This window comes from Spinacia oleracea, chromosome 2, assembly GCF_020520425.1.
Source record: "Spinacia oleracea cultivar Varoflay chromosome 2, BTI_SOV_V1, whole genome shotgun sequence".
In the NCBI taxonomy this organism is placed as follows: Eukaryota; Viridiplantae; Streptophyta; class Magnoliopsida; order Caryophyllales; family Amaranthaceae; genus Spinacia; species Spinacia oleracea.
This window is the reverse complement of record NC_079488.1, coordinates 50,747,503-50,819,591: the sequence shown is the minus strand read 5'-3', so window position 1 is coordinate 50,819,591 and position 72,089 is coordinate 50,747,503. Positions and strand designations below refer to the sequence as shown.

Sequence of the window (72,089 nt, the reverse complement as noted above, 5' to 3'; positions counted from 1 at the left end):
GATTGGCTTGATGCTATAATGCTTGGCATACGTTTTTATGCATTCATGGTGACATGGATCATGAATAGTCTGAACCAGACTCGCTTAGTGCAAGGTACGTTCGAGTAGTGATTTGCTACTTCTCTTGTAAATGTCGTATTGTGCGACCTTGCCATGGTCAAGGTAGTCACATGTTGAAGTGTGCCTTGACCAAAAGCTAGGTGCCTTTCTTTACCCATAATCATATTTAGAAATCCCTTTGACTCACTTGCAACATCGAGATAAATGCATACTTAGCTTAAACCAACGACACTTTATTATGTTCGAAGAAGTCTTTTAAAATAATTTGAAATCCGAGTCCTACTGTGTACAATCCGAGGTGTCCTAAGTAGGTTGACTTATAGAAGGGTTCGTACAGGATTACATGAGTGAATCAAAATACTGTTACAATTTTTGGAATGCTGTCTAAGGATTTGCTGGAAGCCAGGGTGCAGGCGTCAAGATATACTTGTGCCCGTTTGGCATATGCTTTAGGCTTTTAGGGCCATCTTTTCCAGAATTGCGGGAATATAAACCGTTTTCAAATTGACTTAAATTTACTTGGTGTATGTCTGCACAAAAGGTCAAGGTATACTTAGTTCTTTCCCTAGCTCTTTCATTTCAATTTTTAGCCCCCAGTTGTTGTTATGTCTTCCCATTAATGATGCTTTCAGATTTCGATTTTAGATGCCCGTGTCATATGTCTGAGTAGGGTGAGCCTTGGTTAAGTGCCAAGTCCTATTGACAATGTCTGTTTTTTTTTCAAAGGGGATTCGCAAACATTTGAATTACCATGAACGGGTGCCCTGAGTTCGAAGGAACGATGGGGAGATGACGTAGAACAATCCTCTTTATTGCAAGCTTACTGCCTTTACTACTTGTTGGCGATTATGACTGTGTCTAGTGGTGAAAGAAGGTCTTTAAGTGAGTTACTTTGCTTTAGGGAGGGTCAAGTCGAGTACTTTAGAGGTCATGGACGCTCGCGCTAGCCCCCATTCTTTTGAGTATTGGCTAAGTGCCTAGGAGTGTGAGTGCTCCTTCTGGCAAGGGTACGTGCCCTTATTATTTTTCGATGTGTGCTCATTTTGGCATCTTGATGACTTGGATTCTTCTTCGTGCTTTAAATTTTCCTTCGACTTGGATTGCAAGTAATTAAATTTCAATAAGGGACTCTATTTTTTATTCTTGTTATTCTATAGGTTTTAACTTTTTTTTTTTTTGCAAATTGGTTGGACCGAATCATGGATTACCTACGTATCCGCCTTAAATAGATTTAATTTGGAATCAGGTCTTGCGTAGTTCTTAGCCAGAAAATGGTTTCTTAGAAAGCCGATTTTAAACAAGTACGTTCGAGTGGACTCGTAATGTTTGAAAAAAGGGTGAAATAAGTGTACGAAAATTTTGGAGCGCGCGTATTTTGCGTATTTTATACGATCTTCTACCCCCCCAAGTGTTTGTTATTCTTCCGCATGTATATAGGAAAATATACGAACACTTTTAGGAATTGGGAGTTGGAAGCAAGAACGGTGCCCAGGGCTGGGCGCTATTATTTTCGGCGCCCAGGTCTGGGCGTTGAAGCGTGTTCTGGGCTGTCTTTTTGCGCTGCTCCTTTTCGTTTCGTGCCAAATATTTGCGAATCTTTTTTGTGCGCTAAATGCTTCTTTTCCTTTTTTAAATGCTTCTTTTCTCTTTTTTTTTTTTGTGCGCTTTGCAAAGTTTTTTTTTTTTTTTTTACGTTAAGTGTAGAATGTACTTTTCATTTGTCTTCTTTTTTTTATTCGTGACTCGAGACAGCTTGAAAGATGGGTTGAATGAGTTGTATAGGTATTAGTCAAGCACGAGGATTACATCAACCAAGGCCAATGAATAGCATGGGGACGGCTCAAGGGTATATCAACAGGATGTATTCAAACAAGTTATATGGTCATTATGCTAATGGTGATATAAGAGCAGATTTTGGAAATAATGGGTATGACGCACGTGTCAATGGCCGTACGTGGTTTGCAGTTGATAACAAGTTCAAGAACAAGGGTCGAGGTAATGGTTTCTTGGGTTATGGAAATGAGAACATGGATGGGTTAAATAAGCTGAACAGGGGCCCCAGAGCGAAGGCGTCTAAGAACATAAGGACTGGAAAGGGTAGACATCGTAGAACTTTATGTAGTTTTTGTGGCATGATTTGGGGGCTAACTCAACTCTTTCCCTTCGTTTACTTGGGTAAATTTCGTGCTTTGGGAGGTACGGGCTAAGTACTTCATGGCTCTCTCTTTTCGCTCTCCCTTTTCTTTTTCTCTTTTTTTCTTTTTGCTTGGGATTTCTCCCCAACATAAATCCTTCAAAAAAATTTTATTTGGGCTAAAAGGTAGATGGTTGTGGTCTTTGAGTCACGAGGCGAGACTGAGTGAGCCTCGTTTGGTAGGCCTATAGTGGACCTTTAACTTTAGTAGGCCTAGGGTGGACCTTTAAATTGTCTTACTATGCAAGCGTATTTAGTCGTTTCTTAAAATGTGCAAATAGCGTAGATTCAAAATGTTGTTTTACTTTATTGAAATTTAACGAAAGAATTACATCGAAAATAATTTTTGCTTCTTTTCAGATTCCAGTTTCTGGATTTAATTGGAAGTTGTGATTTGGACTCGAACTTTCATTAATCTTTCTGATTATAACCCGTGTATGAATACAAGGAGGTGGCCTAGACTCAAAATAATGACGTGGGGTAAGTCTATAATACTTGACCAAGCAACTTTCAGACTTAGGCTAATTGGGCCATAACTTTCGTTGGTTGACACTTTAGATTTTAACCCTTGGGTGCTCATTTGTCATGCGCTATTTTGCTTAATGTTGGCAAGGTAGTTAGTTGGGGAGATCGAATTTTCATTTTTGCAAGACTAGATTCATTAGTGCGGCTTCCCTCTTAGTGTGTATTGCTTTATCCCAATGGTAGCCTCATGGTATGCCGATTTGGATATTTTCATGGTTCGTCATGTTGCATTCATGGAAAATCTTTTAGTCCGTACCTAGGAGTATTTAAAGGAGCGAGTGGCTCGAGAGGACTATGATAGTCGTGACCCAATGTGATCATAAGCCTTGAGGCCATTAATTTTTTCTTGCCAATGGTATTGACATCTTAGGCTCACTTTGAGGGTTGTGCGACTATGGGGGAATGATTTTCAGAATATGACTGTTTCCATTTTGCAAATACTATAATATATTCTTTTTATTAGTGAGAGAGAGTATTGAGGCCGTAGATTCTTAGCAAGGGATGACAATTACATATGGGTGCTTATTGATTTAAATGTTAGGAAGGGAGACTCAATATGGTTTAACCTTTTAACTTGCAGAACGACACCAAGCATTAGGACCGATTCTATGGATAAGACAACTAAGACTTAGGATTTAGATTGTACTTTGGCATAGCCTAGTCTAGACTCGGATTTATTTTTTATTCGAACATTATTTTTCTTTGAACATTATTTTTTGAATACTTTGCCCATGTGACATTCAAGGTCATTTAATTAGCATGCTCGGTTTTGGTGCCGAACATTGTCGTCATAGGAGGCCTAATGACGACACAAAGAGTTGTTTATTTTATAAGTCGTTCTTAGAATTGAGTGCCTTTTCGTACGCCCTTGCAGCAATTTTCACGAATTTTCTTTTACTGCTACGTATTTTTTTTTATGCGCGGGCACCGAGGCTGTTGTGCCTGACCAAAAGGCCAGGCAGCAACTTCAACGCCCAGCGGTAGGCGTGAGAATATTTGGCTCCCAGCCAGGGGCGCTGAAAACGCGTCCCTGACTGGTACTCGTATTCTGTTCGCGTATATTTTTTTGTATATGCGACTTAATTTTGCGTGCTTGCCTAATAACGTCCTTTACGCGTTGTGCAGCGTTGTGGGATTCGTTACGGGCCCTCCTGAGCGTCTCTTATTTTTGTGGCGATCGTTCGGGGTTGCGGAACACGTATTTTGGTATAACTCTTTGGCCAATTGATTCATGAATGTTTGGGCAATTTTTAAGGTCGTTGGTTTTCTACCATTATTTGTCACACACAATCACATAATTCGCTACACATAACTAACATTACATCATGAGGCAAAATAATAATATGTCATGTATTTTATGATAGGCTTCTATGGGTAGTATTTGCGCCGGCTTGGTACCGCTTCTATCGCAGATCCAACACATGCCCCGGTCGAGGTAGTGCCTTCAACAGACGAATTTCGCCCAAGAGGCCAATCACGGTGTAAGCCAAGGGGGCATGCACCAATGAGAGGGACCTAGTGGGCGAGCGATTGGGTTTGGGACGGGTGTACTACTAGCGAAAGTGCCGAGTGGACAACATTCGAAGCGTATACACCCCCCGGTTGGCGATGGGTGTCCTTAGTCCCAACTCCCGAGATGAAACATCCCAAGGGAGCCAAGATTCGTCATGCGGTTCTGTCCGTTCACATTAATATGCTGATTTTCAGGTCGTCCCAACTTGATGGGGAAATAAACGCGAGGTAGGATCGTTTCACCCTTCGGCTATTTTGATTACCTACGAGCACGAGTATTTCCTTCACTATCCCCAGTGGAGTCGCAACTGTGAGGGGGTCGAAAAAGCACGAGGCTAATACGTGACCTCGTCCCTCGTGGGCGTGACGTTTCTTTTTGTCAAATCAAGTGTTATTGGATTTCCTGTGAGTTTACACCCAATTGACTAGTAATATAGGAGTCGTCATTCAGTTTTTAACGACAATGAGAAAACCTGACAAAACCCGGTTATCGTGACATAAAGGGAGTGCAATTATGTTTGACCACGACAGCCATAGGTATGGGGATCGCTCAACGTACACCCGCAGGGCAGAGATTGAGGGTTCGGGGGACTGTAACTACCGAGAGGAGTACTCGCTCTTCGATAACTCCAGAGGCAGGATATCCTTACTAGCTCAGCATAAATAATTGAAGGGACATGCATTAATTATTAAACTAATCTGAATTGATTTTAACAATATGCACCACATAATACTAGATCGATCGTGGTTATCTTGTTTATATTGATTCAAGGGACCTAGCATGATAGTTCAATTGTCCAGGATATTATCTTTATTAGGTGTGATAGAACAATAAGATTTAATAGTTTAACAGTTTTATAAAAGGGCGAGGAAAGCGATTAAATCATGCAAAGGGACACATTACGACGCACCCTTGAGAGGTGCGTCATGGTTCTCAGAAAACTAACCACTTTGGCTTTGCTATTTCTCCTTTTATTTAACGAATCTCAAGTTTCCGAGCTTAATTCTTCAGCTACAAGGGACAGGATACGTTCTGTTCGATTTTTGGATCGATTGCGACAGAACGCGGGATCAATTTCGCAGCGTGAGGCTTAGGCTTAGGGGTTGGAGTCAATACTCAGAATATGAATTGTGTGTGTTCTTTTCACGTCGAATTTGGGGCTGTATTTATAGAAAAGAGTTCATGGAAAGATAGAATTTTAGAGCACTAATCCAAGAAGAATTAGGAGAGAACACGTACCCAGGTAATTTCAGCGCCCAGGGCTGGGCGCCGAAGATTTCGGCGCCCAGAGCCAGGCGTTGAAAATAGGGTCTGGGCCGTATTTCCTTGTCAGATTTGGACTCGTGGAGTACGGAGTCTTTGAGACTTATCCGAGTATTTTAGTGCGTATTAACTTTATGACGGAATGCGTCTGGGCCCGTTACGAACTCTAGGTTCGTTAGGATTTTAATTAATACGTAACTCTTATTTTCGAATTATACTAGGAATAAGATTCCTCTTGCAAATTCTATCTCTTTTAGGATTTATGTTGGAGTGCAACACCTAATTCTGACAGGTTTCTATCTTTTATGACTTGCCACTCTTAGCAACTACCCGTTACGGCAGTTACTATTTTTAGCAGGTTTCTATAAATAGCAGTTTTGGTTGAAATGAAAAGGGTGATTGAGATTCGTTATTTTATAGGAGATGCGTTGCCAAGTGGAGATTTATGTTCTCATCATCGAACCTTCCCTTTCGGGAATGGGGACAAAAGTAGGTGTCTACACCCTTCCTGTGTAGAAACTCCCTCCAAGAGCGGCAAACAGCCTCGCCCCTAGCCTCCACATATAGCCGGGCCAACTTTTCATCCAACTCCAGCATGGACTCCGGCGGATCCTTGGGGACAAGTCTATCCCCTGAATTGTGTTGAAGGGACACTCGCTCCCCCCAGATACCACATATGGCGGTACAGCCCGGGAAGCAAAACCCGCCGCCCAGACAGGAAATGGGCACGAGCAGCCGAGACAGGTACAATTGCATTGGCAAAAGGACGCCATACCACCTACAAAGAAGACAACTCGGGCAACAGTACAAATACGAATACAAGAGAGCAAAACAGTACAAGAATATTACCTTATCAGCAGGCAAAACTCTCCAAACTCTGCGAGAAGCCGCCAGGGACGCACCAACGCGCACCGCTCCTATTTAAGAGGCAGCATACGGGTAAGCCGCATCTCTAGTACGCTCCGACGCCAAAGTCGGAAAGTGCTCATAGATCCAAATATTTCAAGGAATAAACAAAACATCAGTCAAGTTCAAGAAACAAGCATACAAATACAAAGTACAAGGAGTCTTGAATACCTCCAGCACGCTCCACAGAGCAGCCATGCTCGGGTCGCTCCCCAGTGCAGTCCGGGAGGCCCGCACCATTTCGTACAAGAGGTGGCTATATGCCAAACCACCCCAGTTATAGCTCGAAACAGCTCTCAAGTCCCTTAGAGCGGACAAGAAGCTGATATGCACCCGACTATTCCTACTCGGGGCAATCACTCGGCTAACCAAGACAAGGAGAAAGAGTCTAACCCTCTGCTCCGCGGACACACCCTCACCACAGATAGCATCCACAAGCACCGTCACAGAAGCGTGGGAGTCGTCCTCTGACAAATCAACAACAGGGCCGAGCAAGTCCCTGATAGCGGCCGAGCGCCACGTCAGCTCATAATCAAAGGTCACATTCCTCTCAGAAAAAGGAAGACCTGTAATCATAGCAAACTCAAGAGGGATAACAGTGATCTCCCCCCATGCCATGTGGAAAGTGTGAAGGAAATAATGCCCTTGGTCCAAGTATGCATTCAATGTTAAGTCTAATAAATGAGGTTCAGTATTAATTAACAAGTTAATAATTCAGTGAGATCAAGTGAGCTGAATGCCTAGCTAGAGGCCGCTTCAGTTCAAGTGGAATTAATGATATTAATCCACAGCTTACTCTTGACTGAACCCGTAGGGTCACACAAATAGTACGTAAACGGATCAAGTATTTAATGGCATTAAATACTCCATCTATGGATATTCGGAATCGACGGATCTTGGTTTCAGTGGGAGCTGAGATCGTCACAAGCAAGTGAATACTCCGGAAACGATGATATTGCCGGAAACGGAAATATGGATCGTATCGGAAATATAAATATTATCCAAGTCGTAGATGTGGCCGGAAACGAAAACATGGTACGTATCGGAAAATATTATCGGAAATGAAAATATTTCCGGAATCAGAAATATTACCGGAAACGGAAATATTGTCAGAATCGGAAATATTATCGGAATCGGAAAATAATTCCGGAAACGGAAATATTAAATATTTGTTCGAAACAGAAATTAATTCCGGAATCGGAAATATTAAATATTGTTCGTATCGGAAATGAATTCCGGAACCGGGAATTTAATCGGAAGCGTATCGTACGAATTAGCATCGGACGAGGCCTGCCGGACGAAGGCCCAGCACGAAGCCGGGCCATCGCCCAGCAAGTCAAACGCGCGCCACACGCCCAGCCAAGGCAGCGCCCAGGCCCACCGCAAGGCAGGCCCAGCGCGCGCCAAGGCCACGGCTGTGTGGGCCTCGTGGCGTGGGCTGCTGCTCGCACGCACGCGCATGGGCGGCCCTCGTGGCTGCAGGGCGTGTGTGTGTTTGTGTTCATGCACGATTCCTAAAGTTATTAGGATTTGGTATATGATTAAATTCCTATTCCTAAAAGGATAAATTAATTAATTAGAGTTCTTATAGGATTCTAAGTTTAATTAATTCGTATCCTACTAGGATTCCAATTCCCTTTCCATACCTTTATAAATAAGAGCCTAGGGTCATAATTTATAGATACAATTGAAGTATTCAAAGGGTAAGTTTTTGAAAGAAAAATCAGCCATACACTTGCAAACACAATAGCCAAAAATTCCTAGTAACCTTAAGGGCGATTCTAGTTGGTCAAACTTGAGGCGGATCCGGACGTACTGTGGACTATCTACGGAGGGACGACATTTGGAGTCCTAAAGACTTGTTCTTGTTCGGTTCGGGCGCAGCTAAGGAGGGCACGCTACAAAGTGTATGCTCCTAAATTATGCTAAATGATTATGTGTAAATAATATGTTTCCTGGCATTAAGGTTTATCCGCATGATTTATGTTTTGTCATATGTATCATAACCTAACAAAGTGTTGGTGGTATCCCACCACAGCTCTAACAAAGCCCACAAACGGTTCTGAATCCCCGTTCTCCTCGGGGAACCTCCCATGGTGCGCAAGAAATCGGCCAGGCCCATCTGCGACCAAATCTCCATAGCCTCCCCATCGGCATGGAGAGCCTTAAAGGCCCTTTGAACCTCCACCAAGGACCAGTAAGTACGGAACGGCTTTCCGTCGGCCTACAGGTGAACGAGTTAGCTCAAGACCTATACAAGTATAAAGTACAAATTCGAAACATAGTACAAGACTCACCATGCCAGTGCGAGGCCGCTGAGACAAATGCCAATCTGGCCGAAACACCAGGTCGGAAGGGGTCCGACCAGCACTAGGGAAAGCAGGCGCATCTCGGGGAACCATACCCCCACCTGGCGCATTTATTGCAGCTGCTTCATCATCCGAAGCATCTTCCTCAGCAGCTCGAACCACAGATGATTCAGCGAGCTTTCTCCGAGTGTGACGAGGCATACTAAATCAAGTAGCATACAAAGAGTCAAAATTCTAAACTGGGGGCTATCCTATACTAGCCTTAAAAAAATCAAAAAATTTCAAAACAAAATCCCCAGTGGACCTCTAATTCAAGGTACAAGTTCTACACCAACGCCTAGGCTACCCACACCGAAGCAGGTATACAATTCCTACACCAACGCCTAGGATATCCACGCCGAAGCAGGTATTCAAGTTCTACATCAATGCCTAGGCTATCCATGCCAAAGCAGATACAAGTTCAAAAATTCAAAAGTACAAGTTCCAACAGTTCAAGTTCAAGTGGCTATCAAACAGTTTTCTACAAGATTCAAGAAGCTTAAGCATACAAGCATCATTTCAAAGTACGAGAAAATAAAAACTACATGCAATCCTAGAGTTATTTCATAAGCAAAAACATGAAAAACTTACATGGACAAGGCAAGAACAAGACCAAGGGAAGAGCTTAATCAACCTTTGAGAGAAAGAGGAAAAGAATTTCAAGTGAATGTGACTCAAAATGGCACGGCAAGGGGCACTTATGTAGTGCAGCCCCGCGTCAGGCACCGCCCCAGCGCCCTGCGCTGACCTGCTGCATGCGCAAGTCTGCAGCGCGCGCAGTCTCCCGTGCTGATTGCACGTCCTTTGCTACTACGATCTTCCGCACCAAGCATCAAATATCGCATCGAACCATCCATCGAAAATACGGGTATACACCTGTAGCTCCAAGTGCAAACAGATGAATATTTCAAGAATACAAAGTCCAAAAAATACAACGACTCAGGCGCCCAACTCCCAACGGACCCAAGCTTCGGGAAAGTCAGTCGAAGTTCAAAAATTTTAAGGGCCAGGCGCTGGCGTGTGCTGGCGTTTTGCACCATTTCCCTCCTATAAATACCCCTCATTTCCATCGGAAAAAAGGGGGAGCACAACACATACAATGTCGTAATTTCAACATTACTCCTCACAATACAAACCTCAAAACTCTTCAAAAACACATAAAAAATCCAAAATTCAAGAGCAATTGGGAGCTCGTGCCTAAGCCTAACTAGGTAAATCCGAACCCCATTTCAATCAATTATGCTATTTTGATTTCAAATGATTAGCAAGTTGGTGTTTTTTTTTCTTGCCATAAAAAACACCACTTGCAACAATCATACATGCTTTTTTCAAAAATACAAACTTTTTCAAAATACAAAATACAAACTTTCAAGATTCAAGGATGTTCAAAGTTGTTTACATTCATCCCTTTGAACTAGAATCACCTTCAAGTGTGGAGTAATCAAAGATGACACCTTTTAGCATTTAAAGGTTTAGTCTTTTGAGATTCAAGACTCCATTTTTCAATATACAAGTTCAAATTTTCAAAATTCAAAGATCCCACCATGTTTAGGGTTGTTCATAACTACCTCTCTAAACTAGGGTCATTTCAAGTTCATATTTCAATTATTTCAAGTTCAAGTTTCAATCTTTTCAAGTTCAAACCTTTCAATATTCAAGCTTTCAATTTCAAGTTCAATATGCAAAATCTAGGACATTTGGGTTGAGCAACCTCTCCCAAGTTGAGATTTTTGGCTTTGAATTCGTGTAGGGCGCACTTATTTTTAAGGAGCCGCTTGGCGTTCGAATCTCATGTGCCCAAGTACAAATTTCAATATCGCACTTTCAATTATGCACCTTTCAATTTCGCAATTTCAATATCGCACTTTCAATATCGCACTTTCAATACCGCAATTTCAATACCGCAATTTCAATTTCGCACTTTCAATTCCGCACCTTTACTTGCCTAGTCCATTTCTAGGCAATGTGGACCTACTCCCTAGTCCTTTTCTAGGGGGTCTTGTATTTACTAATTCCGCACATTATTAGCATTGTGATGTTGCTTTATGTGCTTTATCGCTTTCATCACCAACATGCTAAATACAACAAAATACAAAGGTTACATCACGCTTAACGAAGATATTTTTGGACAAACCGGCCTTAGGTTCCTTAAATCAATCTTTAAAGCAAAGTGACCACCGTACAATTAGAAATTCTATTTTGCTCTAAATTTCAAACCCACATAGTCTAATCTTAGGGTTTATTTTCGAAACAATGTTGTGCCAACGTACTTGAATATTTCTAAAGCTCGCCGAATAAGCATTTTCGTTCCCGAGCCCGGATCTCACCCATCCGTTTCAAGAATTCAAGGCCTTATCCAAAAATAGAGTCATTTTGCGGTCTTCCCAAACGGGACCTAAAATAAAGTTTGGTGGCGACTCCTTCGAGGTGCAAAAAAATTCAACGGTTCTCTAAACGAACCGCCGCGTGCCAACCCCCTTGTAGGAAACGAGAAACACAAAAAAAAACCCTACAATGTGTGTGTTTTGTTTCGAAACTCTGGCAAGGTTTGTTGAATGGGAAGAGAACAAACTCAAAGCAGAGGTGGCCGGGAGGATTGCTGCATGTCTGAATAGCAACACGAATATATAGATCGGAAAACTGTTGAAAACAATACCAACGTGTTATGTGCTTAGTATGTATTAGTAAGTATTCCCCAAAACTTGTAGTTGTAACGCTACTGCTTGCTGTGTTTTTAGCAAACAACTTCTTTGTAATGTAGTGTAATTTGTGAAATAATCAGATATAACTTAAACACTAAACCATGTTTTATTTACGTTATACTTATATAAAACTAAGGTATTTAGTTCTATACATGGTACTACTTCCATCAACAAATAGGTATGTACGTACCTTGTGTAAACAAACTGAGAGACCACTTTAACAATCTTAAAAGTCGCCTATAGAGAATTCTCCACCTAAAACAACCAATATAAATTCACTATCAAACCTCCATGATTTACAATAATAATAAAGTACTTTAAACCCTTCTTAAACATGTTTAGAACCTTTCACAATATTAAAACTTGATTGCTAAACCTCCTAGCATAATACTTACTACACTAGTGGTTAAATTTATCATAAACTCCATAAAAACACTTCCTTTTAAATTTCCAGCAATATAATATAGTTTAAAACTTCCTCAAAACATATTCAATATGCATAAAATCATAAAAACAATAAATTTCATAAATTACAATAACCTATTATGATTTTATAACTACCAAAACCCTAAAAAATCATGCTTTGATAATTAAAATCCTTATTTTAACAAAATTAATGAATCTGAAAATTGATTAATTTATTATACAAAATATATAATCTGAATTTTATATTTAAATTATCAAAACTATAACTTTAAATCATGAAAATATTATTTAAATTATTAAAATATAAATAATACATTAAATAATTTAAAGGGTGAAGAAATAACCAAAGAGAGAGAGAGAGAGAGAGAGAGAGAGAGAGAGAGTCGGCGTGGAGGAGCAGCGATGGAGACAAGGTGCGGGAGATGTGGACGATGGCGCGGCATCGATGGTGGAGAAGCGGCAGCCGACAGCGGTGGTGGCTGGCATGAGAGAAGAGAAGAAAAGAGGAAGAAAAAGAAAAAGAAAAAAATGGGAATGAGAATGAGAAGAGGAGAAAAGAGAATGTCGTGAGTTTGGGAGTGAGGGAGGAGAGAGAAAATAATTGTGGATTAATTTGGGGTTTATGTATTTTATGGGCTTAGGAAAAGTGATTGGGCTAAGATTAGGAGGAGTGCTACATCGTTGGTGGACAGCGACAAAAAGAGCCCATACCCAGGGTAAAATGGTATTTTCGCTACATGAGTTGAAAAGTCAAACAAATTACTAAATATCGGTAATATGACAGTAATTGATACAACAATGACAGTATTTTAATACAACAATGACAGTATTTATGTAAACGATGATAATACTTATATAACACTTGTATACATATTTTTATCTATTCATTTAATATGCAACACTTCTGTCCATTCATTTAAGTGACCCCTTTACTTTTTCTATTTCATTACACTTGTATACATAATTTTCTTTTTTTGGGTGATTGTGACAGTATTTTAATACAACAATGACAGTATATATATAACAATGACAATACTTATATTACCGATGACAGTATATAAGAAGTTAGCAAGACTTGTACACATTTATTTAAGTGTGGACCATCTTTCCAAATTTTTTTTTTTTTTTTTTTTTAAGGTGGGTATGGGTCTTTTTTATCGCTGGTGGACAGCGATGTAGCATGCCTCCTAAGATTAGAAATCATTTTCCAACTTTAAGAGTGTTTGAGTTCCTCAAACTCATTTAGAAGTATTTTCTGAATCCAAAAAGTATTTACACGTTTCAAATCATTTTCAAAGCATGATTTTAATAAACTAATATTTGACTTGCATAAATCATTAAAATAATTCATTTGACTTTCAAATAGTCAACCTTTGAGGAAATAAATCATTAAAACACTAGAATATATTTAAATATAAATAACTATACATTAAAATATATTAATAAAATTCATAAATTTACGGGGGATTACAATATGATGATCCATCATTTACACTTATATTGTTCGGAAGTAGATTTTCAATGAACAAGATTTCTAGAGGTGACTTGCAAGCCAAGTAATCTTTCAAGATGGGATTGAATGAGAGAGTTTATTTCACTTGCATTGTTTAAACTCTATTTATTTTATTATTAGTCTAGGCTACTATTACTATTTCGTTTTCGGTTAATGGATTGTTTTAAATTGGATTTTGGTTTAGGCCTATAATGGTTCCAGCTTGTAGTAGAGGTCATTAACTAGTTCTTATTTACATTTCAAAAGTAAGTTATTTTCGTTGCATAATTCTGGTACTAGCCTTAACCGTTATCACGGTGGCGGTAATGCTTTAGTAATTCCTTTATTTAAGTTGAAAAATGATTTTATAACGGAAAGGAATTATTAGGGTGTTACATTTAGTTACTTGTATATTGTGGACTTTGGTTCTAATTGTAATCCCCCGTAAATTTATAAATGGTATTAATATATTTTAACGTATAGTTAATTATATTTAAATAAAAAAGCTTGCTTGAGAGGTTTCGAAGTGGGTTCCCATCTTTGACGCCATGGCTCAATCTCGAAAGCAAGCTCAGCCCAAGTCCGGGAAGAAAACCACCGCTCCGGTGCCGATAAAGAAACCTAATACTCGTGCTCAATCCAAGGAGCAATCTCCTGTTTCCATGGCGGATGGCGCCATTTCTGATTGCTCAGAAGAGCACCCTGACATTGAACAAATTCTGGAGGACCAAATTCTATCACCAAAAATTGCGTTGGCCGATTTGCAACAACAGACAGCAGTTCGTACTATGTTTAATGCGTGGATTAATGGGCTAATTTCTGGTAAGGATGCTCGTTCACATTTTCAATCGAATTTTGGCGAGAAGGGGGTGGGTTTGGATTTGAATGACCATGATGAACATCTGATCCCCAATCCCCATAGTAATGCTAATGTGGTGCCAATTGCTGTTCCATTGAATGTTCCCCCCCTAATTTGGTCCAAATTGATATTGAGGACATTGAAGAGGAGGTTTCCTTCTGGAAATCCGCTATTGTTTGCTATGTTTTAGGGGCAAATCCTCCACAGAATGTGATGGATGGCTTCTTTCATCGCATATGGGGAAAAATGGGGATTGATAAGGTCTCTATGGTGGGGAAGGGTATGTTCTTGGTACGGTTTACCACTATGGAGAACTGTGCTAAGATCCTCAAAGGTGGACCATAATTTTTTGACTCTAAACCCCTCATAATGAAACAATGGAACCCTGATATGAACTTGGCCAAAGACCCTGTCAAGACCATTCCCATTTGGGTTAAACTTCCTGGTTTAGATGTTAAATATTGGGGAGAAAAGAGTATCAACAAAATTGCAGGCATGGTGGGCTCTGTGATTAAAGTAGATCAGGCTACACTCAACAGGGACAAATTGATGTTTGCTAGAGTCTTAGTTGAGGTCAACATTGGACAGGCTTGCCCAAAGTCTATTCAATTTCAGAATGAGAAAGGGTTGATTGTGGAATAACAGGTGGAGTATGACTAGATTCATGTGGTCTGTGAGACTTGCAAAGGGATTGGTCATGCCTCAGCTTCATGCCATAGGTTGAACTAGAAGAAGACAAAGAAGGTCTGGGTGAAGAAAGCTCAACCAACCCAGCCACAACAGCAATAAGTGGTTGATACTGATTCTGTAATTGTTGCTCCTCTGTCTGATGGGTTTAAGTAGGCTAGTGGATTTAGCAGAAAGAGAAGCCAACAACTAAAACCTGTGGTGACTAGGAACAGCTTTCAAGCTTTACAAAAGGACCTAGGGGAAGATGGGTTAGCAGTAGCTTTATGTGCCACATTAGACCAGGGGTTGGACTCCCCTGTGTCTAATGGATAAGTTGCTTTGTTGGAATGTGAGGGGGCTGAATAAGAGGACTAAGAAAATAGAGGTGAGAAAGTTGATTCATTCTCACCAAATCAAGCTTTTCAGCCTCCTTGAGACCATGGTTAAGGCACCTAAAATGGGTGACTTATACTTGAATGTATGCCCTGGGTGGTGTTTCACTTCTAATCTAAGCCATCATAAAGGTGGTATAATCATTGTTGCTTGGGATCCTTGCTTTTTTAGGGTTGATATTGTCCTCATGGGGGATCAGTTCATCCACTGTCACATTACCCCTAGTGGTAATGCCACTAGGTTCTTTTGTACATTTATCTATGGTATGAATGATAAAAAGGAGAGATCTAGATTGTGGGACCAACTGAGGTTCCTTGTAGGCAATTCTTCTTCCCCCTGGATTGTTATGGGTGATTTTAATGCTCTTATGTCAATTGAGGACAGGATTGGTGCTCCTGTTAGACACTCAGATATTCTCCCAATGAGATCTTGCATGAATGACTGTCAACTTGTTGACATCAAAACTGTGGGAAGATGGTACACTTGGACCAACAAACAAGAAGGGTCTGCAAGGGTGCTATCAAGAATTGACAGAGTTTTAGCCAACTCTCAGTGGGATGATCTATTCTCCCTTGCTGAGGCTGGGTTTCTGGCTGAAGGTGAATTTGATCATTGCCCCTGAAGGAAATAATGCCCTTGGTCCAAGTATGCATTCTATGTTAAGTCTAATAAATGCGGTTCAGTATTAATTAACAAGTTAATAATTCAGTGAGATCAAGTGAGCTGAATGCCTAGCTAGAGGCCGCTTCAGTTCAAGTGGAATTAATGATATTAATCCACAGCTTACTCTTGACTGAACCCGTAGGGTCACACAAAAAGTACGTAAACGGATCAAGTATTTAATGGCATTAAATACTCCATCTATGAATATTCGGAACCGACGGATCTTGGTTTCAGTGGGAGCTAAGATCGTCACAGGCAAGAAATGAATACTCCGGAAACGATGATATTGCCGGAAACGGAAATATGGATCGTATCGGAAATATGAATATTATCCAAGTCGTAGATGTTGCCGGAAACGGAAACATGGTACGTATCGGAAAATATTATTGGAAATGGAAATATTACCAGAATCGGAAATATTGCCGGAAACGGAAATATTGTCAGAATCGGAAAATATTATTGGAAATGGAAATATTACCAGAATCGGAAATATTGCCGGAAACGGAAATATTGTCAGAATCGGAAATATTACCGGAATCGGAAAATAATTCCGGAAACGGAAATATTAAATATTTGTTCGAAACGGAAATTAATTCCGGAATCGGAAATATTAAATATTGTTCGTATCGGAAATAGATTCCGGAAATGGAAATTTAATCGGAAGCGTATCGTACGAATTAGCATCGGACGAGGCCTGCCGGACGAAGGCCCAGCACGAAGCCAGGCCATCGCCCAGCAAGCACGCACGCCACAGCCCAGCGCGCACAAGGCCGCGCATGCGTGGGCCGCGCTGCGTGGGCTGCTGCTCGCATGCGTGGGCAGCCCTTGTGGCTGCCGTGTGTGTGTGAGTTTGAGCTCATGCGAGATTCCTGAATCTGCAAGAGTCAGTGTATGATTAAATGTCTATTCCTATTGGATAAATTGATTAAGTAGAATTCATGTAGAATTCTAATTCCAATTAATTCGCATCCTACTAGGATTACGATTCCTTTTCCATAACTCTATAAATAAAGGCCTAGGGGTCATAATTTAAATACAAGTTTCAAAGTATTCAAAAGTGAGTTTTTGAGAGAAAATTCAAACACCCATCTTGCCCCAAAAGTGCCGAATTTTCTGAGTACCTTAAGGGCGATTCTAGTTGGTCAATCTTAAGGCGGATCCGGACGTGCTGTGGACTTTCTACGGAGGGACGACACTTGGAGTCCTAAAAGACTTGTTCTTGTTCGGTTCGGGCGCAGCTAGGGAAGGCACGCAACAAAGAGTATGCATCTAAACTATGCTAAATGATTATGTGTAAATAATATGTTTCCTGGGTTAATGGTTGTTTCCGCATGATCTATGTAAATGTCATATGTATCATAACCTAACAGTGGTATCACGAGCCCCTTATTATTTTCATAATCTAAATTGCATGAACATGGTTAAATATTACAAATTTGCAAGAATTAAAAGGGGTGATTAATTTTCGTAATTGTTAATTAGTTGCAAATTGCGTTTATTTAATTATACGTACGCAGTTTTTCGGCAGTTTCTTCATTACTCATCCGAATTGAGTGATTTTTGTGTCAATTCCGCATGTAAAAGGCATTCTAAAATTTTGACAAAAATAGTATTTTTCTGCCGAACCCAGAATTCTCAAATTCGAAGCCTAACTATGACTTTTCGAAGGTTTTAGTTTTTCGGATGCAAAATTTCGTAAATTTAAGATGTTAAATTAAATATTTGCGATTCCTGTTGATAAATCTTGAATTTTTGATTGACCTACTGCATATGTTTAACAAGTTTGAATGCCTAGTCTTGTTAATTATGCAATCTAATTTGTAATTATGATTAATTTGTTGAAAATTAGAATAATTTAGAATTAATTTGATTTTCATAATTAATTGTAATTTAATTAGAAACCTATGATTAAAAACCACCATAAAAATTGTAAATTTACGATAAATTTTAAATTTTTATGACCTAGACTTGAATCCATATCAATCGGAAATCAATTGGATAATAAATTTTCGATTTTTCGCCCTAAAATTATGAAATTAATATTATTTATTAATTTGTCATTAATTTTGAATATAAATTTTAAATTTTTTATGCGATTCGTTCAAATAACTTGCACGCACGAAGCAATGGACGCTTCGTGTTACCCTTAAGGGGTGTTGTATAATGCGGGCATGCGACGACGAGCAAGGGAGCTCGTCGCCCGTGCGGCACGAATGCAATGAGCAAGGGCGTAGTGCACGAGCACAAGGCAGCAGCCCTGCCTTGTGTCGTGTGCCACGAGCAATGAACGGATGGGCATGGGCGAAAGGCGAGCCAAGGCAGTCGCGTGTGGGCAGCAAGCGAGCTGCGCCACAGCGCGCGCTGCCTCGCACAACAGCGCGCAACCTCGTGCGCAGCGAGCGCAAGCTCGCGTGCCACGAGCGCTGCGCACAGCATCACTCGCGCGCACAGCGCGCGACGTCGCCCGCCCAGCGAGCGATGTCGCGCACCAGCGAGCGATGGCTCGCGCGCGCGCAGCGAGCGATCTCGCGCGCCAGCGAGCGATGGCTCGCGCGCACCAGCGAGCGATGCAGCGCCCCAGCGAGCGATGGCTCGCGCGCACCAGCGAGCGATCTCGCGCACCAGCGAGCGCGGTAACGCGCGCGCGCTGCGAGCGATAGCTCGCGTGCGGTGGGCGCTGTGCGGAGGCTTGCGGATAGGACAGCAGCAGCTATGCGACGAGCGCATGGGCTGCGCGCACATGGCCAGCAATGGCTGTGTGCGTACAGCCCATGGGCGTGCAACGCATAGGATGTTTGCGTTTCGATTAGATCGTTTTTGAATGTTTAATTTGAAAATTTCAGTTCACGTAATTTTAATTGATTTTAAAATTAATAATTTGAATTAATTTCTTGGATTTTAATTTTGAATATTATAATTATAATAAATGGAATTTATTCTAATTATTTTACTAAAATTAAAATCATGAATTAATTTAAATGCGACTGAAATTAAATTAAATTTTGGATTCAATTATAGATTTATATGAGCTTTAAATTTTAATTAAATTTGTATGTTTCCGGTTAGACTAGAAATACAATTTTATGTTTAAAATTAGTAAAGCATATGAATTTATTGGTTTGAGTGGGAGCACTTTTTAGTCATAAACTCTTGATTAGGTCTACAAATCCTTAAGGTTAAAACAACTCGATTAGAATTAATAAGGACTGAATAATTGGTAGATTATTGGTGACCTTGATTAATTGCTGCAAATGTTTACGTGATGCATAATGTGTTTTACTAACCAGCTATGTGGGCCATTCATGATAATGAATGGGTGAATGGTATATATTGTATATGTACTGTTTTGCAGGTTATGAAGTGACTAGTATGGCCCAAATAGGATAGAAAATATGGTCTGCGTACCATTAATTTGAATGTAATTGGTCTAAAGTACCAAAGTTATTTTTCAATTCAAATATGGTCTGCGTACCATCAAATAGTTGTAATTAGTTATAGCTTATCCTATTTGAAGAAAATGGTGCCTCCCACGGAGATTTTCAAGACGGACTTTGAAGTCAAAGCTTCAAGATGAAGTCGGGCCATACTAGATCACAAATATCTTATGCATGTTTTAAGTTATTTATTGCTTTAAATATGTCTTAAAATGCATGAGATCAAAAGCTTGATTATGTTGCATGATTAAGGATTTTAGTTCACTTAAAATCTAACCAACATAGTAAGAGCCTTAAGTTCCAAACTTAAAAATTGAGTTAAAAGGTGCCATGCCAAAATATACACTTGCTTGGATATCCTTTACATCAATCTAGTAATAGTTTTCGCTCAGCGAGGTGTTACTTATTGGTCCTAAAGGGGCAAGGTACACAAATAATTGTGAGTACATGTTAGTTTTGGTGAAACTCAACGATATAAGTAAGGAGTCCTTTTATGTCGTGGCAAATTCGATAGGTTTACCTAATAAGTTCTTAGACGTACCTATCAACCAAGAATAGTTTCTAGACTATTAGCAAAAGGCTTTTGCTTACCTAAGATGTTCTAGGATTAAGTCGACAAACTGTGCTTAGTTCTTCAATGATTTTAGGATCTTGGAATCATTTTATTCAAACCTGCCGGAACACATAACTTGAATAAAATGCTTAATAAACATTGAATTATGCATGAATGCTAGAATTTAAGTTTATTAAGAGAAACTGTGAATGGTTATTTATTTGTTTATTCTTTTCAATTGTAGTTTTTAATATGGCAAACAACAATTCATTCAACATTCGATCAATTCTCGAAAAGGAGAAGTTGAACGGGAAAAACTTCCTTGACTGGCAAAGGAACTTGCAAATAGTTCTTATGCAGGAAGAAAAGGAGTATGTCCTAGATGAGGCGATGCCCGAAGCTCCAGGCGACGGGATCACTCAGGCAGCCCTCAATCGTTGGATTGATGCCAACAAGGATGTGAAATGTCTAATGCTCGCCACCATGAGTGCGGATCTGCAGAAAACGTTCATCAACTCAGATGCTTTCACAATCATCAGTGAGTTGAAGAACATGTTCCAAGATCTGGCTCGAGTCGAAAGATTCGAGACTCATAGGCAAATTCTTGAGACCAAGCTTAAGAAAGGCGAGCCCGTAAGTCCACATGTTCTCAAAATGATTGGACTCATTGAGAATATGAGTCGGCTGGATCAGCAATTTTCTCAGGAAATGGCTATAGACACCATCCTCCATTCTCTTCATAGCGGGTATGATCAGTTCAAACTGAACTACAGTATGAATAGTCTGGACAAAACGCTCACTGAGCTTCACGGTATGCTGAAGACCGCTGAAAAGACGCTCAAAAGTGATAAGCAGGATGTGCTTATGGTGCGTGGGGGCAAGTTCAAGAAATCTGGAAAGAAGAGGAATGCTAAGAAAGGCGGCAACAAGGCCAGCCCAACTAAGCAAACTGGCGCCAAATCTGCAAAGAGGAAGGTCAGTCAACCCACTTCTGAATCCGAATGCTTCTACTGCAAGAAGAAGGGGCATTGGAAGAGAGATTGCTTGAAGCTAAAGGAAGATCAGAAGAACGGAACAGTCGTTCCATCTTCAGGTATTTTCGTTATAGACTGTATACTTGCAAATTCAACTTCTTGGGTATTAGATACAGGTTGTGGCTCACACTTATGTTCCAATCCACAGGGACTAAGAAGAAGTAGAAAGTTAAGCAAGGGAGAAGTCGACCTACGAGTGGGAAATGGAGCACGGATTGCTGCATTAGCCGTAGGAACTTACTATTTGTCGTTGCCCTCCGGGCTAGTTTTGGAACTGGAAGAATGTTTCCATGTTCCAAGTCTTACTAAAAACATCATTTCAGTTTCTTGCTTAGATGCTAAGGGATTTTCCTTTATAATAAAAGACAATAGTTGTTCGTTTTATTTTAAAGAGATGTTTTATGGATCTGCTAGATTAGTCAATGGACTTTATTTATTAGATCACGACAAACAAGTATATAACATAAATACCAAAAAGGCCAAAAAGGATGATTCAGATCTCACCTATCTGTGGCATTGTCGATTAGGCCATATAAACTTGAAACGCTTAGAAAGACTTCAAAGGGAAGGAATTCTAGAACCATTTGACTTAGAGGATTATGGTAAATGCGAATCATGTTTACTTGGCAAAATGACAAAGCAACCTTTCTCTAAAGTTGGAGAAAGAGCAAATGAACTATTGGGTTTAATCCATACAGATGTATGTGGACCAATGAGTACAAATGCTAGAGGTGGTTTCAGCTACTTTATCACTTTCACTGATGACTTCAGTAGGTATGGTTATGTCTACCTAATGAAGCATAAGTCTGAATCCTTTGACAAATTCAAGGAATTTCAGAGTGAAGTAGAGAATCAATTAGGCAAGAAGATCAAGGCACTGCGGTCTGATAGAGGCGGTGAATATCTGAGCCATGAATTTGATGACCATCTGAAAGAATGTGGAATTCTATCAGAATTGACTCCTCCTGGAACACCACAATGGAACGGTGTGTCAGAACGGAGGAACAGAACCTTGCTAGACATGGTCAGGTCAATGATGGGTCAGGCCGAACTTCCATTAGAATTTTGGGGACATGCACTAAATACAGCTGCACTCACTATAAATAGAGCTCCGTCTAAAGCTGTCGAAAAGACTCCATACGAATTATGGTTTGGAAAGCCTCCAAATGTGTCTTTTCTTAAGATTTGGGGATGTGAAGTATACGTCAAACGATTAATTTCAGACAAACTTCATCCAAAATCTGACAAATGTATCCTTGTGGGCTATCCAAAGGAAACAAAGGGGTATTACTTCTACAATACATCTGAGAACAAAGTGTTTGTTGCTCGAGATGGTGTCTTTTTGGAGAAAGATCACATTTCCAAAATGACAAGTGGGAGAAAAGTAGACCTCGAAGAAATTCGAGTCGAACAACAAACTCTAGAGAATGCTCAAGATGACATTCAGGATGAAACTCAGAGATCTTTAGAAGAATCTGGTGAGAATCATGGTCAATCTAGAAATGTTACCCCGCGTAGATCGCAAAGATATAGATCTCAACCGGAAAGGTACTTAGGTATTTTGACGAACGAGAGCTATAACGTTCTATTACTTGAAAGTGATGAACCTGCGACTTACAAGCAAGCTATGACGAGCCCTAGCTCCAAGCAATGGCAAGAAGCCATGCAATCTGAATTAGACTCCATGTCTGAAAACCAAGTATGGGATTTGGTCGATTTGCCAGATGGCTACCAAGCCATTGGAAGCAAATGGGTTTTCAAACTGAAAAAGGACAAGGATGGGAAACTTGAAGTTTTCAAAGCTAGATTGGTTGCGAAAGGTTACAGGCAAGTCCACGGTGTGGATTACGATGAAACCTTTTCACCAGTTGCAATGCTAAAGTCTATTCGAATAATGTTAGCAATCGCTGCATATTACGATTACGAAATATGGCAGATGGATGTCAAAACTGCTTTCTTAAACGGCGTTTTAACAGAAACTGTGTTTATGACACAGCCTGAAGGTTTTGAGGATCCAAAGAATGCTAAAAAGGTATGCAAGCTAAAGAAATCAATCTACGGATTGAAGCAGGCATCCAGGAGCTGGAATATACGTTTTGATGAAGCGGTCAGTGACTTTGGTTTCATCAAGAACGCAGACGAATCTTGTGTATACAAGAAGGTCAGTGGGAGCAAAATTGCTTTCCTAGTATTATATGTCGACGACATATTGCTTATCGGAAATGACATTCCTATGTTGAACTCTGTCAAGATTTGGCTTGGGAAATGTTTTTCGATGAAGGATCTAGGGGAAGCACAGTACATATTGGGCATCAAGATTTACAGAGATAGATCTAAAAAGATGATTGGACTTAGTCAAAGCACTTATATAAATAAGGTGCTTGATAGGTTCAAGATGGCGGACTCCAAGCGAGGCTACCTACCCATGTCTCATGGAATGACTCTAAGCAAGACTCAGTGCCCAAAAACACTTGATGAGCGTAGACGAATGAATGGGATTCCATATGCATCATTGATTGGTTCAATAATGTATGCTATGATATGTACACGCCCGGATGTTGCGTACGCACTCAGTGCTACGAGCAGATACCAGTCAGACCCAGGAGAGGCGCATTGGACTGCTGCCAAGAACATTCTGAAGTACCTAAAAAGGCACAAAGATGACTTCCTGGTCTATGGTGGAGATGATGAATTAATTGTTAAAGGCTATACGGACGCAAGTTTCCAAACCGACAAAGATGATTTCAGATCACAGTCTGGGTTTGTCTTCTGCCTCAACGGAGGAGCAGTAAGCTGGAAAAGTGCTAAGCAAAGCACCATTGCGGATTCTACAACTGAAGCGGAGTACATTGCTGCACATGAAGCAGCAAAGGAAGCTATATGGCTAAGGAAGTTCATAGGAGAACTTGGTGTAGTCCCCTCCATTAAAGGACCAATAGCCCTGTATTGTGATAATAACGGAGCTATTGCACAGGCAAAAGAGCCTAGACACCACCAGAGAGTCAAGCATGTACTTCGTAGATTTCACCTTCTACGAGAGTTCGTTGAAAGAAAAGAAGTCGAGATAAGCAAAATTGGAACTGATGACAACATATCAGATCCATTAACTAAACCTCTGCCGCAAGCGAAGCACAACTCGCACACTGCAGCTATGGGAATCAAGCATATTGGAGAATGGCTTTGATGTCTCTGTTTAATGTTTTAAAGTTTTAGAGTTTAAATCTTTGTAAAACATTATTGGTTAATCATTCACAATAAATGAAAGGAATTCATTTTTCCATTTAATTTGTGGTTTATTAAATGATGAGTCCCTTCAACTTGACGATATATTCAAGATAGACTGTCAGGACCAGTCCTGTGACTAAGAAATGTCTATCAAGTGAACTTGAATGTCAAAGGTTGAAAATGGTCCCTAATCGGAGTTTTCTATAAAATTGGACGCATAGAAAACGTTAGACGATTAGAATGCAAGATGACTAGTAGTTCTGTTTCTTGAACTATGTGGACATGGCAATGTCATAATCATTTGCATAGATACTTACTTTGGGAAGACTAGTATCGGACAAGACCTATGAAACTTTACTGTAAGAGATGAAAGTCTGTCATAAGTAAATTTCATTAAATTATTAGACACTAAATCCTCAATACCTGAGTGATTTGAGATTACTTGTTTGAGAACTGGTTGCTTTGACGTTGACCAACCGTCGCACCGTAAAAGGAGGCTATAAAGGCAACGCTCAGGTAATCACCTATCAAACGAAGTCTAATCTCAAGATCGCAAGATTGGGATTGTCCTCCCATAAATCGGGATGAGATGCTTAAAAGTTGTACAAGGCCACTCGGAGAGCTAGAAACTGTGAAATGCATGGCCGTGCTCGGATGAATCATAGGCTATGATTATCTGTTTATTTGATCAGTTGAACTCTGAAACCGAGGAACACCTCTGGACATAATAAGGATGACAACTCTTACCTTATGTTCAAGAGCAAGCATCGAGCGACAAAGGAATTAGGAAATGCACACTTGTCCCTAAGGACAAGTGGGAGACTGAAGGAAATAATGCCCTTGGTCCAAGTATGCATTCTATGTTAAGTCTAATAAATGCGGTTCAGTATTAATTAACAAGTTAATAATTCAGTGAGATCAAGTGAGCTGAATGCCTAGCTAGAGGCCGCTTCAGTTCAAGTGGAATTAATGATATTAATCCACAGCTTACTCTTGACTGAACCCGTAGGGTCACACAAAAAGTACGTAAACGGATCAAGTATTTAATGGCATTAAATACTCCATCTATGAATATTCGGAACCGACGGATCTTGGTTTCAGTGGGAGCTAAGATCGTCACAGGCAAGAAATGAATACTCCGGAAACGATGATATTGCCGGAAACGGAAATATGGATCGTATCGGAAATATGAATATTATCCAAGTCGTAGATGTTGCCGGAAACGGAAACATGGTACGTATCGGAAAATATTATTGGAAATGGAAATATTACCAGAATCGGAAATATTGCCGGAAACGGAAATATTGTCAGAATCGGAAAATATTATTGGAAATGGAAATATTACCAGAATCGGAAATATTGCCGGAAACGGAAATATTGTCAGAATCGGAAATATTACCGGAATCGGAAAATAATTCCGGAAACGGAAATATTAAATATTTGTTCGAAACGGAAATTAATTCCGGAATCGGAAATATTAAATATTGTTCGTATCGGAAATAGATTCCGGAAATGGAAATTTAATCGGAAGCGTATCGTACGAATTAGCATCGGACGAGGCCTGCCGGACGAAGGCCCAGCACGAAGCCAGGCCATCGCCCAGCAAGCACGCACGCCACAGCCCAGCGCGCACAAGGCCGCGCATGCGTGGGCCGCGCTGCGTGGGCTGCTGCTCGCATGCGTGGGCAGCCCTTGTGGCTGCCGTGTGTGTGTGAGTTTGAGCTCATGCGAGATTCCTGAATCTGCAAGAGTCAGTGTATGATTAAATGTCTATTCCTATTGGATAAATTGATTAAGTAGAATTCATGTAGAATTCTAATTCCAATTAATTCGCATCCTACTAGGATTACGATTCCTTTTCCATAACTCTATAAATAAAGGCCTAGGGGTCATAATTTAAATACAAGTTTCAAAGTATTCAAAAGTGAGTTTTTGAGAGAAAATTCAAACACCCATCTTGCCCCAAAAGTGCCGAATTTTCTGAGTACCTTAAGGGCGATTCTAGTTGGTCAATCTTAAGGCGGATCCGGACGTGCTGTGGACTTTCTACGGAGGGACGACACTTGGAGTCCTAAAAGACTTGTTCTTGTTCGGTTCGGGCGCAGCTAGGGAAGGCACGCAACAAAGAGTATGCATCTAAACTATGCTAAATGATTATGTGTAAATAATATGTTTCCTGGGTTAATGGTTGTTTCCGCATGATCTATGTAAATGTCATATGTATCATAACCTAACAGCCCCATGGTGCTTAGCTGCTATAAAAATGATTCTCTGAAGAGGCCTTTCAAGTCTGAAAAATTCTTGCCTCTGGTTAGGTCTAATTGGGAGAAGACTGTGGAAGGATGTTATATGTTCAGATTTATTCAAAGGCTTAAATGGCTAAAAATTGATTTGAAAAATCTCAATAAAGAGGGGTTCAACTCTGTGGAAGCTGAAGACTTGAGACTGTTTCATGCCTTCACTGATGCACAAAACAAGCGTCACTCTAATCCTCGGAATGTTGATCTAGCTACTGCAGAAAAACAAGCTAGTGTAGCCTACAAGAATGCTCATGCAGCTTACTTATCTTATCTCCAACAAACAGCCAAACTTAATTGGTTGGAACATGGGGATGAGAACACCAGAATTTTCCATCAAAGCATCAAGCAGAGAAGGAAACAAAACAAGATTCACTCTATCTTCAATATGAATGGTGATTGGGTTCAATCAGCTGATGAAGTTCAATAGGCTTTCATTGGGTTTTATTCTAATTTGTTCAGTGGCTCTGTGCAAATTAGAACTCCAGTGGACACAGTTGTCATGGACTAGGGGATTAGACTTGATGATTCTCACAGGAACATTCTGGAATGCCCTATTACCATGAATGATGTTAAAAAAAGCTTTGTTCTCCATCCCAGATAACAAGGCCCTGGTTGGATGGTTATAACAGTTGTTTCTTCAAAGCTGCATGGCCTATTATCGTGAATGATCTGTTCTTGGCTATTTCAGATTTCTTTAAAACAGGAAAAATCCTAAAAGAGGTCAATGTCACTTCAATCTCTCTGATCCCAAAAATCTCAGTTCCTTCTTCTACTGGTGACTTCAGACCTATAACCTGTTGCTCAATAATTTATAAGTGTATCTCCAAGATCCTTTGTGAGAAAATTGGTAGTGTTCTTCCTGATGTTATATCTCAAAACCAAGGTGCCTTTGTAAAGGGTAGATCCATCCTTCATAATGTCTAGATTTGCCAATACATTGTGAAAATGTACAAAAATCACCAAAAAAAAGTCCCTGTTGCCTGATGAAATTAGACTTGAAAAAGGCATATGATACTGTTGAGTGGGGCTTCATTGAGGAAGTGATAGTGGACCTTGGTTTTCCTTCTCACTTTGTTCAATTGATCATGACATGCTTGACCACCACAAGATACTCCATTCTCATAAATGGTGTTCCAACTGATCTGATCCAACCAAGAAGGGGGCTCAGACAAGGTGACCCTTTGTCTCCCTGTTGTTTACATTGTGTATGGAATACTTCTCTAGGGCAATGAAACTAGTTGGCACTCACCCTGATTTTCAGTTTCACCCTAGATGCAGAAATCTAAAACTGAATCACTTATGTTTTGCTAATGACTTGCTGATGTTCTGTAAAGGTGACAAGGAGTCAGTTCAGCTTTTGCTCTCATCTTTTGCTCGCTTTTCTTCCACTACTGGACTCCAGGTTAATCCTGCCAAGTCATCTATCTATTGTTGTGGGGGAACTGTCAGTTTAAGGGAGGAATTGGTGTCTGTGTCTGGTTTTGGGAAGGGTGTTCTGCCTTTTAGATACCTGGGTGTCCCCATCAGCACAAAAAATCTTAATGCAGCTGACTGTGAACTGCTGGTGGAGAAAATGGTGACAAAAATCAAAATTTGGAGCTCCAGGCATCTCTCATTTGCTGGAAGGGCTCAACTCATCAACTCTGTTCTAATGAGCATTTGCTCTTATTAGGGGTAAATGTTTATTCTTCCTGTGGCTATTGTAAAAAAGATAAATGCAATTTGTAGATCATTTCTGTGGCATGGTTGTTATGAAGATGGTAGGCCAGGTTCTGTCTCTTGGGATAAATTATGCACCCCTAAAAGCCAAGGTGGTCTTGGTTTTAGGAATTTAGCCATGTGGAACCAAGCTGCAGTGGGAAAGCTTGCTTGGGCAATTGAGAAAAAGCAAGACAATATGTGGGTAAAGTGGATTCATGCTATGTATATCAAGAACAAAAATTGGCAGCTGTTCACTCCTTCAGCTGCAACCAGTTGGGCAGTTAAGTATATCTGCAGAGTTAAAAACTTCTGCAACTCTCAGCTTCAGTCTCCCTTGTGGTTGTCCTCCCCCAAGTACTCAATCAAGGACATGTACTGTAAGCTCTGTGGTCCCACTCCCAATTTGCAATGGTGTCGTTATGTTCGGAACAGATTTTCTATTCCAAAGCATAGGGTGATCCTATGGTTAGCTCTTCTAGACAGACTTAAAACCAGGGTAAGATTTGCAATGGTGTCGTTATGTTCGGAACAGTTTTAGGCGAAGAATTCTCTATAGGCAACTTTTGAAAGTGTTAAAGTGGTCTATCAATTTGTTTACACAAGGTAAGTACATACATGTGTGTTTGTGGATGTGTGCTATTGTGGAAACCTTGTTGAATATATATATATATATATATATATATATATATATATATATATATATATATATATATATATATATATATATATATATATATATATATATATATATATATATAATAGGGTCACCCTCCAATGAGAAGATGTTTAAAATGAGAAGAATGGGAAGGAATTTGAACCGTACAATTGAATTGATCCGAGGGCTACATCTCGCGCGTGCAACTGAGCTAATTACTAAAGAAAACATTAACCCACCGCCCCTAACCCACTCTTAGCTTTCTCTCTCCTCCCTAACCCCTTTGTTGTCTTTCTATACAACTGTTACTTCCTACTTTCTGCAACAAGGGGGCAAAAATTTAACATTACACTATGCAAAAAAAATCGAGTGATAAAACCCAGAAGAATGCAACCCAAAAAAAAAAACATGACCTCTTGTTCTCTAATTTGTTCTTCGTATTTTCATGGCACAAATGAGAAAAATACATCTGCTTCAGTGGGGTCGACAATGACGATGTTCCACCAGTTGCTGAATTTTCTAGGAAGAACCGACATCTTAATTGTCGATCTACTTGTTAATTGAAGCTCTTGGTTTATTTTACTTCACTAATGAAATTTAGAGAATATAGATCGTTGCTTGATTTATTTGGTGGGTCATTGTATTTTGGTTTTAATTAGATCTACTAGAGATGCATATATTTGGTGGGTCATCTAATCTAAATTACTTTCTGGGTCATTCAATTACATTTGAGACTAATCGTGCATGTAGTTGGAGGAAATTCGCTAATAATTAATTTGATTTGTGGAGTATAATTGAAGCAATGAATGCAATTATCTTAACATGGGTTCAATTCGGTAGATCGTTCATATCATTAATGGTATTTTTTTTTTGTGTGTGTGAAAGTCCTATTGCCATATTTGAAATCTTGATTGCTCATTTAAAATATTTTTTTGCTCATTTACTCAAATGAGCAAATTTTTTTGCTCATTTACTCAAATGAGCAAATTTTTTTTGCTCATTTGTTTAAATAAGCGAATTACTTTCATCCCCTAACTGAAACTAAATAACTAGTCCGAATTTAACGAAGAACATTGGAGGTTTTGACAAATTTTGATAAGCTCCTTCCCGATTTGATGGAGTGTGAGTATATATTCAGCGAGATCTCTGTGAGAATTAATGGAGTTCGAGTAGTAGGGGATGGGGATGGAGGAGAGAGAAAATGAAGAGGAGGATGAGGTTTCTTCCATGGTTGATTGCTTGAGAAGGAGAGAGAAAATTGAGCTCACTGGATGTTGCGGCAGGTGGCGGAGTGGTGGCAGAGCAGTGGTTGCAGCAAGCGGCGAGTGATTAGGCGCAATGAGAGAATAAGGAGGAGAGTGACGCCATGGATGAAATCTCTAGCAGGAGAGAGAAAATTGATTATGGGATTTGGAAATTGGTCGGAAGAATGTGAGTTATCCGGGTTTTTTTTTGGTTTTTGCAATATTGAATCCTAGCCATTAGATCAGTTGATATTATACGCATCATATTCTTTCTCATTCTTCTCGTTTTAAGTCTCCTTCTCATTTGAGTGTAAATCTATATATATATATATATATATATATATATATATATATATATATATATATATATATATATATATAGGTTCCCCTCCAATGAGAAGATCCTTATAATGGGAAGAATGAGAAGCGATCTTAACCGTTCAGAGAAAATAAATCCAATGGCGCACGATCTACCTGACCAAATGAAAATATTAAGGGTAAAAAAGTAATTTTATGCGTTGAATGACCACCCACCACAACGTCAATTTTTCAGAATTATTTCTCTCTCTTCCTTCAGTTTTCTCTCTCCTCTTGTGAATCCTCTGCGGCTCTGCTAAGCGTCTTCATCTTCTTCAAGTTCCTCAATTCTCCTGCATATCTCTTTACCTTCTTTGCGATCTTCTTTCAATTCTCCAGGGTATGTTTTTTGTATATTGTTTTTCTTCAGTTTTTGCTACTTTAGTTTTTCTCTCTTCATTCAATTAGTCCGTAATTCTTCGATTTTTCTGATTATTTTCAGATTATTTTGCTATTGTTCTTCAATTTTTCTGTTCGTGAATTCGATTTATGTTCAATTAGCTTCTTTATTGGAATTCATGTGATTTCTTTGATTGAGTAATTATGTGAATTGAGTTCACGTTATTCAAATCTTTCGAATTAGGGTTTTGCTTTTGATTTTCTCGAATCAGCTAGGTGTTTTGCTCGAATTGAGTTGATTTGGGGGAATTCTTTTTCTCTTTTTGTTTTTGTTTTCCTTGAATTTGATTGTAAATATATTTGTATTTGTTGATTCAGTTTTTATTGTGGATTTTTTTGCTACATATCTCTATTTTATGAAGGTTCTGGTCATTTGATCTTACACTTGAATTTTGTTAGAGCTGAATTTGGTACTGTGAAGGTGGTGGAGACTGCACTTGCTTTGCAAGAAGCTGGGTGTTTTGCTTTTGTTTTGGAATGTGTTCCTGCACCAGTGGCAGGCAGCAACATTTTCTGTTTTAGGAATTCCTACAATCGGTATTGGAGCTGGACCTTTCTGCAGTGGTCAGGTTTGTTCAATGTTCTCTTTCTTTAAACTGAAAGGTTTATTAGTTAACATGTTGTCCTCATGCATTTGTTTTGGTTTGAACTTTGAAGAAGTTTAATGTTGCAGTATCATGTAATCTGGGCTGTGTGGATAGGTTCCTTTTGCCATAACTCATTGTAACAAGATGCCTTCATTGATATTTTGTTTATGTGTTTTATTGTGGTGATCCTTGATTTGGAAATTTGAATTACTAACAGGCAATTGATTCACCTGTCAGAATTCTGAAAGAGGGAGGAATGGATGCGATAAAATTGGAGGGAGCATCACCTTCGAGAATTACAGCAGCGAAAGCTATTATTGAAGCTAGAATTGCAGTGACTCCACAAGCCATTAGTGTTCTTGGAGGGTTTAGTAGGCCTCAGGGGAGAAACATCTCCACTGCTGTTAAGGTACTTTCTGAAAGACTTATCAGTTATCACTCCATTTGATCTTACAAATCTCAGGAATGGGTATATAACTGTTATGTCTGGGTGATATGGTATGAAAAATGACCTGGGTTTTGTGAGAATCTAAGTTGTGAGTCCCTTGTCAAAGGCAACCATTCGATTCAAATTTCTAATGATTTTGTTTCCTACCATGAAGTGATTACTGCAAGAAATTTCAAACATGAAACTCATCTGAATTAGAATCAAGAAGCTGCATATATATGAGGTGATTTCGAAAGTATAACATTAGCTAGAAATGGCCTTATTCATCCACCAGTGTGCTGAATCGAAATCAAGTATATCCCGAATACATAAATTAGATATGAATGAATTGAAGAACAAAATAGGGTTGTTAATATAATGAGTTCTAAAGTGACTCGAAAAGATGGTTTCACATTGTGTTGGTTCCAATATGCAAGTAATGCCTATTAGCTCAATTGGTAGAGCTTTGTGCGATTGCACAATGATGTAGGTTCGAATCCTACATAGGCAACTCTTTGTATTTTGTTTGCGATATTAGTTCTCCTACCTTATTGAATCAATTCTATTTACTTTTACAAGTTTATTTTCTTTTGAATTGAACAAAAAGAAAATTATGAGCAAATTTTTTTTTAAGTTAAGCAATCAAAAGTTTAAAAACATTTGCTCATTTGTGTACAATATCAAAATGAGCAAATTTTTTGAATGTTAAGTAATCTGAGATTTAAAATATTTGCTCATTTAGACAAAATGAGCAAAAAAATTTAATATTAACAAACCCGAACTTTAAAATTTTAGAAATGAGCAAAAATATTTGCTCATTTGTGTAAACTATAAAAATGAGCAAAAATATTTGCTCATTTGTGTAAATTATAAAAAAAATGAGAAATTTTTTGAATGTTAAGTAATCGGAGACTTTAAAATATTTGCTCATTTAGAAACAATTAGCAAAAGTTTTGAATATTAGCAAACCCGCACTTTAGAAATTATAAAAATGAGCAAAAATATTTGCTCATTTGTGTAAACTATAAAAAATGAGCAAATTTATTTGCTCATTTATTAACGATGAGCAAAAGTTTTCAATATTAACAAATTCGAGCTTTAAAATTTTGAAAATGAGCAAAAATATTTGCTCATTTGTATAACTATAAAAAATAAGCAAATTTATTTGCTCATTTAGACACGATGAGCAAACGTTTTCAATATTAACAAATCTGAGCTTTAAAATTAAAAAAATGAGCAAAAATATTTGCTCATTTGTATAACTATAAAAAATGAGCAAATTTATTTGCTCATTTAGACACGATGAGCAAAAGTTTTCAATATTAACAAACCCGAGCTTTAAAATTTTAAAAATGAGCAAAAATATTTGCTCATTTGTATAACTATAAAAAATGAGCAAATTTATTTGCTCATTTAGAAACGATGAGCAAAAGTTTTCACTACTAACAAATCCGAACTTTAAAATTTTAAAGCTCGGATTTTGCCATTACTGAAACGCGGATGCTAGACCATTAGAGTCGTCGGATTTTGCTCATTTATTAACGATGAGCAAAAGTTTTCAATATTAACAAATTCGAGCTTTAAAATTTTGAAAATGAGCAAAAATATTTGCTCATTTGTGTCTAAATGAGCAAATATTAAAGTTCGGATTTTAAAGTTTTTGCTCATTGTATATATCTAAATGAGAAAATACTAAAGTTTGGATTTTAAAGTTTTGCTCATTGTGTCTAAATGAGAAAATATTAAAGTTCGGATTTTAAAGTTTTTGCTCATTGTATCTAAATGAGCAAATACTAAAATACGAACTTTAAACTTTAATTTGCTCATTGTGTCTAAAGGAGCAAATATTAAAGTTCGGATTTTAAAGTTTTTGCTCATTGTATCTAAATGAGCAAATACTAAAATACGAACTTTAAACTTTTGCTCATTGTGTCTAAATGAGCAAATATTAAAGTTCGGGTTTTAAAATATTTTTGCTCATTGTGTCTAAATGAGCAAATATTAAAGTTCGGATTTTAAAATTTTGCTCATTGTATCTAAATGAGCAAATATTAAAGTTCGGATTTTAAACATTTGCTCATTGTTTTTAAATGAGAAAATATTAAAGTTCGATTTTAAACATTTGCTCATTGTGTCTAAATGAGTAAATATTAAAGTTCGGATTTTAAAGTTTTGCTCATTGTGTCTAAATGAGCAAATATTAAAATTCGAACTTTAAACTTTTGCTCATTGTGTCTAAATGAGCAAATATTATAGTTTCAATTTTAGATTTTTGCTCATTGTTTTTAAATGAGTAAATATTAAAGTTCGGATTTTAAACATTTGCTCATTGGGTCTAAATGAGCAAATATTAAAGTTCGGATTTTAAACTTTTATTCATTATATCTAAATGAGCAAATATTATAGTTTCTATTTGAAATTTTTGCTCATTGAGTCTAAATGAGCAAATATTAAAGTTCGGATGTTAAAATTTTGCTCATTGTGTCTAAATGAGCAAATATTAAAATCTAAACTTTAAACTTTTGCTCATTGTGTCTAAATGAGCAAATATTATAGTTCCAATTTGAAATTTTTGCTCATTGAGTCTAAATGAGCAAATATTAAAGTTCGGATGTTAAAATTTTGCTCATTGTGTCTAAATGAGCAAATATTAAAATCCGAACTTTAAACTTTTGCTCATTGTGTCTAAATGAGAAAACATTATAGTTTCCATTTAAATTTTTTGCTCATTGGGTCTAAATGAGCTAATATTAAAGTTCGGATTTTAAAATTTTGCTCATAGTTTAGAAATGATCAAATATTAAAGTTCGGATTTTAAATTTTTTGCTCATTGTGTCTAAATGAGTAAATATTAAAGTTCGGATTTTAAACATTTACTCATTGTTTTTAAATGAGCAAATATTATAGTTTCGATTAAATGAGCAAATATTAAAGTTCAGATTTTAAACTTTTGTTCATTATATCTAAATGAACAAATATTATAATTTCTATTTGAAAATTTTGCTTATTGAGTCTAAATGAGAAAATATTATAGTTCGGATGTTAAATTTTTTGCTCATTGTGTCTAAATGAGCAAATATTAAAATCCGAACTTTAAACTTTTGCTCATTGTGTCTAAATGAGCAAATATTAAAAAGAACTTTAAACTTTTGCTCATTGTGTCTAAATGAGCAAATATTATAGTTTCCATTTAAAAATTTTGCTAATTGAGTCTAAATGAGCAAATATTAAAGTTCGGATTTTTAAATTTTGCTCATTGTTTCTAAATGAGCAAATATTGGTATACCTGAATGCTTTGTAGAGTACTTCCTCTGTTTCTTTAGTTCTTCCATATTGAATTAGCATGTTTGCCACCTTGTGAGTTATGATATGGTATATTGATATACTTGTTGTATAAGAAACTGTCAAGTTAAGCTAGCAAATAACAGGCTGTTGGGTTAACTTCCTCTGGAGAACTTGTATTGCTTCACTTTCTCTAGAGAACTTGTACTGCTTCACTTCCTGTTTGCGTGCTACTAAAAGTGCGCCATAAGCTCCATGTGGATGAATGCCCTTGGTGTAATACCGCATCCGAATTCTGTCATGCCCTTTTTCAATTCCCTGCTGCAGAAACTCCCTTTAACTCCAGGAAGAATCGTCCAGACTATAGGTGCATAGATTTCTTAAAATCCTTGCTGCATTTAGACGAACAAGTGGAATTTCTAGTGCTTTGACAAGCTTCTGTAGCGCGCCTAGTTTCAAGATACAGTTACAATTTTGCTTACTCTCCAATGCGAGCATGACTAATGCTTCACCAGCTGCAGTTCTAACATGTACCTGAGCTATAGGCATCCCATCTTTGAAGAATATATTGAGCAACTCCTTAAGAATTCCTCATGTGCCTCCGATCCTTTCTATCGCGTCATCTTCCATTGCTAAACTTGTTAGTATTTCAATCCCGAGGTTTTGCAGATCAGGATACTTCTCTCCATGCCTTAGTATGTCTCTGATGTTGTTGAATGTGAAAAAATCTCTGAAATTTCTTTACGAAGCTGTTTCCCTGTGCTACCTGTTGTACTCGCTAGCATTTTTATAACTTGCAAGGACCTCTTTATTGTTTGAATTTGAGATGCTGCGACATGATCATCCTTCAATAACCTCTCTTCAGCACATGTGAAGTCTATGATTTTCGGTAAGAGACCTCTTGTATTCCCTATTTTCCCGCACTAATCATGGTCTCGAGCAAGCTTCTTGAGAAGTAGTTATCCTAGATGATTGAATGTCCAGAAACCATAATGCTCATGATCAGCAATAATACATTTCTCACCAGCTTCATCGAGTGCTGAATTTGAGGTCTTGCTAACATAAAGAAGGGATGAAATCGATTACAAAGCACCAGGAATTCCTGCAACTCGAATGGAATTTTGTTTTTCCTGCTAGTTTTGACAAGATTTCTGCTGCCGACTGTCTGATATCCTCTTCTTCATAGTCCTTCCAGTTCAACATCTCTACTAATCTTTCAACTGTTGAGGAAGTGATTCCTATTTTCTGTAGTGTCATCAGAAAACCGCTTATTCACTGCAAAGCTTCGAAGGATCCGAGCTCCCATAAGCTGCTCTTCTAGTGAATTTGAAGCCTGAAGTTCCATGGAAAAAGACACCATATCCATCTTCAATCCATTGAAAACATTCAAAAGTATTTGCTCATTTGTGTAAATTAAAAATAAAATGAGCAAATTTTTTGAATGTTAAGTAATCTGAAATTTTAAAATATTTGCTCATTTAGACACAATGAGCAAAAGTTTTGAACATTGACAAACACAAACTTTAAAATTTTAAAAATGAGCAAAAAAATTTGGGTAAACTATAAAAACTGAGCAAATTTATTTGCTCATTCAGACGCGATGAGCAAAAGTTTTCAATATTAACAAATCCGAACTTTAAAATTTTAAAAATGAGCAAAAATATTTGCTCATTTGTATAAACTATAAAAAAATGAGCAAAAAGTAAAGATTAACCTACGTGGGATTCGAACCCACATCTTTTGTGCATTTGCACAATGCTCTACCTATTGAGCTAGTAGGCTAGTGTTTTTAAATAGAATCAACAAAAGTAAAACAAAAACCAAAAAAAGTAAATCAAAATAATTCGAAAACTTACAGCAACAACAACATAAGAACCAACAAGGCCAGAAGTCAATGCTGGTCCAAGTTGACAAAAAACAGCAGCAAGGTATACCTGAGATCATGGCTGCCAATCTTTCATGCCCTTCTGCGATGACATGAAAGGGTGTGGTTATCACTCATCAGTCCATGCATCTACAGGAAAATTTTGGATCTCAGTCACTAGATTCTCCTGTTGCAACTATTGTACCATCAATTACCATGTCTAGTTATCAATGCACCTAAGCTCAAGTACTTGTCCATCTCTAGAACGTTTAAGTCTGCATGTCTCAATGGTTCTGAAAGTCTCCTGTCAGTTTCAATCTTTTTAGCCAAACTGGTTCAGAATCCTAATAAGACAAGGACACAAGAGTTGATCCAATTTCTTGCATCTGCTTGTAAACTTGAATATCTTTGTTTTACAAGGTACTTTATCAAGGTCGGTTCAGATATCCTTTCTTGCTCGTTTCCATTTGTATATGTTTTATTTCAACTTTAATGAAAACATTCAATCTTGATTCGATCTGCATTGTGGATCAAAGATGTTGGTTGCAGGTGGTGTATCAACAATTCTTCCTGTGACCACCTTTACACATGTCACGAATTTGCGGCTAACAGCTCTTCACTCCTGGAAAGAACTGTCATGTGTTGTTGCCATAATTCGAAGTTGTCCTAACGTTGAAAAACTACATATATCAGTAAGTATCATTATCAGGATTATTTGAGTTACTCTTACATGTTCCTGTTCTACTAAAACATGTGATTACTCTTACGGAAACCTAGCATTCTTACACAGCTTCATTAGTGCAATGAGGAGATACAAGAGTCTCCATGAAGCTCCCACCAAAACCAAATGTTTCTGGAATACCATGAACTACAATATCCTTAAAATCTTCTTCTACAAAATTGTACATGACCAATTTCTCATTGGCATTCTCCTCATCCATCACCAACACCATCTGTTTCCTCTTCAATAAACATATAGGCCTAATACATTCATCTGATCTGTCAATCCAAAGATTCTAGTAACCGATGCATTCATCTTGTAAAATTTCAAACAAAAGATTCCAGTAACAAAATTTTCAAACAAAATCTCCTTGTAAAATCAAGCAACTGTGTGAAGTGTCTAAGAACCACTCAAAGGATCCATGTGTATATATATAAGCTAATAAGAAGAAAGAATCCCACTCAAATATTACCTGCTGCAAAATACTTCCAGCTTAAATTCTCTGAGGAATTGGTCTCCTGCTCAGGTCCTTCCTTTCTCGAATTATTCTGCAATCCCATGAACTGTGACCAATAAAATTGAACTGAATAAAAAATCATAAATCTTCATAATCATAAACACATAAAAAAAAACTTTGAATTTACTAGCCAATTTGAGTTAATTGCACCAAAATTCGACATACTGCAAAAATCAATCACAACATTACTTAATTGCACCAAAATTCGACCTAAATTAACAATTAGAGAAAGAAAGAACAATTTAACTAATAAATCATGAAGTGAACATTAAATCTCAACAAAATTGTAATAAAACTCAAAATATAACCCTACAATTTCATAAATTAGCAAAGAATCACTCACCAATTGCAATTAAGGAGACGAAGCATAGATGATGGCAGCGTAGAGATGGTGGCGGCGGCGTGGTTGCAGCAGGTGAGGACACGGTGACTGTGGCGGTGGCGAGAGAGAATCACGAAGGGAGAGTGAAAATGGAGGAGAGAGAATCACGAAGGAGATGGAGAGCGAAAATGGAGGAGCTCCTGAAAGTGAAGCACGAGGAGAGAGAAAATGGAGCAAATTTCTGGAAATCGGGAGAGCGGAATATATTTGTTCATATTTCTTTCCAATATTACGATCTTGCCATTACTAAAACGCGAAAATTAGAGATTAGAGTTGTCATATCTAATTACATTGAACGCATGAGATTGCTTCTCATTCGTCTCATTTTAAGTTCCTTCTCATTTGAGTGTATATATATATATATATATATATATATATATATATATATATATATATATATATATATATATATATATATATATATATATATATATATATATATATATATATATATATATGAACTTGTTTATGTTGGAAATTCATGTTCAATGTCGTTGGATGAATGCGTTGAGCATAGAATTTTATTATGAGAATTATAACATGTTAGCTTGGATGATTGATGCAAGCATGTCGGTTGGGATCTTTATACTATTTTATATATATTGGTTTTGATCGATTGATCGTTGTTCCCTTTTAGCATTTCACTACTTTATGAGGGTCGAGGACCTTGTTAGTAAGTTGATACTTTACACCTATATAAAAGTGGTTAACCATTGTTAAAGGAAAGGTTGAATTAATTGGAATGAGTTCTTGATTGATAACTTTGTGATCGCTTACCTAATTCCAAGATAAAAGCAGTTATGAATACTTGTTGACTATATGATTTATGTGATTGTCGAGTCATAACAAGTATTAATTAGTAAATCATGTGAGGTGAAATTGAGTAGCAATAGTTTTAGACTGTGCACGTCTGAAGTGACGGACAATCAGGAGTTGGGGTCATGGGTCACCTATGGCTTTTTCTGGGATCAGATTGATCACCGGTTCTATTTTATTCAAAAGTTCCTCGATATCGCAGGTCATTGGGGTTACGGAGTTACGCCCGTACCTCGTCTTCCTTAGTGAAGGCTTCTAGTAGACAACTCAGTCCATTGACTATTTCAATTAAAATAATATTATTGTTATAAAAGTCTAGTCCAGTTTAGTCAAACATGGCCTTCAAGTTAATATGTTTTGGTTGTCCTTACTTATGCATTATTAGTATCATGCTAGGGATATTTATTCATTGATTTAGTATGTAGTACTCAGCTTTGCTGATTACGTGCGTTGTTTGTGTGTGTTGATCATGGCTATGCCTTATTGATCCTATGATGACCCATTTTGGTGAGCCGTCTCTAAGTATCAATCAACATTGTCCATCTACAGGTTTGAAGATGATGCATCATTGGGTTCGGGATTGGAGAGCTTGTAGTTTAGTTTTGATTTGCTAAAGTAATTTTGGTTTGTTTAATTTGACTTTAAAACTTGTTGAATTAGTTACATTGACTTTATTTTCATTGGTTGATTTTAGAGTTAATCCCGTAGTTGACTAGTTATAAATTCAAAGTTAGTTTTATGTTTTCCGCTGCAAATTTCTGAATAAGCCGTTACGTTTTCAAACGGGCGATAATATTTTGATAATTCTCTATATTCATATTTATAAAAAGGGTTATTCTAGAAAAGGGAGAATTTTCGGGGTGTGACACTAATGTAGGGGGCCAAGGTGTAAAAGTAAATAGTTAAAACGTTTAGGCGGGCGTGGATCATGCAGGCAGTACTAAGGCCCGCCTATATATCCAATGAGTTTGACCTACAAAATTAACCGAAAAGATTTGTTCGAGATACCAGTTCAATAAAATCATTCATCTTACCTTACAAAAAAGATAAAAAAAAATACTTGGCATTAGGATGCACTATAAGGCTCTGTTTGGTTGGGTGTAAAACATTTTCAGTGTCAAATGATTTTCATGGAAATAATTTGCAACGGAAAACACAATGCCACAATTAGTTTTCCGTTGTTTGGTTCCATGTAAGGAAAATGATGAAATGAAAGGGAAAGTAAGCAAGTAGTGAGAGGAGTGTACAAGAGAGATAAGGAAAATGAAGGTTTTCCATCACTGGGAGAGCAATTTGACTTATAGAGAAAATGGCTTTACACTCCATTATAAACCAAACAATGTAAAATTGAAAATAGAGGAATTCCATAAAAAATGTTTTACACCCTACCAAACGGAGCCTAAAAGTTTTCAACCAACTTCAACCATGTACATAACCGAGTCGCATAAATCCATCAAAAGGTTTTGCATGCACAAGGTGTACAATAAGTTTATTGTACACCAACATAACTTTTACCCAGTTTTCTCTAACTTTTACCCAATTTTCTCTAACTTTTATATAATTATAAAAAAAGTCGACGGATAAACATTTTAAAGTGTTAAATGATTAATTTTATACATTATTAGTGATTTTGAAGAAATATTTTTTAATAAAATAAAAAATTTTATCACACAAAAATAGATAACTTTTACATATCTAAATGTAACTTTTGACAATTTTACATTTTTACGTCAACTTTAATTTTGGTGTACAATATTTATCGTACACCCATAATATAAAATAGAATTTGGGTAAATCCATAATAAAATGAAAATTAGTAATGGTTACCACGTATCTTTAACTCCAAAACTGTTACCCCCCAATGTAGAAACAACGCAAAGATTGATCTGCCAGACTACCAGACTACCAGACTGTCCATCATCAATTTTGTGTTTCTTGAACATACATGTATTTACACGTTTATTTATTATGCACCTAAAGCATAAATCGTGTTTCCTCCCTTCCATTGGTCCATGTGCTTTCTTCACGAAATTTCAGATAATTGTGACCCCGAACTCCGATTTTCTACATCATTCTCCTCAATTACTAGATTTTCTCTTGTCAATTCTCACAAGTTCTTAGTATTCCCAGAAAACGGAAAAAACCCCAGTTCATTCTACTTTTAAATTCCTTTTTTAACCCAATCTTATCGAACTTCAGATCTGCTTCAAGGTAAACTACTATTTTCTTGTTTTTACCTTGATTTCAATTGATTGATTGTTTTACAGAAATGGGTTTTCTTTTTATTTTAATGGCAGTTTTTTCTGATAAATACAATGTTGTTTTGCTGTTGAAATTCTTTCAGGAAGCTTAGTTCAATGGCTGCAATCTAAATTAGTAATTTGGCATCTCATTTTTGACCGATTCGGCTCTGATATGGCAGTTTCAAAGCAGACTGTTATGGCTATCAAGTCTTACCAAAATCAGGCTGAAAATTTGGTGAAGAATCATTTGCTGTCTGATCCTATTATACCTTACACTTCAATTATTGCAGGCATTTTAGCCTGTAAAGTGGTATGTACCTAATATTTTACCCCATTCCGATCTTTTTGTATCCGGTTTTGATGTATATAGCCTTGAGGGATATTGGTTTAGGAATGGATGGAAAAATCACAGTCAATGTGTGTTATTATTATCTTGGAATGTGGTAGTCAATGCAGTAGTGTTATAGTAATTTGTTTTTTATTTATTTATGCTGAATTTTGTGAGATGCTTGATTTTGATTGTGGATTTTTGTTGGTAACTTGTGATTGTAGATCTACAATCTTACACAGTTGTTTAGTGCCCTGTACTTCAAGAGTTATACTGGTCTTAACAAAGTACAAAGGATCGAATGGAGCAATCGGTCAGTCCTCACTAAACCCTTTGCTTTCTTAAAATTTGTTTTTGCAGCATTTCTAATATTTTATTTGATGTTTGGCAGTGGTATCTCGACAGTTCATGCCCTTTTCATTGCTGCTATGTCATTATATTTTGTATTCTGGTCAGACCTATATGCTGACTTTCAGACCAATGGCTTTGTTACATTCCGTAGCTCAACACTCTCAACTTTTACATTAGGAGTAAGTGTTTGTTTTTTGTTCATGATTCCCTCATTCCATTCTTTTTTATTTCGTACATCACAGACATCAATTGTTAGTTGCCCTAAATGTAGTCTTTTGCTTAGGTTCGTGCTGGAAGAATTTCTCTTGGTATTTCGAATATACAGCTGTTATCATTTGTTATGTATTATATTTTGTTGCAACTTAGAATGTTATTTCTAGAAAAGAAGCCTCAGAGTTGTGATGATATAAAGTTGTATGTTTGGAATAATTATGGGACAGTCCGAACAGAAATATGGTCTATTATTTAGGGAAGGTGCCCCGGAGGGAGTAACCTTTTGTTTATTTAATTTTCTTTATATCCCAAAATATGTGAATAGACTCAATAGTCAATATAGATGGGAAATAGGGAGTACTTGACCTTTTATGAGGCTACAAGATTTCTACTTTGAACGAATTTTGATGTGGAAGTGTGTTTTGTGAATTCTGGTTGCTGTTTCTGGGTTCTGAGAAGACAGAGGGCACGTGATGTTATGCAATAGTGAACTCTTTCGTCTGGAGTTTTGATGACTGAGTGGGAAGTGGGGTGGACGGATTGACAGAGGAGTGTAAGGGAGAATAATCTAGGAGTAGGCATGGAAAGCTTTTGTGGATGGGAGGGAGTAGTTTCGCTTCATTTATCGATCAATTTTGTTTGGATCGAAAGAAGGCTAGGAGTTACACTCTTGTTTGAGTCTAACCTTTCTCAAAATATTTTCACAACTTATGGTGTCCTTGTTTTGGATTTTGTTCCCTAGGTATAGTTCTAGTCACTTTGTAGCTTTAGAACCTTACGTTTTAATTGTTACTTGCTGTTTTCTTATTTACATGTCACAATTATTTAGTTACGTTTGCCAATGCACAATTTTAAACATCAATATCTTCAATTATGGATAAGAAAAAATTATAAAAAATTGATATTTAAAAAATATTTATTGAGACGAATCTAACAAGACCCACACGACTATGTATTTTCTTAAGTGTAAATCACAGAAGGAAGTCAAAGGAGTTTGTATGTATAATGTCCAAAACCCAATCGTGTCATGTAAATAAGAATGGAGGAAGTATTTGTCATACTATACATTCCAAGATGTGCCAACCAGAAAGACAAGTACATTTGCATTCAACAAGCTTGTAAATTTCATGTTTATGGATTGTCTCGTGCATGGTTGTTAAGATCTCGATTTTAATCTTAGAATCTTACGATTTTTCAATCATAAAATACACGACCAATTCTATTCTACTTTTTTACGATCTAAAATGTAACGATCTAATACAACAACGATAATTTGAGACGCCGTAAATGTTATTTCCTTCTAAAAATATACTCCATAGTAAAAATGTTTAGTATAGACTACTTGAGTATATAATGCTTCAATTTAAACAATTTAATTTTAAGTGTTCTCTATTGAAAAATGGGTAAACAATTTACAAATTTCACCATATAATCTCACTTCCGTAAATTCGTAGAATCTTTCAATTTTACGACTCAATTATGACAGGCCCTTCCGATTTAAAGTAGAATCATGATTTTGATAACCTTGGTCTCGTGCTTGAGAAATTGATTTCTTTACTTTTTCTCAAGCTTTTGTTTGCTTGGCTTTTAGTGTTGTGTGCACATGATGGGCAACTTTCTTTTCGATACTTGTTTCTGGATTTACATATCATGGACTAGCTCCTGGGGGTTGGGTTGTAGCGTGGTGTGTACATGTCGGGAAATTTTCTTGTCGGTGCTTGTTTCTTTATTTTCAATTTGTCCCGTAAAAACCTTTTTGTGCACTGCCTTATAGCTAGGATTGCAACGAATACAGTTTCACTAAAACAGAACCAAAGACTCGAAACAACTATAACCATCAATTAAGATCCACACCCTCCACCAATTAAATCAACATAGATCTGTGTGCGTGCGTGTTTTGGGAGTGGGTGAGGGGAAAGAGAGTGCAAGCAAAAGAGAGGTCTAGACTTTTGACTTACAATAGGCTTAACTAAAGGAGTGGGGGAATTTGTTCTTGAAACCTCTTAAATCCGAGTCTTGGTTGGTTGAGTTGGACCATCAATTGCCAATCTGAAGATTTTTTATGGCGGAGATAGATATAAAAGATCAAGAAGGTAGTGAAGATGATGTCAATCAAATGAGTATGACCAGACGGTGATGGACAACGGTTAATAGTTACGATGGTGGAGGGAAGTTTGTTTTTATTGGGGAAGAGGGGACTAGATACTCTAGCTGGAGGTGGGCGGGGAACCATTTTCTACATAGACCGAACAACACCAAGGGATATGATTTTCCAATTTCCTCCAAATGAATGAAATAATTATTTCCCTTTCTCGAATCCTTTACCTTGCTATGAGAACCAACTACTAGTGTCAACTTGTGAAGGTGTTTGATTTCATAAAACAGAGTGGAGTATCAATCCATTGATGATAATGTATCTTTAGGTCATGGGTATTGATGTATTGTAAGTTTGTAATTACTAATTAACCTTAATCCAGCTTCATTTTCTTAGGTGTTGTAAGCCTTTTTCTCTGTAGATTGACCCAACCTTGAATTAATTGTTGTTGGAATGGAAATAGGGTGGGTGGTTGAGGGAGGAGGGCCCTTCATGTTGATACGATCCTCAAATTTGTAATTCTACAACTTATAGGTTACCTATAGCAGGTATAACTTCCAAATCTGCACCCTATATAGCAGGTAAAATATTCCATCAAAGATAAACGTGTCCCAACGATGGAGTGACAGGTGACTTATAGTCGCTTAATTACATTGCTTGTTTGCATCCTTCTAAAATAATAAAAACATCTATTAAAATCAGCACATTTGAATTTCAAGTTACAACTCTATCTTAAACTGGAAGTTATGGTTGTGGGAAGAGGGTCCTCTCTGTACTCTTCCCATTCAGCTTTGTTATTTCACTAGTTACTTGTTCACTTTGGCAGATACTGCAAACAACACCTCAATGAGCAGATAAAAAATCAAAGCTTTTTCTGCCCCACCATGGGGTGCCCTTTAGTCTCTGAAATTAGAGTGCTTACCAGTTTGTAACTTGCATATCCTTAGGAAATGTAAAAGATCCCATAAATACTGAACATCTTGAATACAACTTAAACTTGAAGCTGCATTAAAGGGCTTAAGTGGTTTTGAGTGGTCTATGTTGGGGCACGCAATGAATCTACAGTAATATTTTGAAACAGGAAGTTTTGATTGACACATGTTCTCTCCTTGATTTTACATGTTTTTTTTTCCTTTTTTTACTTTTAATTAATTTTTTTTTTGCATTCATAACATCCTAATTCATCAAAGGTCGGATAATTGATTAGTCCATTGTCCCGTTTAACTTCTATATCAACATACCAGTCGTGCATCGCACGAACGAAAAACTAGTTCAATTCATGTCCCCAATATCCATTGTGGGTGTTCTTGGGTTTTCCCTATTCCTGACGTGCTACTCATATGGATAACATCCTATAACCCCTCCCGAGGCAGATATTGGTGGTATTCGCTTGGTTTGTCACTCCTGCTTACCATTCGTTGTCTGAGCTTCAGTTATATCCATTTTAATATAATAGAATTTTAGTTGTCAAAAGAGGGGGGTAAAAGCTGTTGCTAGTTGAAGTTGCTTTTTCCTCTTTGTGTATGCTTCCTCCTCTTATCTTATCGTCAAGAAAAGAAGATAAAAGAGAACTGCAGGCTAGAAGCTAGATGAGTTATAGTTTTTAATAATCCTTGTGCTATAGGATTCATGGCTTGTAATTGTTACTATTTAGATTATGGTGAATTAGTATATTTTTCTCTTTTTTCTTGTGAAATATAATGTGGTAACTTTGATTTGAAATTTGACAGGTATCTGTGGGGTACTTTATTGCAGACCTTTCAATGATCATGTGGCTTTATCCTTCTTTGGGTGGAATAGAGTATGTAAGTCATGTTCTTTCTTTCTGTCCGTCTCTCTCTCTCTCTCTTCCCTTCTTTCGTTCTTTCTGTGTATCTTCTCTCTTCGTCATTATAATAAAATCAACTATCTCGGTAGAGTTGCATATGCTGCCGTCCTCTTTACTTTTAAGGAGAATGTGCAGATTGGGACTATTAGTTTTCTATAGGTCCAAGTAGCAGCATAGTGGGCATTAAGGAACCTGATGAATTTGCCACTCATTAAAACGCTTATCAGTTTATTCAATGTCCTTGCTGATATTATAAATATGGCTACTTAGATCCAACAGGTTTATGTATTTTATTACTTTTCCTTCTTCTGAATATTATTGTCTGTTGATCTTAGTGTCTAGATAAGTATAGACTACAGAGATCTGCAATTGAAATGATAGAAAGACATCCATGCCTTTATTTTAAAATTCCAATTTTCAAGATGACAGAATTATAAGGCTGTAAAAATTGATAAGTTCTTTTTACCTGGAAATATGTTTTGTAGCTAGGTATATTTATCATACATACATCGCACCTCTTCATGAAAAGCGGAGTTTCTTTTCGGTCAGATCATGACATTGATCTGGGTGAAGAATAATGGTCACTTTGTAATAAAACTAATTGTTACTTGAGGTAAACTACTAACATAAACAACTTGTCTTTTAATCAATTAATTAATGAAATCGAATCAATTTATCTTTTTACTTTTGAAATTCTGCTAAGCATTAAAATGAGGTGCAGGGGCACTTTAGAGTATTATCTTAAAGAAGTTGTTAGTAGCTTGAGGAAGAAGATAGTTAGTTGTCAGGGTAGAAGCTCTATAAATAAAGCGAATCAGAGAGAGATAGAGAGAGCAATTATGATGAATATCGATGAGAGTTTTCTTTAGCTTCTAGATTCCTAGTTGGGAGATATTCAAGCCTCTTGAAAGGTTGAATAGCATCAATTTTCTGGTAATTCCAGTTTGTTAATAAAAATTACCTTCTTCCCCTAAACTGCCATTAATGGTGTCTAAGCTAAGTTCATTCTTAGCAAATTCTTTTATTACAGTAATTACACGTGTTCTTTTGTATTTCAAATCTTGGATTTGAAATAAGAATCATTTCTGTGCATTATGCTTTAAACATGAAAACCAACTTAGAAATTTCAGATGTCTCTACCTACTTAAGCTGTTTGTCTATGAGATTGTATTGCTTGCGTGCTTGTTTTGGAATTTTTTTTATTATATTATAATATTATAGTGTTGCATTTTCTCCTGGACTTATGACAGCCCTTTTTTTAACTGAACTTCTAAAGAAATTATTACATGAACCTAAGCCTCCGTTGGAGTTGAAATCCAGCAGAGTTGGCTTCCAAGCATGTGCTATTTCTTTGACTCTGAGAACCTTTGTTTCTCTTCAGGTCTCAGTTGCTGATATTTCCTATCAAACGTTTCCTGGAATGTGTAATGTTCCTATCAAAGTTATAGGTTAAAATTTATTTTTTTGAGTTATAGGAAAACCAGCGTATCACCTTCTTGTCCGTCCAGGCGTCCACTGTAGACTTGTAGTAAATGTTAAAAGAGAATAATCGGTAAATTCTCGTATTTGTATGAGAGACTGGGATTACTATCTTCTTGAACTTGTCAACAAGATTAAAAAAACAGTTACAAATGAGTTTTCCACACTAAAAGCTATGGCCTACTCCTATATGCCTTCTCAGTGGAGTTAACACCCTAAGTTACCAAATTTGTGATACAATCTACTATTCTACTAGACTTAGGACAAAAGGAGAATTTTTTGTCTAAGCTTTTCACTCACTCAAAACTTAATGTTTCCAGGATGCAAGGCGGCTGGCAATTTGTGGCCTTGCACACTTGGCTCACTCTAGATGTAAGCTTATAAAACAGAAGAATTAAATTGCAACTTCTTATTATAAGGAAAGACCTTAAGTGTGCAAAACATGACCTTCTATGAAGGATAATCATGATTGCTGCTCGTTTTGCTGAGAACCCATCAAATTCATCCTAGGTTTCCTCCATTTGAAGGTCTTTCATCATGTATGTCTGATGTCAAAATTGATTTCACACCAAGTTCCTCCTCATCTTTTGTGCTGAGGAAATATGCCCTTTGAAATGGAATTATGCCCGAGAGTGATTTACACTGTAATCTAAGTTAATTTCAACTCGCAAGACTCAAGAGTAAGCGACTTCAACTTATCTGGGTGGGTGTCTGGGGCTCATGATATGATCCATTGCCTTACAACCTTGTAGTAAACAAGGTTTACTGGGTTAGGCTCCTCTTCTTTATGAAGCGTTTAGAAATTCATAACCAGTCAAGAGTCTTCTTTTCATCTCTTACTTTTCTATGTCGTGCTCTTCCATTGTCTTTATCACACCGGTACCCCGGACGAGCTTCCTGCCAGAACTCTGTTGCTGTTGAATAACTGGCCACTTCCTATTGGAATAAGAGATCACCCTCCTTGATTCATCGTGTTAATCCCATATTTTCCAAACCTTTTCTCCATGGAGATTATTTTTATTAATAGTTTCTTGATAGCACAGCAGTGTCAATTAGAAGTGAGAGAGATAAAGAGGACAGAATAAAGTGGCTCACTGGTCAATACAAAGTAGGCTATGATGTAATGGGTATCAAGGCACTAAAATCATTTTCAAGTTTAAATGGTAGAGAAAAATTTTCGTCTTTCTCTGCCACAGAGTATCTCGTCTGCTTCCACGTTATTTGGTAGTCCCCATTTTGAACTGTTGAGGGTGGTTCAAGAAATAGGTCTTGTCATGACAGTTTCGTGTTGTGTTTACATTTGAATAAGTAATTTAGATTTCTCTTAAATTGTGCTGAAATTTTAAATTTTCTATGCCTTAAGTTAAAGAGGTTAGAGCATGTCATATTCATGTTTGTAACATCAAAACTGACTAGATCCATTTAGTTAAAGAAGCAGGCCAAAAACCTCTACATAAATCCTCTTTTTTGGTGTTTGGTTCATTTTGTGTCAAGGAGTGATCAAGAGGTGCAAATAGTAATTGCTTGTTTTGTTTTCAGAATACCAGCTTCTTGCTATATTTTTTTTAATCAGTTTTGCTTTTTGTCAGGGCTACTTTGTATGTTGCATGTGATTTCCATGTATATGAGTTGAAATGCTTTTGGTGCTGTCTAATATACTTCTTATCTTGCTATGGTGCTCTATGGTAAGGATCACCAATGCATCTGCATAGTTTGGGTGAGAATGAAAACACTTCTGGATTGTAGTGTAGGCGTCGTCATGGTTCCTATATAAGCCCTACTTTGGTCCTATAAGAAGTAGAAAAGTAAGATGAGTCATGAGTGTGGAGATACAGAACCCTTTACGGCCCGTTTGGTAGCCGGCCATAAATAGTGTCAATGGAAATGAATTTGCAAGGAAAATCAATATTCATTTCCATGGTAATGCTAGTTTACACAAAATTATCTATTTTTCTTTATAATTTTCCATTACCATTTGGGGAGTGGCGGGAATGCAAAGTTATGAAGAAAAACACCAAGTTTCAGACAAAATTTCATTGCCATGGACATTATGGTGTTATTTTCTTGTCAAATCACACTTAGATTTATTCTCATTCCCACCATTTATTACCGGCTACCAAACATGCCGTTATTGTCATAGAGGTTTTGTATTCAATAGCCATATAAAAACATTCCCTCATGATAATAGTTAAAATTGACACTTGGGTAATACTTCACTCTCATGCTGACTACATTTTTCCCTCTCATAGTTAATGTCATTCTTCCCTCTCATGCTGACTACATTGCGCAGGTTATACATCATTCTCTCTCAGGGATCGCTGTTGCTTATGCTATGTTTTCTGGTGAAGGGCAACTTTATACCTTCATGGTCCTTATTTCTGAAGTGACGACACCTGAAATCAATATGCGATGGTGAGTTCTTTACAAAGTTGTTATTTCGGGTTTTTCGCTGCTGCTTACTGTCTCTTGGTTATTCAATGAAGGTTTCTTGACACAGCTGGATTGAAGAGATCTCATGCATATCTGATTAATGGAATTGTGATTTTTTTCGCATGGTTGGTGAGTACATGCCTTTTTCACGCATATCACCTTTTCACTTTTTTCTCTTCTTACTTTACAGTATTGAGACGATGAGAAAAAGTTTGAAGCTTGTGCTGTATACATTTTTCTTGTACTGAAAAGATATTAGTAGTTGCTTTAGTGAAGTAACCTAAATTCATATCCTAACTTCAGCAAACTTCTCAGCTATAATCAAGTTAGTATTGGTGGACCTGGTGTCTGAATAATGTCAATGTGTTGCTTTTCACTTTGTCGCCATTTCCTGTATCTCGCTGTAACCTGACATGTAATCCGATGTGCAATGCAGGTTGCAAGAATTCTGCTGTTTGTTTACATGTTCTATCATGTTTACTTGCACTATGAACAGGTAACTGCTTTTGATTCTTCAGTTCGTCCTGGTGATTGATTGCCTTGAAATTAACGTTGTCTTCAGTCCTCTGTATTTCACTGGAGGAAATACTTTTTTTTTTTTCCTATTCATGTGCATGTATTTGTGCAAGTAGCTGCTGCTTTTAAATTTGTGGCTCACCGTTATACTTGCATCATAAAGTGAATTTCTCAATCAAAGTGGTTTGCATTTTGAGAGCTTTTGTAGTACGCAAAAGTAATGGCGTGTGAGAATCAAACCTGAGCATTGAAATTTAACCGATTTGAAGTTAAACAGAATTGAAGTATATTTTAAATATATCAAATTTTTATATTTTTTACTAATACGTAATTTTAAGTTTAAATGGTCAAAGTTATGCGTCGGCAAACGTGAAAGTCAGAATGGTGCAAATAATTTCAATTTCTAAATTGGCCATGCAAAAAGTTCAATTAGATAATTAGTTATGTGTTGGCTTGATGCACACATTTGGTGTGACTGATTAATTGGGTCTGTCCTTAGCCCAGATTTGTTGGTTATTTGTCCTCCCTTAGTTGTGTGTAACTTTTAATGGGGGGTTAACTACAGTACAAAGGTGTAATCCTCTTGATTTGGTGATTTTATGTACCTCAAATCATTATTCGTGCCTTTTTTTAATGTGTAATTCAATCCTATAATTAATTTGCAAACAAGTACTCAATACAAAATTGAGATTTTGCTAGAAAATTGCATAAAAGGTGAAATTCGTCATTATATTGTGTCAACAGTCAACACTGCATTCTTATAAAATATTGCTACCTTTTATTCTCTGTTATAACACCTTTGGTCCCTTACACAAGTACTCGGTATATTTTTTTCAAGTTCATACTACGTATGAGAATTGTAAAACCATTACTTGTCATTACTAAACCATTTTGGGTCTATTGTACATAGGTAAATTGATAATTTAGATTATTTTAAGAAGATATATCCGAAAGTTGGGATTATTGCAAAATAATCCAAAGCTGAGATTATTTTGAGACGATGGTGAAAGTTTGGGATTATTTATGTCAATTTTTTTTTTTTTTTTGGCTTTTAAATTTTGTACTTATATGCAGTTATGAAGGCATGTTAGACCATGTTTCTGATACAAGTTATAGTAAGGTGGCTTCAATCTAATTTCTCATTCTTTATTGAAACATTTCATCATTTGAGTGCAACCTTTTCCATTTTCTTGGATAATTTAGTAGCCAAAATTACAATACATGCTGAACTTCTGTTTGTTGATGCAAAACTGTAGGTTATGCAAATGCATATATTTGGCTTCTTTTTGGTGTTTGTTGTACCATCTGTGCTTGCTGCAATGAACTTAATGTGGTTCGGGAAGATACTCAGAGGATTGAAGAAGACCTTAGCTAAGAGGCAATGACAGAATCTGTATCATTGCAATTGCATGGCATTTTTCGTGGGATCTTTTTTTGTTCGGTGTAAAAATGGTGGGTCAGAACTGTGGAGAAGGTAAAGGGAACTTTAAGTGACTTGACTTACGATAGGATTTGTTGTAAATAGTTGAACCTTCACACTTAGGGTACTTTGTATTTGCGGCGAACAATGAAATTATTGTTCAAATTACACCCGAGTTTCTATTTTTATCAATCTATTATTCCTTTATAATTTTCAAGACCTATTGCAGTCTTGATATTTTGTGATGCCATGTTCTTCATCTTCATATGTTCTCCATTTACTTATCTATATTATTAAAGCATAGTGGTGAGAAATGTGAGGGCTTCAAAACCCAATCCCCACCTCTCATGCTTCGTTATTTAAGGAACCTTAGGGAATAAAAAAATTAACAAATCAACATCACCCCACACACAATTAACGGGGAGATTATTGGAAATCTATATTATTAAAGCAGAGTGGTGAGAAATGTGGGGGCTCCAAACCCCAATCCCCACCTCTCATGCTTTGTTATTTAAGGAACCTTAAGGAATAAAAAAATTAACAAATCAACATCACCCCACACACAATTAGCGGGGAGATTAAATTGGAAAATAACAATAGTAAAGGGTAATGAACATGAAAGAATAAGGAAATAATTTAGAACAATGATTCACTTTTAAATTTCATGACAAATCTATGTTACAAAGTGAAAACGTTACATATTTTAGCTTCTACCAAAAAAAAAAGAAATTAACATATTTTAGCCTTGGAAGATCGAATTCTACATAGTTGCACAATACGAAAATAAAAATAAAAATATTATAACTTTGGCAGAATTATACATTGAATATCAAATTACACAAAATTACTTCTAAGCCTACATGCACAATTTTACATATTTTCAACAGCTCTGAATTTTCCACTTGCCGCTACATTTTAATTTCTCTACTATTAATATGCATGTCTATATTCTACCAAATTTCATGCCATTCTAATTAAATTAAACATGGAAACTCTAACAAAAAGGGAAAAAATTAACACATATATATAAGAATATGAAGAAAAAAAATATTAACCGAGGATTATATCAATAAAAAGTAAATTTACATCTAAAAAAACAGAACAAGAGGAACTAGATCTGAGAAGTTGTTAAATCTAGAGAAATGACGTTTTCCGAGAGCAAATCGTCTTTTCAACCATCAGAGCAGAATTAAAACATACCCTTAGAGTTTTTTTTAAGGGAATACTCTTAGTTTACCAAGTATAAAAAATATATGCAATTACACAAGTCAACAAACCTATTAATTTTGTTGGCGTAAGGACGAGTAATTGTGTACAGATTGTTGGATTGAAAGAGAAATCTTAGAAAGAGGAGAAAGAATAAAGCTTATGCTTAATAATTTGAGTTAGATGTCCTTTGACTAAGCTTGGTATACCACTATACCACATAGATTTTTTTAACACATGAAAAGACGATTATATTCACAAAGCATTAAGGCAGGTTCGGTACAAAACCAACTTCCCTTTTGGTGAAGCAAATAACGATAAGATCATACCTCCCTTCTACAAAATATTCCAATAACCTAGATAAACCTTGAGGCCACAAAAAATCCTGGTTATCTATATAAGCCAAAAGATGAAACCCTGCTAAGGCACTTGGGAGAATTAATTGTTGGTGATTTCTCCATCTTCCATTCCAACAAATGGTAATCGGATTATCCATTGTTGAACCGCTAACAACAAAAGGAGTAAATTCCTTTGCCTTGGGGGAAGAGCCTTCTGCCACATTCGAGTCTTTTGAAAGCTGAATGGCCTCCTAACTATCGTACCAAAAACTATATGAGATGCATTTGAAGTAGTTGCCTGATATGATATGCTGTCGTACACCCGTCAAAAATAAAATCCTAGCGAACCCTCCTAACAATGTAGTAGGGTAAGCAGGGTCGAATCCACAGAGAGATGGCTATTTAAATATAGCTTTCAAAGTATGGAGAAACTAACAATGTCACGAAATTTAGGATTGAAGGTTTAAACTAAAATAATTAGGAAAAAAAATTAAAAGAACTGGGGCAATGGTTCACCATGTTTATAGTTCAAAATCAATAAAAAATCATCAACAATTCAAGTATTCAAATTATCTAGAGCACGAGTTAATCCTACGGCCGGGTCTTAACACTCTCAATTCAACATATACAATATGATAACTAACATAATCAGAATTCCTAGTTGTAGGTAAGCCTCTAAAAGTCGATCTTTCGATTCTAAACCCTATTAGCATGATTTAATCAAACAATGGATTAGATTGCAAAGATTAACAATATAAACCTAATCAACTAGAAATATCAATGAATAATCAAACCATCAACAATAAAAATAAAGATTCATAATATAAACATGGATTCCCAAACCCTAGAAAGAAAGCAAACTACTCAATCATGAAATAAACAATAAAAATCAAGTCTAAGAATGAAAACATAATTAAAAACGACAAATAAAATAAAGAGAAAAATTAATAATATCTCAAAGATTTACATTAATGGAGTATGAAGAAAAACTAGGGTTCATCAAAGGAGAAGAGAGAAAAAGAACGTAAAAAGAAATTTGGAATAAAAAGCATGAGGGAAATAAATTAATTCCCTTGAAGTATTTATAGTTTCAATTTTCTAAAATAAATAAATAAAAATAGAAGTCGTCAATGATTGGTCGATGTACGATGACGTGGCAATGAAATCCGAGCACGACAAAACCGCCTAGGATATGCACGAGTCGCAAAAGCTGACGAAGCATGGCAGCGGGATCTCGCGTGCCATCCCTTGCTGGTTGGAAGCATCTATCGTTGGGCAAGCTAATGGGCGCGAACACAGAATGGAAGAGGGCAGCAAGCGATCTCTTGTTTGGCATCAAGTGATCCCTCTATGGGAGCTGTTGTGCGCGACAAAATTTTTGAGATCCCTCGCTGGAGGCGGGCCATCCCTCGCTGGGTGTCGAGCTCCCTCACTGGCCATCGAATGTTCCCTCGTTGCGAGCTGCATGTGATGAAGATTGTGAACTGTGGGCTCATCGGATAGTCGAGTCACCTTTGTTTATGTCATAACTCTTAATATATAATGCCCCTAGGGACGTGTGACCTGTCGTTGGAAAGCTCTTTAAGCCTACTTTCTATCCCAATCAAAATCATCTCATTCTAATCTGTAGAACTTGAGATATCATCAAAAGAGTGAACGCTTATCCGTTTTGATGCATAGAAAAATGACGTTTAGCTTCGTTCTTGACTCAAAAGTTATCCCTAGAGACATATAATGATCCTCGAGTCAACATGCCATTCATTCATCATCAAAATCAACTTTTAACACTCCGAAAGCATCCAAATGACCGTAAAATCACCTGAAATATTAAAGAAAACACAAACAGGCATAATAGAGTACAATAACGACAACTTATGCAAATGCGACTCTAAATGCAACTAAAATGAGACGAATGCCTATAAATGCAACCTAAATGCGCCGAAAACACCCTATACAAATATGATTCATCAAATTCCCCCAAGCTAGACGATTGCTTGTCCATAAGCAACATTAAACCAAAGACAAAGAAAAGTGACGCACATGACTTTCATCAAACCATGATAGGATCAACCTAACTCTCGAGCAAACAATCAAACAAAGTTATTGAGACAGAAATCTAGATCGGATACAAATAGAACCACAAAGCATCATGATCCACAATTGAAACAACCAATCTTAGCCACAAAGTGTTCTTAATCAAGCTAGTTGTTGCCGCGTACCTTGTAGAATATAAATATATGATGCAACAGGGGTAAGATGACAATTGCAAGAAACAATTTTCACCCAATCACAAAACAAACATGCCGATCAAGAGGTCTTTATAATAAGCTTGTAATGGGGCTAGGTACAAAGAAAGGGTAGGATATAATTTGGGTAAAAGTGAGAGTAAGGTCTAACTTGGGGAGAAAATGTGAACTATATGTGTCGGCGTGATAATGCCGAAAATCCAACTCCATCGAACCATGTACTCGAAGAATCAACCAAGTTATAACCAAGGGGAAGAACATAATATAATGTCAATGATCTTTCTTCAATCCCCTTTCCTTGCCTTCAAACTATATACAAAATGAATAACATACCCTTTTATTCATTTATTTATAATTTATTTTTATCTCTTTTTTTTTTCTAGTATGAAATGAAATAAATTGATCAAAAACGAAAGTACAAAAATAAATAATAATAATGTTAATTGTTACAAGATTGGGTGCCAACAATAATATGCACCATTTTCGAACCACAAATCCAAACATAGCCTAGAACCACGAACTATTGGCTTAGTGTGCCAATCAATCAACACTAATGAAACCATTACGAACACCAAAGCTCCCCCAAGCTAGACTCGGGACAAGTAACCAACGGGGCTAATAGGACTCAATTTTGTGGAGTTAAAAGAATAAACGGGCGGCTACAACATGGGTATGAAAGGCAGGAACTGATGTTTCTAAATTCGTCTGAAGACTTCCTAAGAGAATGGCTTCTATCATACGCGGCATGCATGAGTTGCAACTAAACTAATAATGAATCTCAAGGCAAAATCATACGATAACAAGTCACATCAATCACACAAAATCATAGTAAGGTGACCTACAAGATAATTGGCTAGCTATTCTTGACATGAGACCAACATTTTACCGCATACCATTCAATTGGTTCACACAATGCCAAGCAGTTATCAATGTATAGCATAACCGACTGAATTTCAGAATCATAGCTAAGTTCAAAAGAAGCTCAAGAGAGTCAAGTAAAGTCGGGAACAGTTTAAAAGTCAAATACACAATTCAGGGTATAAAAACATATGAATTTATTCATATGGGTAGAATATCTCCGATGGAGTCTTTCATGTTTGATTTAGTAAATGCCATTACTTAATCTAAAACAATATTTTAAGATTTTTGTAAATAGATCTTAATACCAAGTATGCACTAAGTTTCGCCTTGGTCCATCATTGATGAATAATTTCAAATCTAAGTCATTAGCATTTGAATGTTCATGAATAATAGAGAGATATGTGTGTGATACACATAGGACCAATTAGGTTTTAGGTACTCCCACTAAACTTCTTATACATCTTTAAGAATCATGTACATTTTATTAAACTAAAGTACTTATTAGCTTCACTAAAATAAAGTTCTAATTCCCAATTGCTTTGCTTAAATACATACTCGGACTTCATAAGCTAGAATTCATTTCAAGCATTATTTGGATCCACAAATCCTATGACATTCCATATACATAGTTTCTTCCAACATTTGATTGAGGAATTCGTTTTGTCATCCAATTGCCATATGTACCAATATGCAATCATTGCTTGATTTATAGACTTGAGCATTATTATTATGCATGAGGTTTCAACACAATCCACGCCATGAATTTGCTTGTAACCTTTAGCAACTAATCTAGCTTTTTGTGTGAACACAATTCCATGTTTGATGGTTTTTATCCATAAAACCAATTTGCAACCAATCATAGGTGTAAACAATTCTTGCAAATCAACAAAATTTCAATTTTTTCATCAAAACATTGATTCTGTTTTATGGCCTTTAACCATCTAAAACATTTAAGTCTATATATGGCCTCTAACCATTTTAGGGAATCTGGGTTTCATCATAGCTTTCTTACAAGTCACAAACTAATTAATCTACATGATAATAGTTTGACTGCAAGTTGTAGGTTTCTTCACTATCTAATAGAAGAATCTCATAGTTTCAGTGACCTGAATTGTATGCCTACTTGGGTATAGAACATCAAACAATAGAATATCAAAGACACTTGAAAGTCCTTTGAATATTTTGTTCTCCTTGAAGAACTTGTAAAGTCTTCTAAGAGATGTCTATTCTTTAAAGCCACTTCTAAAGTCCTTAAAGGATAAGTGTTTGGATTTTCTGAAGAACTTCGAAAAGCATAGAAGAATCTCATAGTTTCAGTGACCTGAATTGTATGCCTACTTGGGTATAGAACATCAAACAATAGAATATCAAAGACACTTGAAAGTCCTTTGAATATTTTGTTCTCCTTGAAGAACTTGTAAAGTCTTCTAAGAGATGTCTATTCTTTAAAGCCACTTCTAAAGTCCTTAAAGGATAAGTGTTTGGATTTTCTGAAGAACTTCGAAAAGCCTCCGGAACATCCGTTTATGTTTGTTGTTCGCCTCGAAGACTTCCGAGGTCTATTTTCTCCCACTTGTCATTTTGGAAATGAATCTCCAGTAGGACACTATTTTGAGCAAACAAACATTATGTTCTCAAAAATTCGTGGTAGAAACAATACCCTTGTGTCTCATTTGAATAAATCACAATGAAACATATATCTACACTTGGGCCTTAGTTTGTTGAATAACAAACACTAAGCTCCCACTGAGTTTACCAACTCTTTAGATATATATTATTGAAAAGATATTCTGAAATTACTTTTCAATAGCTTTGACGAATTTGGTTTAGTTTGGTGGTAGTTGAGCATTTTGTTTATAAATTATAGGAAAAATCTTTATGATTCATCATTGATAGAATCAAGTACTAATTGACTTCTATCATTCCAATTTAGATATACCATGTCTTATGGAGCTCGATCGTGAAATTACAACACACAATCATTGATGATCATTCTTGACTTAAGTAATCATCAACATGATCTAACCTAGATCTTTATGATTTCTTGCCAAGTGGATTTTATACTTCTGAATCTTTGGACTAGCCAAACAGATTCAAATTTATATCACATTGAGTAAATAAACCTATATTTACTCTAATTCAGGTGAAATAATAAAGTCATAAAATCTTTCTTTAGCTTTGAACTCTATTGTCTAGGTGTTCTTACAATAGTTCATATCTTTTGTTACTTTCAACAAGTAAGACTTGCTTGTCTTGAATTGATCTTGAAATCAATTAACTTTCAAAATTCCATCAAAATAGAGCTTTTGAATGTTAATTTGTTGACATGGTCTAAGCAACAATGCTAAAGGTTTGTGGAACTCAAATCAAGAGATTGATTTGAACCTAGTAAAGTTCTTATTTTTAAAGATTTGTTTGTTTTAGTCAAGCATACTGACTCAACCCGTAAATGACCATTTCATCCAAATAAATAAACAAACAAAAATTGTTTTTGTTCTTCTGAATGTGAGTCTTTCTGTGTTTGAAAACAGAAATTCAGGTATGCTGATTATGGAACAAAATAGCCATTAAGTTCCAGCCTTGAAAGGACTTAAAACAAACTAGATGACCCTGCAACTAATGTAGCATTGCCATGCTGCATTTCCCACTTGTAGGTCATTAGTGTAGCCTATTTTCCATTGTTTGAGTTATTACTGAAGTAAGAACCTCAAGCGGTATATGATACCAAGGAAGTTTTTTTTTTGCTAGGTCACTTCTCTTTAAACATAAACTTATAGGTAGAAACGAAATTGTAAGTTCCTTTCACTTGTTCCTTGTTTTCCTATTTCTTGTACCCTTTCTTATAGTCTTAAGAATTGACTTCTCTAGTGTTAACTTTTATACTTTGTTAGACATGTCCAATGTCAATCCAACAAAGGTCTTACCATTTTAGTTATGTTGAATATTTTTCTTCAACTAGATGATCTTACCAGAAGCTTCTAAAGTTCTCTAAGCATCGATCTATTCGAATGTCTAGGGACTAGACTCATTCAAGAATTAAATGGACAAAGATATTAGGTTGTTAACCATTGGTAAAGCTGATCGTTTAAACTCAATGCTTTATGATCTCAAAACTTCATTGTATTTTGAATTCACAAGCACTAATCAGTTTGGCATTCGACTTTAATACTCGAAAACAACCATAAAAGTCGCTAAAAGAAACATACATTTTAAATTGCTCACTTTCTCTCATCGAGGAAATTTATTGTTACCTTTCAAAAAGGATTTACTGCAGTGCAAGATATTTAATTATAAACAATAATTAAAACATACAATGAAGCATACAAGTCTAAACATTTATCATGAGTAATAACTTGAAAATTAAAGCAATCATGCAATTTAAACAAGTCATTGGCATTTTATTCGAATTTATTGTTCCGGAAGGTGTGAATAAAATGAATCCAAGATCCTAAAATCATCGAAGAATTAAGCACATTATGTATTTAGACTCAATTCTAAAATATTTTAGGTAAGCAAATCCTTTGCTAATAGTCTAGAAACTACTCTTGGTTGATAGGTACGTCTAAGAACTTATTAGGTAAACCTATCTGTTTTGCCACGACATAAAAGGACTCCTTACTTATATCGTTGAGTTTCACCAAAACTAACATGTACTCACAATTATTTGTGTACCTTACCCCTTTAGGATCAACAAGTAACACCTCGGTATGGCGGAAAACTATTACTTAGATTGATGTAAAGGTTATCCAAAGTGTTATTTTGGAAGTTTGGAACTTAAGGCTCTTACTATGTTGGTTAGATTTTAAGTGAACTAAAATCCTTAATCATGCAACATAATCAAGCCATAACCTCATGCATAATTAAGACATATTTAAAGCAATGAATAACTTAAAGCATGCATAAGATATAAATGTGATCTAGTATGACCCGACTTCATCTTGAAGCTTTAACTTCAAAGTCCGTCTTGAAAATGGATTGGAAACTCCGTCTTGAATTTCACCATGGGAGGCGCCATTTTCTTCAAATAGGATAAGATGTAATTGAAACTAATTACAACTATTTGATGGTACACAGACCATATTTAAAATTAAAAACCTTGGTGCATTAGACCAATTTTACATTCAAATTAATGGTACACAGACCATATTTACTATCCTATTTGGGCCATACTAGTCACTTTCCATAACCTGCAAAACAGCACATTTACAATATACCATTCACCCATTCATTTATCAATGAATTGCCCACATAGCAAGTTAGTAGAACATATTATGCATCACATAAATATTTGCTACAATTAATCAAGGGTTCCAATAATCTACAAATTATTCAATCCTTATTAATTCTAATCGAGTTGTTTTAACCTTAAAGGAATATAGACCTAATCAAGAGTTTATGACTAAAATGATTCCACTAAAACCAAGAAATTTACATGCTTTACAAATTTTTAACATAAAATTGTATTTCCTAGTCAAACCGGAAACTTACTAATTTAATTAAAATTTAAAGCTCATATAAAATATTACATAAATCCTTTATTTTTATTTTCAGTTGATTAAAATTAATAAATTTAAATTTTATCAAGGTTTAAATTTTAGTAAAATAATTAGTATAAATAAATTTATAATAATTAAAATTATTCAAAATTAAATTTCGAGAAAAAATAAAATTACGAAATTAAATTTAATTAAAATCGTTTTCAACCGAAATATTAAAACGAACCAACGGGCCAAGACAAGGCCATAGGCTTGCGCCCATGCCTCGTCGAGGCCTTGTAGTAGCAGCGCCCATGGGCCGCATACACGAGTGCAGCGCCCATGGCCTGCCACTGCATTGGTCGTAGCATGAGCATCGAGCAGGCCACGCGTAGCACGCAGCAAGCCGAGCAAGCCAAGCACTACGCGCAACAAGCATCGCTCGCGGGACGAGCCAGCGCGCACTGGGCGGACCAGTGCTTGCTGGAGCATGCCAGCGCTCGTCGCTTGCGCGCACGGCCTGTGTGCTCGTTGCCTTCGTCTCGCCTCTCGCTCACTTGCACACCGCACACACCGCACATCAGGGCAGCCCCCCCGCGCGCGTGTGCCCGTGCCTTGCTCGCTGCCTCATACCTCATAGGCGACGAGCTCCCTTGCTCGTCGTCGCATGCCCGAACTATGCAACACCCCTTAATGGTAACACTTAGCTTCCATTGCTTCGTGCGTGCAAGATTTGTGAACGATTTTCATAAAAATTAAAACTTTTATAATTTAAATTTATTGACAAATTAATAGCTCATATTAATTTCATAAATTTAGGCGAAAAATTTGAAAATTTATTATTCAAATTAATTTCGGATTATATTTATTTTCATGGATTCAAATCTGGGTCATAAATTTTTTAAAACTTTTCAATTTTAACAATTTTATGGTGATTTTTAATCATAGGATCCTAATTAAATTGCTAATTAATTATGAAAATCAAATCAAATTCTAAATTATTCGAATTTCAACAATTTAATTACAATTACAAATTAGGTTGTATAATTAACAAGATTAGGCTTTAAAATTGTTAAACATATACAGTAGGTCAATCATAGATTCAAGATTTACATACAAGATTCGCAAATATTTAATTTAACATCATAAAAATTATAAATTTTGCGTTCGAAAAACTAAAACCTCCGAAAAGTCATAGTTAGGCTTCGAATTTGGGAATTCTAGGTTCGGCATCAAGTCTCTGATGTTAGTCAAAATTTAAAACGTCGTTTACATGCGAAATTCACTATAAAATTATACTATTCCGACCATTATTGACTAAACTGCCGAAAATCCTGCGAACATATAATTAAATAATCGCACGAATTAATTTGCAATTAATTACATACAACGAAATTAATCACCCCTTTAATTCATTGCAAATTTATAAAATTTAACCATGTTAACTATAATTGATTATGGAATTAATTAAAGGCTCGTGATACCACTGTTAGGTTATGACAAATATAAAACATATATTTCATGCGGAAAAACCATAAAGGCAGGAACCCAAATTAATTGCTTCATAGTCAATTAGCATAATTTAGGATACATACATGTGATGCGTGCCTTCCCTAGCTGCTCCCGAACCGAACAAGAACAAGTTTAGGACTCCAAATGTCGCCCCTTCGTAGATAGTCCACAGCACGTTCGAATCCGCCTTAGATTCAACCAACTGGGATATTCTCTAAGGTTATATGTTTATTCGAAAGCTTTATAATTATATTTTAGGCAAATTATTAAGTTAGTTTACACTTAGACTATATGAATACTTGTTGATTGTGATGTATAAATTTTGATTATGAATCACTTATTTATAGGGAGGAAATATCGGACTTAGATTTCCACTAAGATTCAGTTTACTTATTCAATTAGAATTCTAGTTAAATTAATCCATTAGAATTTAATGGTTAATCAAACATTTAATTCTTGTGGAATTTAGAAAACAATTAATCGAGCAATCCTAAACGACCCAGGATTCGTGGCATTGCACAAGCACACACGCACACGCACACAGCCCATAAGGCCACGATGCGCGGCTTGGCCCAAGGCAGGCTAGCAGCACCCGACCCCTGCTGCTAGGCCTCGCCTGGCTCGCTTGCTGCGGGCTTGGCCACGCCTTGCTCGCTGCTCGCAGGCCTCGCTGGCCTTGCTGCGCGCTGGCCTCGCTGGCCTTGCTGCGCGCTGGCCTCGCTGGCCTTGCTGCGCGCTGGCTTCGCTAGGCGCGGGCCTGGCTTCGTGCTGGGCCTTGCGTCTAGCAAGCTCGTCGGACGATCGTTTCGTACGTCGCGCTTCCGATTCGTTTTCCGATTCCGGAATTCATTTCCGATTCGAACAATATTTAATATTTCCGATTCCAGAATTTATTTCCGTTTCGAAAAAATATTTAATATTTCCGATTCCGGAATTTATTTCCGATTCCGACAATATTTCCGATTCCGGTAATATTTCCGTTTCCGGCAATATTTCCAATTCCGGTAATATTTCTATTTCCAATAATATTTTCCGATACGTACCATGTTTCCGTTTCCGGCAACATCTACGACTTGGATAATATTTATATTTCCGTTACGATCCATATTTCCGTTTCCGGCAATATCATCGTTTCCGGAGTATTCATATTTTGCCTTTTGACGATTTCAGCTCCCACTGGAACCGAGATCCGTCGATTCCGAATATTCATAATTAGATTATTTAATTCACTTAAATACTTGATCCGTTCACGTACTATTTTGTGTGACCCTACGGGTTCAGTCAAGAGTAAGCTGTGTATTAATATTATTAATTCCACTCGAACTGAAGCGACCTCTAGCTAGGCATTCAGCTTACTTGTCTCACTGAAATATTAACTTGCATAATTAATTAATACTGAACCACATTTATTAGACTTAGCATTGAATGCATAATTGGACCAAGGGTATTATTTCATTCAGATATGAGGCTGTTTGGCCACATTAGGCAGGTTTCTATCTAATGCTGGAGATAAATGCCACTACTTTTTGTAAACAATCAAGAAGAAATCCAAGTTCGAATGGTCGGATGAGGCAGAGGCGGCCTTTCTTAAATTGAAAGATCATTTGCATATTCCACCCCGCCTCGTCAGTCCTTTACAAGGAGAAGTCTTATTATCTGGCAGTATCCGAACACTCGCTGAGTGTAGTTCTCCTTACGGAGAGAGAAGGGGTGCAGATGCCCGCCTACTTTGTGAGCCATGTCCTGCAGAACGCCGATGTAAGGTATCCCACGGTAGAAAAATTTTTCCTAGCTTTTTTCTTGGCAGCAAGAAGCTCCGACCCTACTTTCTGGCCCACAGATTGGTAGTCTATACTGACCAGCCGTTGAAACTGCAGATCACAAAGCTGGAAGCAGCCGGCCGGATGTTGAATTGGGCTATTGAACTTAATGCATTTGATATTTCGTATGAGCCAAGGAAAGCCATCAAGGGGCAGGCATTCGCAGATTTCATTGTGGAAATGAGAAGGCATGTTTTCTCGAAAAATACGAAGATTGTGTGGATAGTCCATGTAGATGGTTCATCCAGACAGAATGGGTGTGGAGCCGGCATAATCTGTCAGTCACCTGAAGAGGACACATACGAATATTCTATGCGCCTTAACTTTCAGGAGTCATACAATGAAGCAGAATATGAGGCCCTACTCTGCGGCATTAAGATGTGCAAAACAGGAGGAGCTGAAGAGATTTTGGCCTTATCCGACTCTCAACTCATTGTAAGTCAAGTCAATGGGGACTATGAGGCAAGAGACCCACCAATGATAAAATACATGCAGGCCGTTCACCAAGAGGTCGAACACCTGAAGAGTTTTCAGGTAAGGCAAGTTCCTCTATCTGAAAACAATCAAGCTGATACATTGTCCAAAGTAGCCAGTTCTGCTTCCTGTGACACCTCGCATCATGTATTCTGGGAAGTAAAAGATCATAAGAGTATTGAGCAGCTCGTAGCGGCAATTCTAGACAGAACTTCCACATGGATGGATGATATAATCAACTTTAAAATGAATGGGGCCTTACCTGACGACCCGAAGCAGGTGGCAAAACTCCAGAAGAAATGTTATTGGTTTGAAATGTGGAATGGAACATTATACAAAAAGTCTTACTCCCGTCCTCTCCTACGATGCGTGACGCCTGAGAAAGGGCATGAGATCCTGGAAGATATCCACCAAGGTTTGTGCAGCTCGCATATTGGGGGAAGGGCTTTGGCTGAAAAGACACTTTGGAACGGCTATTATTGGCCAACTTTAAAGGAGGATGCATTTTCCTTGGTTAAAAAATGTGACAAATGCCAACGCTTTGCTCATCTGATACACAGGCCGGCTCGAATCCTGACACCTATCACTAGTCCAGTACCATTTTTCAAGTGGGGAATGGACCTTTTGGGTCCATATACCGCCCGCACCTGGAGGGAGGCGTTATGTTATTGTTGCTGTTGATTACTTCACCAAGTGGGTGGAAGCAGAGGCAATAAAGAACATCAAGACTTACGATGTGAAAGCACTTATCTGGAGAAATATTATCAATTGGTTCGACGTGCCGCAGTCAATTGTCTTTGACAACGGGCTGTAGTTCGAGACACCTAAGCTCACAGACTGGTTAGCAGAGCACGTATAGCCGGTCATTTTGCTTCGGTAGGCAGGCCGCAGGCAAATGGACAAGTGGAAGCCTTTAACAAAATCATATCTGAAGGAAATAATGCCCTTGGTCCAAGTATGCATTTAAATGTTAAGTCTAATAAATGCGGTTCAGTATTAATTAACAAGTTAATAATTCAGTGAGATCAAGTGAGCTGAATGCCTAGCTAGAGGCCGCTTCAGTTCAAGTGGAATTAATAATATTAATCCACAGCTTACTCTTGACTGAACCCGTAGGGTCACACAAATAGTACGTAAACGGATCAAGTATTTAATGGCATTAAATACTCCATCTATGGATATTCGGAATCGACGGATCTTGGTTTCAGTGGGAGCTAAGATCGTCAAAGGCAAGTAAATCAATACTCCGAAAACGATGATATTGTCGGAAACGGAAATATGGATCGTATCGAAAATATAAATATTATCCAAGTCGTAGATGTTGCCGGAAACGGAAACATGGTACGTATCCGAAAATATTATCGGAAATGGAAATATTGTCGGAATCGGAAATATTGTCGGAAACGGAAATATTGTCAGAATCGGAAATATTATTGGATTCGGAAAATAATTCCGGAAACGAAAATATTAAATATTTGTTCGAAACGGAAATCAATTCCGGAATCGGAAATGTTAAATATTGTTCGTATCGGAAATGAATTCCGGAATCGGGAATTTAATCGGAAGCGCGTCGTACGAATTAGCATCGAACGAGACTTGCTAGACGAAGGCCCAACACGAAGCCAGGCCCGCGCCCAGCAAGCCAAGCGCCCAACACACGCTGCCAAAGCCTCGCCAGGCCCAGCGCAAGGCCAGGCCCAGCAAGGCATGACGCGCGTGCGGATCATGGGCTGCGAGCTGTGCAGCTCGCGTGGGCCACGAGGCTTGCGCGGACTGTGCGGTGCTCGTGCTCGTGTGCGGTTGTGTGCGATATGAATCCTAAAGCTATTGGAAGTCGTTCTATGATTAAATCCTAATCCTAGTAGATAGAATTTATTTAATAGAGTCCTAAAGGGATTCTAATTAAACTAATTGGTATTCTAATAGGATTCTAAATCCTTTTCCATGACTCTATTAATATGTGCCTAGGTTCACAAATTTATACAGAAGTTTTCAAGTATTCAAAGCTAGGATTTTTAAGCAGAAAAATCAGCCAAACACTTGCCACATACTAGCCGAAAATTCTAAGTACCTTAAGGGCGATTCTAGTTGGTCAAACTTAAGGCGGATCCGGACGTGCTGTGGACTTTCTACGGAGGGACGACACTTGGAGTCCTAAAGACTTGTTCTTGTTCGGTTCGGGCGCAGCTAGGGAGGGCACGCTACGAAGTGTATGCATACTAGACTAATTATATGATTATGTGCAATTAATATGATTCCTGGCATTAAGGTTTTTCCGCATGATTTATGTTGTTCATATGCATCATAACCTAACAGTGGTATCACGAGCCTCTTATTATTTGCATAATCTATAAATTTCTTAACATGGTTAAATTTTACAAATTTGCAAAGAATTAAAAGGGGTGATTAATTTTCGTAATTGTTAATTAATTGCAAATTGCGTTTATTTAATTATATGTACGCAGTTTTTCGGCAGTTTATTCGTTACTCAACCAAATCGAGTGATTTTTGTGTCAATTCCGCATGTAAAATGCATTCTAAAGTTTTTCGGCCGAACCCAGAATTCCCAAATTCGAAGCCTAACTATGACTTTTCGGAGGTTTTAGTTTTTCGAACGCAAAAGTTTGTAATTTTAAGATGTTAAATTGAATATTTGCGATTCTTGTTGTTAAATCTTGAATTTTTGAATGACCTACTGTATATGTTTAACAAATTTGAATGCCTAAGCTTGTTAATTATACAACCTAATTTGTAATTGTAATTAATTTGTTGAAATTCGAATAATTTAGAATTTGATTTGATTTTCATAATTAATTAACAATTTAATTAGGTATTGTAGACACCTACTTTTGTCCCCATTCCCGAAAGGGAAGGTTCGATGATGAGAACGTAAATCTCCACTTGGCAACGCATCTCCTATAAAATAACGAATCTCAATCACCCTTTCATTTCAGCCAAAACTTCTATTTATAGAAACCTTCTAAGAATAGTAACTGCCGTAAGAAGTAGTTGTTAAAAGTGGCAAAGTCATAAAAGATAGAAATCTGTCAGAATTAGGTGTTGCACTCCAACATAAGTCCTAAAAGAGATAGAATTGGCAAAAGGAATTCTATTCCTGCTATAATTCGGAAATAAGAGTTACGTATTAATTAAATTCCTAACGAACTTAGAGTTCGTAACGGGCCCAGACGCATTCCGTCATAAGTTAATACGCACTAAGAAACTCAGATAAGTCTCAAAAGCTCTGTCTTTAAGAGTCCAAATCTGACAAAAAGGCTCGGCTCAGATCCTATTTTCAACGCCTGGGTCTGGGCGCCCTGGGCGCCGAAGATACCTGGGGCCGTGTGGTCTCCGAATTCTTTTTGGATTCATATTCTAAAAATCTATCTTTCCACAAACTCTTTTCCTATAAATACAGCCTCAAAACCGACGTGAACACAACACACAATTCCATAACCTGAGTATTGACTCTAGCCTTAAGCCTAGCCTCACGCTGCTAAATTGATCCGGCGTTCTGTCGCAATCGACCCAAAAGTCGAACAGAACGCATCCTGTCCCTTGTAGCTAATGAATTAAGCCTAAATACTGGAACACTGCTTAGAAACCCGAGATTCGTTAAATAAAAGGAGAAATTGCAAAGCCAAGTGGTTAGTTTTCTGAGAACCGTAACGCACCTCTCAAGGGTGCGTTGTAATGTGTCCCTCATATGATTTAATCACTTTCATCACCCTTTTATAAAATTGTCAAACTATTAACTTGATTGATCTATCACGCCTAATAAGATAATACCTTGGACAATTGAATTATCATGCTAGGTACTTTAAATCAATCTAAATAAGATAATCACGATCGATTTAGTATTATGTGTTGCATATTGCTAAAATCAATTCAGAATAGTTTAATAGTTTAAACGCATGTCCCTTCAATTATTTATGCTGAGCTAGTAAGGATAACCTGCCTCTGGAGTTATCGATGAGCACTCCTCTCGGTAGTTACAGTCCCCCGAACTCTCAATCTCTGCCCTGCGGGTGTACGTTGAGCGATCCCCACACCAGGGATCACAAGGGAACCTATGGCCGTCGTGGTCGAACATAATTGCACTCCCTTTATGTCACGATAACCGGGTTTTGTCAGTTTTTCTCATTGTCGTTAAAAACTGAATGGCGACTCCTATATTACTAGTCGATTGGGTGTAAACTCACAGGAAATCTAGCTACACTTGATCTGATGACGTCACACCCGCGAGGGACGAGGTCACGCATTAGCCTCGTGCATTTTCGACCCCCTCACAGTGGTGACTCCACTGGGGATAGTGAAGGAAATACTCATGCTTGTAGGTAATCAAAATAGCCGAAGGTTGAAACGATCCTACCCCGCGTTTATTTCCCCATCAAGTTGGGACGACCTGAAAATCAACATATTAATGTGAACGGACAGAACCGCATAACGAATCTTGGCTCCCTTGGCATGTTTCATCTCGGGAGTTGGGACTAAGGATACCCATCGCCAACCGGGGGGTGCATACGCTTCGAATGTTGTCCACTCGGCACTTTTCGCTAGTCGTACACCGGTCCCAAACCCAATCGCTCGCCCACTAAGGTCCCTCTCATTGGTGCATGCCCCCTTGGCTTACATCTTGATTGGCCTCTTGGGACAAAATTCGTCTGTTGAATGCACTACCTCGACCGGGGCATGTGTTGGATCTACGATAGAAGTGGTACCAAGCCGGCGCAAATATTACCCATAGAAGCCTATCATAAACTACGTGACATGTTATTTTTGCTTCATGTTGTAATGTTAGTTATGTGTAGCGAATTACGTGATTGTGTTGTGATTGTGTGTGACAAATAACGCTAGAAAACCGACGACCCTAAAAATTGCCCAAACATTCATAAACACCAATTGGCCAAAGAGTTATACCTAAATACATGTCCCACAGTCCCGGGCGATCGCCACAAAAATAAGCGACGCCCAGGACGACCTGTAACGAATCCCACGACGCTGCATAACGCGCAAAGGACGTTATTGGGCAAGCACGCAAAATTAAGTCGTATGTACGAAAAAAAGTAGACGAACAGAATACGAGTACCAGTCAGGGACGCATTTTCAGCGCCCCTGGCTGGGCGCCAACTATTTCAACGCCCCTGCTGGGCGCTGAAGTTGCTGCTTGGCCTTTGGGCCAGGCAGCGCAGCCTCGGTGCCCGCGCACAAAATATACGTAGCAATAAAAAATTCGTAACAAATTTGCTACGAGGACGTATAAAAAAGGCACTCGATTATAAGAAAGACTTATAAAATAAACAACTCTTTGTGTCGTCATTAGGCCTCCTATGACGGTAATGTTCGGCACCAAAACCGAGCAAGCTAATTAAAATAACTTTGAATGTCACACGGGTTAAGATTTTCGAAAATATAAAAGAGTTCAGAGTGCACACACAATAGTCCAAATATACTAGTCCGACTTAAGGGTAGTCATAAAGTGTCTAAAAGGCCAACTCATAAAATAAACTAATAGGTCTCCCACTCCATAATGTTAATACAGGGTCCCTGAATACCTACCCGTGATAGCCATTAAGGATCGCAATGGAAGTGGCATATCCTGAACATCCACTCCTAGAGGTCGCACAGACCCAAGAGATGCATGCTCTGGGACACGACCCTCTACGTTCTAAAAAGGCACTCGCCTCAAAGAACTACACAATGCCAAAAGCCTCCCCCAACACACATGCTTTCGGGCTATTGTTTGGGTTAGAGAAGAAAAGAACAAGGAGCAAAACAGAAATCATGGCATTGGCCCTTCAAGATGAATTATTTGATCCCACTAAACTGATCGCTCCATCACCCCTAAAGATCGACCAAACCAAACAAGGGTGGCGCAAGACCTTCAAATGGACTAATGCTCGTGGAATGAAATTCAAGATATCTGCGGGAGAAGGCCCAATGTGTGAAGAATCCGAGTCTGAATCCGAGTCTGAACCTAATAAAATTGTAATCCCTCCCAAAACTAGTTTAGACCAGGAAATATCCACTCCGGGAGATCTTTTTGATGTAATGCTTCACGACTTCAATAAGAGGAACAAAACTTTTGAGTATATGCCGCTTAAAAATCCGAGTAGTAATGCAGAATGCCTCGCCACTAATGAGCACGAAAAAGAGCCAGAAGAAGAATATACTGAATTAATAAAAGCTGTAAATGAACAAGAACTCAAAACCCCCATAATTGAGGACACATAATCGGTAAATATTGGAACAGAAGAAAATCCTAAATTCATTAAAATTGGCCTCACCTTAACTCCCACTGAAAAAACCGATCTAATCTCCACCTTACGGGAATTCGAGGGTGTCTTTGCTTGGTCCTACAAAGACATGCCCGGAATAGATCGAGAAATCGCTGAGCATAGGATTCCGCTGGATCTCAAAATGACGCCAGTAAAACAAAAGCTACCACGGCTTAAGCCGGAGATAGCCTTGAAAATAAAAGAAGAAGTCACTAAACAATTAGACGCGGGCTTCATAAAGGTCTCCAACTACCTAGAATGGGTGGCCAATATTGTCCCCGTAGCTAAAAAAGATGGACGAGTGCGAATGTGCGTAGATTTTCGAGATCTCAACAAAGCCAGTCCCAAAGATGACTTCCCTCTACCTCACATTGACATATTGGTAGACAACACAACGGAACATGCGCTTCTCTCCTTTATGGATGGGTACGCAGGATATAACCAAATACTTATGGCAGAAGAAGA

General features: G+C 37.4%; 3 protein-coding genes and 1 pseudogene across 3 annotated transcripts; 3 read left to right on the top strand and 1 right to left on the bottom strand.

The window, feature by feature from the left end:
• Nucleotides 1–26,500: 26,500 nt before the first annotated feature.
• Nucleotides 26,501–28,231, top strand: LOC130467414 (uncharacterized). Its single transcript, XM_056835917.1, has 4 exons — nt 26,501–26,977; nt 27,157–27,442; nt 27,553–27,732; nt 27,894–28,231. The coding sequence occupies exons 1-4, from the start codon at nt 26,501–26,503 to the stop codon at nt 28,229–28,231; spliced, it is 1,281 nt and encodes a 426-aa protein (XP_056691895.1).
• A 7,316-nt stretch (nt 28,232–35,547) lies between these two features.
• Nucleotides 35,548–36,719, bottom strand: LOC110800566 (uncharacterized; annotated as a pseudogene).
• Nucleotides 36,720–41,374: 4,655 nt separating this feature from the next.
• Nucleotides 41,375–52,631, top strand: LOC110800564 (uncharacterized). Its single transcript, XM_022005879.2, has 9 exons — nt 41,375–41,722; nt 41,856–42,064; nt 42,307–42,395; nt 42,474–42,612; nt 46,472–46,546; nt 50,339–50,460; nt 50,532–50,607; nt 50,915–50,974; nt 52,251–52,631. The coding sequence occupies exons 2-9, from the start codon at nt 41,927–41,929 to the stop codon at nt 52,377–52,379; spliced, it is 828 nt and encodes a 275-aa protein (XP_021861571.1). The 5' UTR covers nt 41,375–41,722; nt 41,856–41,926; the 3' UTR covers nt 52,380–52,631.
• An 11,883-nt stretch (nt 52,632–64,514) lies between these two features.
• Nucleotides 64,515–66,027, top strand: LOC110800565 (uncharacterized). The gene is made up of 3 exons (XM_022005880.1): nt 64,515–64,541; nt 64,594–64,815; nt 64,930–66,027. Exons 1-3 carry the CDS (start codon nt 64,515–64,517, stop codon nt 66,025–66,027), a joined length of 1,347 nt encoding a protein of 448 aa, XP_021861572.1.
• The last annotated feature ends 6,062 nt before the right edge of the window (nt 66,028–72,089 follow it).

Bases quoted from the DNA above. Each gene is read 5' to 3' on its own strand.
- LOC130467414 (XM_056835917.1), top strand. From the start codon at position 26,501: ATGGTGCTTAGCTGCTATAAAAATGATTCTCTGAAGAGGCCTTTCAAG. The intron at 26,978-27,156 runs GTTCAATAGGCT...TCTCCATCCCAG, and splicing joins GGGTTCAATCAGCTGATGAA to ATAACAAGGCCCTGGTTGGA. The intron at 27,443-27,552 runs GTGCCTTTGTAA...TGATGAAATTAG, and splicing joins TGTTATATCTCAAAACCAAG to ACTTGAAAAAGGCATATGAT.
- LOC110800565 (XM_022005880.1), top strand. From the start codon at position 64,515: ATGAGGCTGTTTGGCCACATTAGGCAG. The intron at 64,542-64,593 runs GTTTCTATCTAA...TAAACAATCAAG, and splicing joins TGTTTGGCCACATTAGGCAG to AAGAAATCCAAGTTCGAATG. The intron at 64,816-64,929 runs GTATCCCACGGT...TTGAAACTGCAG, and splicing joins CTGCAGAACGCCGATGTAAG to ATCACAAAGCTGGAAGCAGC.
- LOC110800564 (XM_022005879.2), top strand. From the start codon at position 41,927: ATGGCAGTTTCAAAGCAGACTGTTATGGCTATCAAGTCTTACCAAAAT. The intron at 42,613-46,471 runs GTAAGTGTTTGT...GAAATTTGACAG, and splicing joins TCTCAACTTTTACATTAGGA to GTATCTGTGGGGTACTTTAT. The intron at 50,608-50,914 runs GTGAGTACATGC...TGTGCAATGCAG, and splicing joins TGATTTTTTTCGCATGGTTG to GTTGCAAGAATTCTGCTGTT.